Source organism: Mustela nigripes, chromosome 2, assembly GCF_022355385.1.
Source record: "Mustela nigripes isolate SB6536 chromosome 2, MUSNIG.SB6536, whole genome shotgun sequence".
Taxonomy (NCBI): domain Eukaryota; kingdom Metazoa; phylum Chordata; class Mammalia; order Carnivora; family Mustelidae; genus Mustela; species Mustela nigripes.
The window spans coordinates 173,542,064-173,614,152 of NC_081558.1; the positions used below are offsets into that span (position 1 = coordinate 173,542,064).

The 72,089-nt window shown below is 39.0% G+C and overlaps 2 protein-coding genes across 2 annotated transcripts in view; both read left to right on the forward strand.

Moving 5' to 3' along the window:
- The first annotated feature begins 10,603 nt into the window (after window positions 1-10,603).
- On the forward strand, window positions 10,604-54,280 carry GABRR3 (gamma-aminobutyric acid type A receptor subunit rho3). Its single transcript, XM_059388166.1, has 9 exons — window positions 10,604-10,728; window positions 19,912-20,030; window positions 25,457-25,524; window positions 27,873-28,096; window positions 32,229-32,311; window positions 33,970-34,110; window positions 39,873-40,025; window positions 49,634-49,830; window positions 53,978-54,280. The coding sequence occupies exons 1-9, from the start codon at window positions 10,604-10,606 to the stop codon at window positions 54,278-54,280; spliced, it is 1,413 nt and encodes a 470-aa protein (XP_059244149.1).
- Window positions 54,281-67,330: 13,050 nt separating this feature from the next.
- RIOX2 (ribosomal oxygenase 2) overlaps window positions 67,331-72,089 on the forward strand; it is a 37,091-nt gene continuing 32,332 nt past the window's right edge. Inside the window, exon 1 of the mRNA XM_059392120.1 lies at window positions 67,331-67,379. The gene's annotated coding sequence lies outside the window, so the exon portion shown is untranslated. The remainder of the gene's footprint in view (window positions 67,380-72,089) is intronic.

The following is a 72,089-nucleotide window of genomic DNA, read 5'->3' on the forward strand; positions in this document are numbered from 1 at the left end:
GGCTTAACCCACTGAGCCACCCAGGCGCCCCTTTCCTCATCTCTTATTATGTACCTTGGCTTAAAATCTAATTTATCTGATATAAGGATTGCCAACCCAGCTTTCTTTTGATGTCCATTAACATGGTAAATTGTTTTCCACCCCCTCACTTTAAATCTGAAGGTGTCTTTGGATCTAAAATGAGTTTCTTGTAGACAGCATGTTAATGGGTTTTGATTTTTTAATCCATTCTGATACCCTGTGTCTTTTGATTGGGGTACTTAGCCCATTCACATTCAGGATAACTATTGAAAGATACAAATTTAGTGCCATTGTATTGCCTGTAAGGTGACTGTTACTGTATATAGTCTCTGTTCCTTTTTGGTCCACTACTTTTTAGGCTCTCTCTTTGCTTAGAGGACCCCTTTCAATATTTCCTGTATGGTTGCTTTGGTGTTTGAAAATTCTTTTAATTTTTGTTTGTCCTGGAAGCTTTTTATCTCTCCTTCTGTTTTCAATGATAGCCTAGCTGGATATAGTATTCTTGGCTGCATATTTTTCTCATTTAGTGCTCTGAATATATCATGCCAGTTCTTTCTGGCCTGCCAGGTCTCTGTGGTGTTTGTTCCCTTTGCCATATTAGGGAAATTCTCTACAGTAATTCACTCCAATATACCTTCTGTCCTCCTCTCTCTTTCTACCTCTTCTTCTAGGATCCCAATTATTCTAATGTTGCTTTGTCTTATGGTGTAACTTATCTCTCAAATTCCCCCTTGTGGTCCAGTAGTTGTCTCTCTTTTGCTCAGCTTCTTCTTCTTCTTTTTTTTTTTTTTTTTAAGATTTTATTTATATATTTGACAGACAGAGATCACAAGTAGGCAGAGAGGTAGGCTGGGTGGGAGAGGCTCCCCACTGAGAAGAGAGCCTGATGTGGGGCTTGATCCCAGAACCCAGGGATCCTGACCTGAGCTGAAGGCAGAGGCTTTAACCAACTGATCCACCCAGGTACCCCTATTTTGCTTAGCTTCTTTATTCCCCATCATTTGGTCTTCTTTATCACTAATTCTCTCTTCTGCCTCATTTATCCTAGCAGTAAGGGCCTCCATTTTTTATTGTGCCTCATTAATAGCTTTTTGATTTTAACTTGGTTAGATTTGAGTTCTTTTATTTCTCCAGAAGGACCTTTATTTCTCCATACAGGGTTTCTCTAATATCTTCCATGCCTTTTTTAAGCCCAGCTAGCATCTTCAGAATCATCATTCTGAACTCTAGATCTAACATATTACCAATGTTCGTATTGATTAGGTCCCTAGTCATGTGTACTGCCTCCTGTTTTTCTGTGGTGAGTTTTTCTGCCTTGTCATTTTATCCAGATAAGAATACATGAATGAGAGAATAAAATATTAAAATAAACAACAATAAAATAATAATAATAAATAAAATAATTTTAAAAGGGTGGCAAAGATCCCAGAAAAATGTACGCTAACCAAATCAGAAGAGACCCAAAGCATAAGAAATAGCATGGAGGACATGGGGAGATGGAGAGGAGAAGGGAGTTGAGGGAAATTGGAGGAAGAGATGAACCATGAGAGACCATGGACTCTGAAAGACAATATGAGGGTTTTGAAGGGGCAGGGAGTTTGGGTGGGAGGTTGGGTGAGCCTGGTGGTGGGTGTTATGGAGGGCACATATTGCATGGAGCACTGGGTGTGGTGCATAAACAATGAATTCTGGTACACTGAAAAGAAATTTTAAAAATTAAAAAATTAAAAAAAAAATAGAGAGACCCAAAACTGGGGGGGGGGGGAGACAAAAGGGGGAAAATTATATATATATGATTGATGAAAAGAACAGAGCCACCCACTTGATTTTGGGTGTATTTTGTTCTCTTACAAGAAACTGCCTTCCAAAATTTTAAAGAAAGAAAAACTTATATATCTATAAAAATAAGGTTAAACTTGATGAAGGGATGGAATACGACTGTAAAGATGAAAATTTTTAAAAGTTATAAAAAAGGAATTGATAAGATAAGTTGGTTGTAAAAAGAAAAAGAAAAAAGAAAGAGGAGAAATTGTGCTTAGGCTAACTAGAACAAAGCCATGTGCTAGATTCAGGGTATATTTTGATCTATTGGAAGAAATTGTATTCTAAAATTTTTTAGAAAAAAATATTATATGTATACAAAAATAAGGTTAAGTACAATGAAAGGATAAAATATGACTATAACAATGAAGGTTTAAAAAGGATTTTTTTTACAATGTTATTGTTAAGATAGACTAGTTAAAAAATGTTAAAAGAAGAAAGAATAAAAGTTAAAAAAATAGAATAAGAAAAAAAATTTAAAAATTATCTTTGCGAGACTAAAGGATCATGGGGGGAAAGCCACAAATTCTATGTGTTGCTTTCCCCTAGCTCTGGAGTTCAGCTGTTCCCCTTGATCAGTGAGCTTGGTCTTGGCTGGATGTTCTTGCTGATCTTCTGGGGGAGGGGCCTGTTGCAGTGAGTCTCAAATGTCTTTGTCTGAGGTGGAATTGGACCATTCTTGCCAGGGGCTAGGCTAAGTAACCTGCTCAGGTTCACTCTCTGGAGCTTTTGTTCCCTGAATGCTTTCCATAGAGCTCTGGAGAACAGGAATGAAAATGGCAGCCTCCCAATCTCCAGCCCAGAGGAGCCAAGAGCTCAAGGCCCTACTCTTCAGTGTGCCCTCAGAGATATGCAGTCAATCACTCCCATCTCCCTGGTCTCTGTCCATGCTCTGTGCTCACCTAGCCAGTGACCCAGCATTTTACCTCTGGCAAAGAGCCCCATTTGGAGTCTCCAAACCCAGATGATTCCTGCCACACAGCTCCTCCCAGAGGAGGAAGGTGAGTCTCCCCAGATCTGCCACTTGTGGGGTCCCTACTTGAAGAGCAGTGGCTCAGCAGTGCCTTGGTCACAGTTTAAGGTAACCCCAATCTGAGAGGTCACTCCTCGGCTCTGTCTCTATAGTCAGTTTCCCCACTCTGATACCTGGGAACTCTGTCACACTCAGGCACCCCGGTCTTTCCATGACCCCACAGGACCTGAGACCACACTGTCCCCAAGAGGGTTCCACCCCCACTTTACCTCTGAAGTGATGTCCCTCAGTGGAGCAGACTTCTAAAAGTTCTGGTTTTGTGCTCCGCTGCTCCACTGCTTGCCAGGAGCTGGATCTGCAAACCCCCCCCCCCCCGCCTTGGTCTATCTTCCAGTCAAATTGGATTCACTTCTCTGCACGTCCTGCCTTTCATGAAGTGGTCAATTTTCTGTTCCTATAATTGCTGCTCTTCTTCTCTTCTATCTCCTGTTGAGGTTGTAGGTGTTTGAAATGGCTTGATACTATCTAGCTGAGCTCCTGGGACCTGATGCCTTATCAGTCTGCTAGTCCCCCACCATCTTGCCTCATTCCAACCACAGTGTTCAGTTCTACCTCCTAGCTGTCCCAGAGATAAAACAAAGTGCCATTCTTACATTTAGTAAGAAGTGAAACCTTCAAAATATACTCCTATTCAGAGAAACCACATCATTAGTCGATCTACATTCAAAGTAAATAACTGCCTTTTCCTCTGATAACAAGGACCTTTTCTCTTTGAGTCATTTGGCATTATGCTATTAATCCTTTCCTTTAATTTTGTCTGTGCCGTTAAGCGCAAATCATTGAGATTCCCCTTTCTTGAGGGAGAGGACACGAATAGTGGGATCTGGATGGGTATGTGTAGTCTATGCTGCCATCTAGTGACCATATTGTACTATTGCATGGTGGATGAAGATTGCTCTGCTTTAATGTCACCCACTTTCCTCTAAAGTGAGCAAGATTCTTCAGTCTCCTCTCCTTCCTCAGCGCATTCTATATCTCAGAATTGAAGTTGGGAAGGGTGAATAAAATGGTGTAAAAAGGATAGAAGCTTTACTGGGGCTTGGTAATTCGGGGAAACAGAAGAGAAAACACCATTTCTGAATGAGAACAAAGATTCGGGGGGAGCAAGTGCCCCCTACTGGCTGTTCTTGGCATGGCCAGGTTTTATTTCCAAAGAACCAAAGTGAAATAAATGAGAAAACAAATGCAAATGAAATGTGTATAATCTCTCCAATCTCAGTTTCTTCATATATTGAAAAGAGGAAGGGATAGTCTAAATGCTTTCCAAAGTTTTTTTTTTTTTTCCATAACAACATCCTACAACTCTATGATTTTCATCTCAGGATATTCACGCAGATACATCAGGAAATTTCTGGAGGCTTGGACTTTATGGTTGTTTTTCAGATGTTCTCGACCCAGTCTAAATAAGATTTTCACTTCACTTTCCTTTTCCCTCTTTGGAGGCAAAGTCATAGCTACATGACCCATGATGAATACCTTAAGGACACAGCTAGACTGAGTTTTCTCTTTGGCTCCCTGTCAAAGGGATAGTAACTGGCTGATACCATCAGGGTGGACCAAGAGTGAACAAGAGGCAATTTATTCGAGGGGGACTTAAACCATTACACAATTCTCCAGTGACCCTGTGATTCATTTTGTTTCCTTGTAGTTGCCACCTTCTAATTTTGACAGATGTGGTTTTCTGCTTTTCTCTTAAGAAGCTTACTGGGCTTTCACAGAAAGTACTACAGGGATAATGTTAAGGAGTCGATTCAGTATCAACAGAGACAGATGTCTTATTGTAATTGAACTGAAACCCTAAGACCTTCCACAGGCCAACTCTTTGTAGCCTAGGCCAGTGCCTTATTTTGATTTTGATGCAAACCATTTCCCACTTAAAATTCATAGCTGAGAAAATATAAACTACTTTTATTCCTCCCTTAATGTTACTATTTTTATGGGTAGTTGGTCTAGCAAAGATCATTCAGTAAAGTGGTCAGAAGGATTTGCACCATTGATTCATCTTTACAATGTGAAGAGGGGCACACCACTGTGATTTAAGTGATAGTGGAAGGCATATGATCTGCCAGATGTGTCTAAAAATCATGTGCTCCAAAATAGCTCCACTACCAACAAAAATGTAGACAATTTCTGCTTTAGTGCCTCATTCCTTCAGGTCAAAATACTGCTTCAAAATCCCCTTTTAATGTCTTGCTTGATTTTTTTTTAAGATTTTATTTATTTATTTGATAGAGACAGAGGTCACAAGTAGGCAGAGAGGCAGGCAGAGAGAGAGGAGGAAGCAGGCTCCCTGCTGAGCAGAGAGCCCAATGCTGGCTCGATCCCAGGACCCTGAGATCATGACCCGAGCCAAAGGCAAAGGCTTTAACGCACTGAGCCACCCAGCTGATTTCTTTTTAATCAGCTGCCACTATTATGCTATGAATTCAAAAGTTCAGCAGTCATCAAAAGTAGTCTCAAGATGATGGGACATAACATTTTGATAGGGAGGATGTGTAAAGCAGAGCCTATAAATCAGAATTTCCCAATGGGTGTTCTAAAGGAGCACTCTATCTGAGGAATATTAGTAAGTCCTGTAGATTGTCCCCTCCTGACGGTGCATGGGGGAAAAATGAGGCACAAACAAGTCAACTGTAAGAGAATGGGAGCAGGGGACAACAGTAGAAAAGACTGTCTCCCGAAAAACTCCTCAGTCTCATAGTTACTAGAAAGTGAGTAATAATCAACAAAGCCGGAGTAGATTATACATTGACCTGGTACCTGGTCTTGTACATATGTAAGAAGAAAGGCAAAACATGTCTGGTCATGTAGTACATGACCTACAGTGAGCAAGCTCAAATGAAAGGATTATCTGACTAACTGCTGATGCTCTCTGGGGAAGGGGAGATAACAGAAAAATGAAGCGGGCAGCAGTCTGCCCTGAGTGAGCTGGGCATCCCCAACTGCTCAGTTTCAAGGATGTATATCGTCCTCTTCCCCAGAGGCCTGTTGCCAGTACATGCTTTTTTTAAGGCTATATCTAAGGCTATATCTAAGCATGCTTGGTAACTAGTATAATTTCTCATAAGTATATTTTAAGCAGTACGTTGTTCTGAGGGATGGTTACATTAGTTGTTGTTTTTGTTTTTTTGTTTTTTTAAGGAGATCTGAGGCCAACCAAGTTTGGGAAACAGAATTCAGGAAAACTAAACAAGCTCTTTTAATAAGGCTTTTGATGTGTTAATAATCATTCAACAAATATTTATTAAACACAGACTATTTCCCAAAAATGGTTGTGTTTGGAATACTCCAAGGTACAAACAAAGAAAGATTGCTCTCTTGTACAGCTTACATTCTAGCAAGGTTAGACAGAAAACAAACAATAAACATAACAATTAAGCTGTATAAAATGTGCTAAGAGCCATAAAAGGTCGACTGTAGCACAGGTTCTTGGAAGAAAGGGAACCTACTACTTTTTTTTTTTTTTTTTTTTTTGAAGAGTGGTCAGGGAACATACCATTGAGGTAAATGACATTTGAGCAAAGATAAGGAGTTACCTGGATACCTGGATAAAGAGTGTGTCAGGCAAGTGTAACAACCTATTTCCATCTCAGTTTCCTGAGGTGGAAACATTCTTGCTAACATTCAAGGAACAACAGAGGTCTGTGTTTGCAGAACAGCTGATGGGAACCAAAGGAACATAGGAGTCAGAGAAGCAGAGGAGGAGGGAGTTGTAGATTATGTGATGCTTTCCTAGTCTTTGTAAAGACTCTGTAAATTGAGAAAAAGAGGAAGCCATTCCAGGGTTTGGAAGAGAGGAGTGACTTTACTTGATCTTTATTTTGAAAGAATCACTGGTTGTCATGAATTAAATGAAACAGAGCAAAGGAAGAAGCAAGCAGACCACTTAGGTCACTGTTGCAAAAATTCAAGCAAGATGGTGACTGAAGACCAGAGAAGTGGCTGAGGTGGTAGTGAGAAGCATTCGGGTCCTGGATGTATTTTTAAGGTGGATTGGACATGGAGTGCAGGAGAGGAGTCAAGAAAGGACAGTATTGTTATAAGTTCAGATAGAGAAAGTTGTAGGTGAATCAGAACAGAAATATTAATGAGCTTACTTTTGGACATGTTGAACTTAAGATACTTATCAGACATCCAAGTGAAAATATTAAGCAGGCAGTTGGATGTGTGTCTTAGTCCATTCATGCTGCTCTAACACAATACCATCAACAGGGTGACTGATAAATGACAGAAATTTGTTTCTCACAGTTCCGGAAGCTGAAAGTTCGAGATCAGGGTGCTGGCGTGGTCAGATGAGAGTCTCCTGGGTTGCAGATTTTTCACTGTATACTCACATGGTGGAAGGGGTGAGGATCTCTCTGGTGTCGCTTTAATAAGGCCATTAATTTCCATTTTTTGGAGGGCTTCATCCTCATTACCTAATTACCTCCCAAAGGACCCACTTACTAAAACCATCACCTCTGGGGGTTAGGATTTTAACATATGAATTTTGGGGGCCACAAACACCGAGACCATAGCAATATGAGATGGAATTTTGGAAGAAAGACCAGTGATATAAATTGGGGAGTGTTGGTATGGTTTTTAAAGACTTGAGACTGGATGAGATCCCTAAAGAAGTGAGTTGACAGGAAAGACCAGTGCTACAGTACTGGGGTACTGAGGGTGGGACCGTTCCAATATTATGCAGTTTGATGGAGGAGAGAGAATCAGGTAATAGGACTACAGAAGAATGACCAGAGAGGAAAACAGGAGAGTATAGAATTCCAGAAGACAGGTGAAGAAAACGTTTCAAATAGGAGGGAGATCAGGTGCGTCAATACTTCTAATAGACCAAACAAGATAAGGACTGAGACTAAGACCATGGAACGAACAACCTCCAAGTTGTTACAGGACAGGAATACTTCCACTGTACCGTATAATGTGAACTATAAATCCCTGAAAGCGTAGTAAAAATCTATTTCCCAAACTCACTTAGCACAAACCAATTTTTCACAAAATATCTCGTGTAGCCATGAACTACTTTGGGAAATACTGGTGCAGATAATGGTACTAAGTGAAGAGAACAGACCTGTGTAGCATAGGGTGGTAGGCTCAAGGGGTCAGGTCCTGCATCCCACCAGACACTGAGGGGCAGAACAAACTGTGACCACAAGGAGGTCCTCCAGCAGCCAAAGTGACAGTAGTTTAAGACCGACAGCTCTTCTGGCATGTCTTCTGTTGACAGGCTCTTTGCAGAAGAGGAAAGCTTAGTGGCCCAGAAATACAGGAGAAAAGTGCTGACCTGTGGGAAAAGGAGTGAAAGGAAACCGTCTTTCGAATGGAATCCCGCGGCCAGCAGGGGGCGCTCCCACGCCAACCAGTCCTTGTCAACGGCGGACCCAATGGGAAGACAAACCACACCGGAGGCTCCTGCTTGAATATCCCAGCCAGGAGGAAGAAAGGCTCACTTGCCGCCCAACTCTGGCAATGAGAAGCCCCTACCCTTCGAATTCCCAGCTGATTGCAGTGCACTGTTTATAACAGCCCCTCCCAACGTTCCCCTTTCCTCCACAAAGGTGAGTTCGTCCCCTTTTTCTACCGACTTGCAGATACCTTGCTGGGGCTCGCTTGTCCCGGACTGCAATTCTCTCCCTGTTCTGGAATAAACCTGGGTCTGACAGTAAAATAACAGACAGTTTTATTTCTAAGGTTGACACTTCTCTAGCCAGTAGGGAAATTAAAATTAAAACGGAAGCCGCGGGGTGCCTGGGTGGCTTAGTCGTCAACCAGCTGCCTTCGGCACAGGTCATGATCCCCCCGGGTCCTGGGATCAAGCCCCCACATGGGGTCCTGGGATTGAGCCCCACATCCACCTCCCTGCTCAGAGGGAAGCCTGCTTCTCCCTCTCCCACCCCCAGCTTGTGTTCCCTCTCTCACTGTGTCTCTGTCAGATTGAAAACAAAAACAAAAAACAACAACAACAACAAAAGAAAAACTACAACAGCCATTGGATTAGGTAATATTTAAAAACCTGATAATACCAAGCTTAAAATAAGATTTTTAAAAATGAGGACTCTCGTGTTTTAGGGGTGGGGGTGTGAATTGGTATTATTGGTGTTATGAGCAATATAGTAGTATCCAGTAAGTTTGAAGGTGTGAAAATTGTTCAGCCTCCCAGTTTTACTTCTAGGTATGTACCCTACACACCGAGAAACTCATACACCTGTGCACAAGGAAATATTTACAAATGTTCACTGCAGAATCGTTTATAATAGATAGTTTAGAAAAGCAAAAGAAGAAATAATGTCTGCTAATAAAAGAATAAGTTAAATGTTAGTTATTCACACACACTGAAATGCCATATAGCAATTAAAAAGTGACTTAACTAGAGTTATATCTATCAGCATAATAAATCTCTAAGCAAAATGTTAAGAGAAAAAGTAGGTTGCAGAAGTAACAGTATAATAGGTCACCATTTCCTTAAAGTTTCTGAAACATACAAAAGGTTTGTAAATAGTTTAACTGTATATGATTATAAACCCTAGAGGTTAAGGGGAGAGGTAAGAAATTATTACATCATTCTGCCTATTTGTAATATTTTGTATTAAGCACATATTTTAAAGAGAATAGGCATGGCTAAGAAACATACAAACATACAATGTCTTATGACATTGGCTAAGAGAAGATGTAACCTAAGGAAAATAAATTAATGTGCCAAAGCAATATCATAGGATACAAGGTGTCAAGGAGACCAATCAATTCCAGGAAATTTAAGAATTTCCTTCGACTCTAGCTCTGAGAAGAAAATGGTATTCTTCCTCAATTCTGGTAAACAGGTCAGCTGTTGCTATATTGCTCACTTTGTGATATTCCTGTTGGAGAAATTTAATTTCACTGACATACTCATTCTTTGGACCTTTGCATACATAGAGGAAATGTTTCCAGGGAATATTTCTACTCTATGGGTGCAGAGAACTTATAGGAATGTGTATGATCATAATTTAACAGTGACAGTATTCCTTACACACAGCCCATGCTAATATCTTTCTTACTTATCAGGCTGCTTAACATATTAAATCTTAAATTGAACCACTTATGCTTTCAATGGGATACACAATCATCTTAAAATATGATTATTTGCCCAACAAAACTAATAATTTATTTTTTGTATGCACTATGACAATCTGTATGCCTTTAGGGAGAGAAAGATTAATTTCTGGTTAAAAGGAAGCCAGGAGAAAAAAAAGGTCTTCAAATGAATAATTAAAATTAAATTAATCATCTTTGTTCTTTTTAAGCATATTATTTTGCTGGATCATTAAATATATTCAAATGATATTGTGTTGGATTAAGGGGATTTAATTCCTAACCTCTCTTCTTTGTCTGCGAGGAAGGACCGTGGCTGAGAGTGCATTGAGTAGAGGATCAGGCATCCCACTAAGAACCTTCCCTGGAAAGAGGAACTAAAGGATGGAAACTGAAAATGAAAAGATCTGCTTTGTTCTCCCTAAACTGCGGATGAGCCAGACAGATGTTTGCCTGTAAGTGATGTGAACCTATTTAATCTACTAAAACAGAAGACGCCGCATTGAAGGCAATGCCTCTCCCTTTTCCTTGATAACTTTACTTTGCCCTCTATTTCCTTTTCCTTTTACTTGGCACTCTATTTCCTTTTAAAGAGACGCATGAAGAAGCACTACGGGTCGCAATATTGCCTGCATCCATCTACGTTCCTTTCTTTCGGAAGAGATGATCCTGGCTTCCCCGTTGGTCTTCTTCACCAGCATCTGGATCGCACTGATGCTGGTTAAATGTGCTGCTTCTGAAATCACGAAGTCCCACCCGCAGTGCTCCCCTGCAATGAAAAGATCCCGGTAAGAGAGTCATAGTATATCCTCTCCTCAGTCATTGCCCTCCTGCACCAGCTTCCTTAGACCTATGGGAAACCTAGAAACAAATCTCCACAGGTATCACATATTTGAGGGTGACTGTCTCTAGAGATAGCATTCACCCATCAAAATAAATCACTTCTGGGTAGTATCAGGAAGAGCAGAAGCCTGGGTCTGTCTCTGGCAATTGTATGCTTATTTTTGGAGAAAATAAGGGCTTACATAGAGATCTTCTTTCAGGGAATGTATTTCTTCAATGAATAATGCATTTATTACTACCATAATGACACAAGTTGAAAGTTTCCCCAAATTTGTTTGAGTAGAAATTGGTCTAAGCAACAACTTCTAAAGTCAAGGACTTCCAAGAGTGGATAGTTCCATATATCGATAACATAGTAATGGAAAGCATTAAAGCCATTTGTTGCCTTCCAAGGTGAGTTTTAATACCTTTGAAATATTACCCTGAATGTCAATATATTATCATTATTATCTTACCATGAATAATTGAGAGCATGTGCACACGTGCTAGCAAAGGCACATGAGCTGGTAGAGCGTTCATCCTGCTTTACCCATGGGTTTTAGTACCAGGGGTCCCACACAAGTGCCTTTAATAGCCAAAAAGTGACTTCTTGCCTTGGGGGAAGTCTCTCCTTTTCACCAAGTGCAATACTTTGAAAAATACCCAGGAGGGGAAATTGAGGAATTTAGGTGAGTTACGTCACCCAGCCAACCTTGGCAATGAATGAGGTGACAGCTGTTTCAGCCAGATTGCCCTCTAATCTTGAATATTTATGAAGCATTCCCAATAAGATCAGGGAAATGAACATGAAATTTTAATAAATCCTTGTGAAGCCTCAGGTTTGATGACCAGAAACAAAGGAAGCGACTGGGAGGTGAGGGGGTAGGCAGGAAAAATTTACTAGGCTCCTGATTTCTGCTCTGCTCTTAAAAATCAAGAACCAAATTAAAAAAAAAAAATCAAGGGCCACCTCTCACACTCTTTTCCCATGCATTTTTTCCCACGCTCGGATCTGAGATAATAAGAAGTTTTGTCCAGTTTAGCCACTTTCTGAGTCTTCTTCAAGACAGTTAGGGGAGCAGTATTTGAGGAGCATAAGGTTACACCACCAGACTGAGGAAAAGAGAGATTGTCATAGGAGCCAACACATCACACAGACCCACTATGAATAAAGAGTTGCTGCAGAAACATCTACTATGTGTGGTCTTTTAGGTGTTCTTTAAGGGGCAAGAGGAGAACGTCAGTTCTTTGTGGTGAGGTACAAATTTTTTTGTTCTTATATTGGAGGTATCCTTGTTAGACCATATTTAAATGAAGAGGGAATCTCAGGGTGTCTGCTTCTTGGGGCCAAACATGTGTTTTCACTTCTCCATATCCTAAGTGAGGTACCCCTTTCAGCAACAAGCTAGAATATAACTTGAAATTTCTATTAGTGTCTTTTGTTCTTCAGAGAAAAATCGTCTAGGGCAATAAGGATTGAATAAACCACCACCATGGTTCAAAAGTAGCCACTTAGAATGAAAGCCATCATTTTCCCTGAGTGAACCCAGTAATCCAGCCAGCCAATTTCCTAGCTGTCACTTGCCAGTCTCTCATGCAGATTTGAAGGCATTTTTGACAAAAACACAGAAGTTACTCTATTAGGGTAGTTTCTAGAGTAAGGAGCCCAGGATTCTTCAGACCTTAATATGTGAATAAATACTGTGAGGCTCTTTGCTCTCACCCAATCTGATTATCAATAACTAAGTAAGTAATGAATTAGTTAATTAATAATCCATTCTCTTATAACACAAGAGAACTAATAGAATGAACATTGAAAAAAGGCATGATCTTTCTTTAAAAACTATGAAGTGGATGTATTTACATAACCTGGCATTCCTGTGTATTATTTTGAGCTGGTTTTCATACAATCAGTCCCTTAAATGCTTTGTTATTAATTATTTTCTTTCAGAATATCATCTTACTCTTTACCCAAATATTCCTTTTTTTATCCAAATATTGTGAAAATTGTTTACCTAAAGATACCTTTTGTTTCTTAAAAACAAAACAGGAGAAGAAGGGGAATTGGCGAATAAAGTAAATTTTGGCTGGTGATAAATGTCCCTGTTTTGCCTAGGGAAGAGATTTGGCTCCCTGGTGATACAAAGAGGATTAGGCATATAGACTCATTGAATATTTATTCATTCTTCCAACAGTTGTATTGAGTGCCCTTTTATATGCCAAGTGCCTAGTCGGGGATTAAGGATGTTAGGGGAAAGATGCAGTGTCTCTGGCCTCAAGAATAGTGCTAGAGTCAGCCTATATTGGCTGGCAAGAGCCAAGTGTTACCATTTCCAAGAAATCTGTTTGCTAGCTGTTGAAAATAAACATCATTAAAAATTAAACTATGTGTATAATTTATAAACATACAATTAAATAATTATTTCTTTAAAAGGTAATAAGGGGCACCTGGGTGGCTCAGTGGATTAAGTGGCTGCTCAGGTCATGATCTCAGGGTCCTGGGACTGAGCCCCACATTAGGCTCTCTGCCCAGCGGGGAACCTGCTTCTCCCTCTCCCTCTGCCTGCTGCTCCCCCTGCTTGTTGTTTTTCTCTCTCTCTCTCTCTCTGTCAAGTAAATAAATAAAATCTTAAAAAATCTTTAAAAAAAAAAAGGTAATAAATACTTAAAACTCACCACTTCCTTATTCCTTTACTATATTTTACCATTACCTCATTCTTTCATTCTATCCTGCCTGTAAGATAGATATCCTATCTATTACATTAAATCATGTTAAATTACATTATGTTATGTTATATTTTATAGCACTACACTATGCCGTATGCACATCTTGGTCATGTCAGTACCTTGAAATCAGCCACATGGGAATATTGACATTATGGAAATCAGCAAACACTAAAAATAGGGCTGGGGTTGGGACGCCAGGTCATGATTCCAGCGTCCTGGGATCGAGTCCCACATCAGGCTCCTTGCTCAGCAGGGAGCCTGCTTCTCCCTCTGCCTCTGCCTGCCATTCTGTCTGCCTGTGCTCGCTCTCTCCCCCTCTCTCTCTGATAAATAAATAAAATCTTAAAAAAAAAAAAAAAATAGGGCTGGGGTTTTTTTGGTTTTGTTTTTGTTTTTGTGCTCCCGGGGAACAACTTGCTAAACATTTACCAGCACATCCATGAATCTAACATAAAGGGATGGTCCTAGGGATGGCAAGTGCAAGTGCTCCTGCAAGGAACACAGAAGGCAGTGGTAGAGGTTGGGCCAACTACAGACAGAGTGCTCCTCTGAAGCCCATAGCTGGTCATGTCCAGCCTTTTCTTGTTGCAAGAAAACTTGACCCCGGTCTTGCCAGATTCTTTGATTTTGTAAAAGACGCAGGAAAGTAAGATTTTCATGTGAAATTTTCCAATTTAATATAACATATGGGCTATACAAAAAAATTCCTGCAGACCAGCTCTTAAACTGGTAATTTGCTTATTTCACAGATAGGGAAACTGAGGCCTTATCACTGAGCTCATGATTAGATAGAGACCCAAGTAAGATATAGAAACTGTCGTATCTCAAATGGGGCCTTCTCTCTGGGTGGCTCCTCCACAGAAATGTTTCTCTGTATGGGGTTTTTTCCTTTATAAGAGACGGTACATTGACTAAAGTCAGGTATGTCTTTCCAGAATTGGAGAATTCAGGAACAGCTCAGTCAAAGCCACAAGACTTGCTCTATAAAATGCACCATGTCCTCCCTAAGAAAATGCAAAAGCCTCAGGGACCTAGATATAAGCATCAGATCCAGAAGTATGAAGGTGGTCCTAGTGATCAAAAACTGGATCACCTTATGTTCCTACTTTATTGCATTCATAGATTTGCATCTATGTAGCCCACTATGACATTTTTGCTTCATTTAGTATTTTTAAAAGGAAAATAATAAATCTACGCAAAGAGTTTTTTAAATGTTGCCTACACATTATTTGAGACTACTGGATTCCTTTAGTGTATTGGTTCGTAACAGAGCTCCAGTGAGAGAGAGAAAAAAAAGAAAAAACCTCCATGTTAAGCAGCAGGACATGCTTCTGGAATGATAAGGCGGAGAGTGGTGCCTGAGCCCTTCTCTGGAAAAGATCCAAGATGGCAGGTTCAGCTTGTTCCAGATAATTTATAAAGCATTTATTATACAAATTCAGTAACGGAATTTTACATGGAAACAACACAAAGAATCTCAATTATGTTCTCCCTTTTCCAAGTTCTAATCCTTATTCCTATAGCTCCATAACTTTTCATGTTTAAAATTAGTGTATAGAAACTATTTTGTATTTTTTTAACTTCATCACTTTCTACATTGTTTCATGGTCATTATAATGGTTGGTAATTTTAATCACTCCATAATATCACTTTGAATTAAAGGATCAATTATTCTTGAACGTTTATTTTCAGTTTTGCACTGCTGTGAATCACAGCAGGAAATATTTTCATGCATGTAGTTTTCCCTGTACCAATAAAAATTACAAAATTCCGGGAAATGAATTATGAGTCAAAGCATATGAATTATCTTCATAGCACTTGAAATTTATTTCTAATAGGGTTTTGCAAATATTTGCACTGTCACCTACAAAGTGTAAATGTTTCCATTTTGTCATACCATTTTAACATGGTTTTAACATGGTTGGCTACTGAGATTTTGTGTTTGGGGCTCATTTAATAGGTATAAAATGGTATTGTTCTTAATTGATATCTTGCTGTTAACTCTCTACATTACATGTTTTTTATTTTTATTTTTTCAAGGTTTATTTAGTAGAGAGAGGGAGAAAGAGAGAGTGGGTGCACTCACACACACACAGGAGGAGGGGCAGGAGGGGAGGGAGAAAGACAATCTAAGCAGACTCACGGTGAGACCAGAACCTGATACTGGGCTAGATCCCAGGACCATGAGGTCATGACCTGAGCTGACATTAAAAGTCAGATGCTTAACTGAATGAGTCACCCAGGCACTCCTAGATTAAACATTTTTTTTTAATATGCTTGTTAATTATATTCTTCCTTGGGTAAATAGTCTATTCATGTCAGCTTACTTGTTTTCAACTAGTTTCATCCTAGTAAATTAAATATATAGACCCTTGGGAAAGCAGCTTTGTAAATAACCTGCTGAGTGTTAGTGTCTCAATTAAAATGAGTTTTGTCATTCCATTTATTTAACCCCAATGCCTCAGAATGACTTAGATGTATTTACTTTTCCTCATCTGGCTCTAGTACTTTTTAATTCTTTGCATAACAAATCCTCCTCAAAGACTCCCTTAATCTCTCTGAATCCACTCAAAATCCAGTCTTTTCTTCCCCCTCTCTCTTAATCACAAAATTAGAGTTTCTGATACCAAGAAGAGGGAGAGCATGGAAATAGGTTTCCTTTGTCTCATCCAGGAAGGAAAAGACTCTACTCAAAGCTAGAAGCGATGACTATTACAAGACTTACACCTACTCTTCCTCAGTATTTGTTGGCAAAGACAAAGATTGACAGTTCTCATGTAAGACTCTTCCGTGAACTGAGATTTCTTTGCTCAACTCTATCAGCACTGAGCCTTTTAGAAGATCCTCTTCTCAGATGTTATCCAAAAACCTTCTTTCAGTAGCTACTAAAAATGAAGTTACTTTTTCTAGAAAAGGAGAGAGGGCAGGAGACACAAAGTAGTTTAAAGTGATATATATATATTGAATTAGACCAGAAAGTTCTGAGCTAAACCTGGTGCTCCATCATTTATTAACCCCCTTATTAGGCATATTTGCTTCTCTTGCCTTTGTCCTATTTTGGTCTTCACTTTATTAATTTTTATGCATATCTTATTTTATAAGCCAAGGTCTTCATGGCAGGACACCTATACTCCTAAAGGTACATGCAAGCTATCAGAGGGGCATGTGGACACAGATAGTTTTAAAACAATCAATTTCTGGATCTTTGACTTCCTCTGACCTCTTTCTTAGAATTAATCTACCTGAAAACTTGACTGCAGTCTCCTTCATGATGGCTCTGTCTCATTTGGCAAAATAAAGGCATACCTCTCCCTCTTCCTGAATATAAAATCCTCCTAGGTACAAAGAGATCATTATAAATATTATTGTTGATTGGTAGTGCATGACGTTAGTGTAAATAACACATGGTCTTCCAAACTGGGTGACTTTCCTTTTCTTTGTTTTTAATAAAATCGAAGAACCTAATTAATTTGTCAGGTTACAAATCACTAGAAATAATTATGGATGATAGATCACAATGTGAGTTTTGGAAAGTAAGAAAGAATTTAATTAAGTTATTGCTGAAACAATGCTGAAACAGAATTTCTTCAAAATTCATTATGTAAAAGTTTTTTTTAATAATTTCATCTATAAAGTAAAGAATGGGAATATAATTTATGCTAGATCTGATTTCATTATAGCAAGAAGTAATATCCATATACATGATGTAATTAGGGAAAATATACAATCATTTCATTAAGAAATACCTTTCTAATAGATTTCGTTCATAATTTTCATAAGTATCAACATTTATATGAGTTATATTTTGCTTCATTTGTAAGTCATAGATGCTAAGAATTCATTTCAAAGTGAATGCATATATTCTTGCAAAGAAATATGTGAAGTGATAAAATTCTATAAAGAAAATAAAATGGAAATACAAGTTCAAAGAAAGCAAAGAGTAATAGAAAATTTCTTATTTTTAAAGAGAAGTTTGTTTTGTGTATTTTTTTAAAAGATTTCATTTATTTGAGAGAGCGAGAGCAAGCACGAGTGGCGGGGTTGGAGAAGAGAGGGAGCAACAGACTCCCTGATGAGCCCAGTGTGGGCTGGCATCAAGACCCGAGCCAAAGGCAGATGCTTAATCAACTGGAGCCACCCAGGCACCCCATTTCATGTATTTTTAAATGTATAATGTGAATATGTAGAGTCATTGAATAGATTAAGGGTAGGAATATGAGTTTTCTTTTAAATTATCAATATTTGTCAATATTTGAGTAAATTTAAATTTTATAATGAGAAAATTATAGACATCTTTTTAAATGTATGAGTACATAGGTTTTCAAAATTCTTTTAGAGGGTATATAAGCCACATAATTCTTTTTGCAAAATAGGCAAGGTAAAGATAAAGTAAAAGATAAATAGGTATGGGACATCTCACTGTGTATCAAAAGAGCCCTTGAAGTAAGAACAGGTGTGTGTCCTTTCGGTACTGCCAAGAGTGTGCTTCTTAAGAGGCTCTGTGTTCAGTGTTCTGGTGATTCTTAATTAAGATTGATCCTTTCCAATCTCATGATGCTTCTGAAAATGTATGCTCTGAAAAGACACATGAGTGATGACCATTTAGTTGTATTATATTACCAAAGAGTTCACATATTTTCATGAGTTTTCATCAAATTCGCATTTTATTTTTCCTAAGATAGTAACAATTAGCTAGCTTTGATTATATGTCTACTATTTTCCAGACCAGTGGTTCTCCTAAAAAATTGTTATAAATGTAAACTCTGGGCATGTGTCCCAGCAAGCCAGGTGATTCAAATGCATGCCAAAGAAGATAATATTTAATATTTACCAAATATCCTGGCATGAAACCTTGAACATAGTAGGCATTTAATAAACATATTAGCTGCTATTACTTTTTCAATAAATAGCTCACTCTTGCTCCTGAAAAGAAATGTTCTAATTAATTTGAGATCCTTGGAAGAAATAGTTCTGTGTATTCAGTTATTTGTAGGATATAATGGTTTCATATGTATAGAATCAAACTCATTGTCTTCTACCCAAGACAGATTTCGTCTTCCAACTTCCCCCATTTCTCTCAAAGGCAAAAATAAATCTTTGAGGGTGTGTACCAGAAACTTTCCTATTGAAAAACCATCCTGGATGGTGATAGATGCCCATAAGCCTAGACATATTTCTTCATCCAGCTGTTTCAGGATGTGAAATTCTCACCATCACAGGCACTTTATTGAGCTAAGAAATTGCATCTACAAGTCTTCCATTAAAGTTCACCATGCTTTCTGGAGAAGACATTTATGAATGCAAAAGCATATCAGGAATTCAGAGTAACTGCAATTCACTTAGTAGACCCCTCAGTGTCTGGCTTGTTATTGCTTCAGCTGCTGCTGCTGACAGTGAGGTTGGCAGGCATCTTCCTCAGGAAGGAGCTGAGCAGAGTTGCTAGCACCTGGGACAAGAGGATTGCTCCACTTCCAGAGGAGCTGTGTTTCCACGAACATCCTGCCTCCACACTTAGCAAACCACCACGAAGTCTGGATCACAGGACCAAAAATGAGTCAAGGAGATTCAGCAACTTTTCCAAGTTCACAGACCCAGGGAGTAACAGAATAACTCCCAGATCAGACTCTGGGGGTGAGGGGAGGGAGTGTGGTGGGGAGGACACCCAAGAGACCACACCCCACTTTGCCTTTACCCCAAAGAACTGTAGATGAAAATTGACTTCACCTACTTCATAACTGGACCGGACGTCAAGTACAATCCAAATACAAAACCAAGTACAATGCTAAATCCATCCATTTTTGCTCTGGATTCCTCTCCATTCCCAGTGCCATCCCTCAGGTTCTAGAACCTACTACAGACATTCTGCTCTTATCTCAACTTGCACGCACATTTTCTGCTCATTTTGTCTTTGTAAAACACTATTTTCATCAGTCTACAATTTTGCAACAATTTTGTTGTTTTTGTTTTTATCTTTGTTTTTGTTTTACTGTCTTAGTGCAGAAGTCATTTGACTTTGGTGGCCCCAAGAATCACTTAAGTAACATGTTTAATGCAGATTCCTAGGCCCTGTTGCCTTGGGTTCTGGTTTAAGAGATTTGGGGTGGGATGCGTGAATCCAAGGTGGTAGTGACAAGGTTTTCCTGGTCTAAAAACCTATATTCTGAGAAACATTACCTGCCAGTGCTTTACATCCAGACTTGGTTTATCACCTAAGATGCTCCAAATTTTGGGTTACCTTACCTGCCCACCATTATATAAATAAAGAGTAAATGTTTTCAGCTCTTTAGTTATGTGTAGTATAAGCTGAGAAAATGAGCTTTAATGGTTATATTTCAGAGGATACCAAGTTGAATGCAGAAGGCTAATCTAAATTAAATTACCCAGAACATGTATATCTCAAAAGTATTTTCCCCCTTTTGGAGGGATAACAAACAAGAAGCCAGAATGAGGAAAGATGACAGTACCAAAGCATGGCTCCTGCAATACGAGCAACTTCTCCATATAGAGGAACACGACTTTGCAATGAGACCTGGATTTGGAGGTAAGTATTCTCTTTACAAAACTCTAATGCCGCCATCCCTTGCACTGTGAAAGTGAAGTCAAAAATTTGAAGCAATTAAGACCAAAACACAAGACCATCAATTAAGAAAAAAAAACACAATGATATTCTCTTGAATGAGAAAAATTGATAAATTTTAAATTGATCAAAAAAGATAGATAATTGTCTCTAGTATGTATCCACACTATTTACTAATTACAAATAGTGTGTGTTTGGTAAATAGTGAGTAGATCATGCCTATACAGCAACTTATTCTTCAATTAAATTGGATTCTGTGATGATAGCCATAATATCTTATTGAATGACTTTATGAGCTTGAATGCCTGGCTTTGGTGAAAGGACTAACACACCAAATGCCATGACTTCCTATGAAACCCTCTGTTTAGGTTTTTCTTTTTATTACTTCCAGCACCTTCCAGAATGTTGGAGTATGCAGACACTGGGCTGAGCCTGTTAATGCCCTAACTTATTCCACCTTCCCAGTGCCTCGTGAGTAGGCACGATCATGATCCCTAATACTCCAGTGTGGAAACTGGGGCGTAGAGAGCTTAGGAGATTTGCTCAAAGCCATGGAAACACCAATATGTGGTACAACCAAGGTGCAAGGGCAGATAAGCAGGACCGAAGGACTCCCTAAAAGGACATACTTGGAACAAAGTCTTTCCTGCCCTCAGATTGCTTAATGTGAATCCAGTTGTATCCCTGAGGGTACCAAGTTTTCCAGAGACCCACAAGATGTGGTGGGATCAAGCAGTGAATCTGAACTCTCCGCCTTACTGCTCAGTCCATCCTGAGGCTTCTGTCATTGACCTAAGTCTCCACCTGCCTGAGCTAACAACTTTCCAGACTACTAGGTGCGGCTATAGCAGAAGTGACTGTGAGGCTGAGGAAGGGGCGGGGAGGTGGGGGGGGGGGGGCTCAGCTATAGGACAGGTGCAGCTTTTTCATAAACAACTCATACTCTAAGTTTTCAGAGTGAGGTAACACCTGTGGCACTGGCTCTCTTGTGGTTATGACCAAGGGATGCACAGCAGGCATGCAGGTACCTCAGAGAACTCACTTGTTAGCAGGTAAAATAAAACAGCAGGTCAGGAGTTGTGATGTTGAGGGATGTTTGTTGTTTTTTAATTTCGTGGAATCTTGCAATTCTGAGGGTCTGGCTTTGATTTTATTAGGTTCCTGACTAAAACATTAACAAGCATCAAAGTCCCGGAGGGGTTCTTAACAACAGATTGCAGAGCCCCACTCCTACACCCAGGTGGCAACTCCCAGATCTGGGTGGAGCCAACAATGTGTTTTTCTAATCAACTCCTGGATGATGCTGATACAGCGGGTCTGAGAACCACGTTTGATAATTGCTGAATTAGATTCTCAGCATCACATTAAATCTTGGGGCATTTCATCTTGTGGTTTTCCAGAGTATTTCTAACACTTATTAAACTTAATTTAAGCGTTTAGAAGCCTCGCAATTAATCAGGTTTAAAGATGTGTTTGTGTTTACTTCCGGGACTGCTCCTTTATCTTGTTTTCTTCAACATCACTGCTCCTCAGACATGTCTTCCTTACCAGAATTCTCCCCAAAATGCCTGAGCCCTCAGCTACCATTCCCAACAGACCGTTTCTTTCCCCCAACGAAAGTTTGCCCAAAGTTTGAGCCATATACTCTACAGCCATCACGCAATTATTCTGTTCCTTGGTGTCCATGATTCTATAAAAAGTTTCTAAAGTTTCTCCTACCAACTTTTAGCTGGAGAAAATGTTACGAAGATAAACTTGCCCCGCCGTGGGCCTTTCAGGCACTAGAGGGCGCCAGTGGCACAGAAATGGCTTGGACCTGGCCTCCCCTGAACAGCAATTAGAAGCTCAAAATGATGTACCTCTTCAACACCGGTACCAAAAACCGCCTTAATTCCTGTCACTTTAGGTTCCTCAATTAAATGAATTCCTATCTTAGAAGAAAGGGTTATGTGGGTCTATTTGAGACCACTGAAAGCCAGAAAGATTGAAAGAAAAATGGCTGTCCTTGAATTTGGACCTTGAAACAAGCACTCTAGAAAGGCTTTATCACTCAATGTAGTTCAAGGACTGGCAGCAGAATCACCTGGGAGTTAGTTAAAAATACAGAAGCTCAGGCCCCACGCTCAGGCTTTCTGAATAAAAATCTGCATTTTAATAAGATCCCCAGGTGATTTGAATCCACTTTACAATTTGAGAGACACTGGGACAGAGGACTGGAGGAGGACTTTCTGCTCTTACCTTAAAACACTTAAATCTTCATTCTCCCTCCCCTAGATTATCCTGGTCCCCCAGAAAAACATAAAACTGACCTTAAATTTCCACTTCTTTTGATCTGTTCGAGATACATGTTAAGATGTGATTTTGAGTGGGAATGCTTTATTAAAAAGCAATTATTTTTCCTGAGGCTACATTGTGGGGTTATTAAAAATGCAATTGAAACGTGCTACTTAGTGGCAGGTGGCAAATCATCCCACGATGAAGAAATTTTTCTGACAATCATAGACTGGGGCTAAATGGTGTCCAAATGTCTTATGTGTTCAGTCAGCTCAGGCAGAAAAATCCATAAATTCAGGCAGAATTGTCAGCCTGGTAGTTCTGTGAAAAACAGTCCTTAACCATATCTTGTCTTAGTCGGAACAGCTTCTACCAGTGACCCATTTCTCTGTTCTCTTAAAGCTGCCTTCCCAGGAAATCAGACTTCAGGATATACAAGCCAGGCTTAATTTATCTTCTTCTTTATACTTGTCCATAATATAAACACACGCACGTACTTCTTTCCTCTTGAGCTAAATGTAACTTCAGCACTTCTCCTGCCTTAATGTGTTTTCCTAATTAGCTTTAACATTAAAACCAGCTGCTACTGCAGTGTTTTTTACTTTTATAAAGCATTAGAAGATTAATTGACTCATTATGTGGAAACAGGAGGATATAAATTTAGGGGAACTTTTTGTTTAACTTGGGTTATAAATTGCAGCTCATTTTCTTTATGTTTTTCCTACCCTTTACATCTCTCATCACCAAGGGCTTTTGGTTTCAGTCTTAGAAATGATGATTTCTTTGTTCCTTTAAAATAAAATCAATTGAGCGTCTAGATCCTGGTTCCTGAGTCAAGACAAAAGCTGACGTTGTGAAAGCTACCCATGGAATCTATGTTTGTCAAGCACAAGGGCTAGTCTGGGAGCCAGAGGGAACTGGATGTGTTCCTTCATTAACTAGCCTTGGGTTTCAGGCAAGGCTGCTAACATCTCCGAGTGAGTTACATCATAAGTCAGATGGAGCTAATATGGGTTCTACCTACCTACCTAACAAATGGCTGTAATGGTAATATGAGATAATATATTGTATCATGTATTTTAAGTGCACTATACACATAAGATATATATGACTGTTATTTAACAATCTTTATCCCAGCATGGATAAAAAAAGACTGATGGTCTATCTTTATGTATATAAAAAAGACTACAATTGTGTGTGCTACTACCTACGTATTGCTCCTGGGAAATTAACACATAATGATAATGGCTAATGTTTCCTTATTTTCACTATATTCCAAATGCTTTATATATGGTATTAATGTGAGTATTTGTGAAATTGTTATTGTTGGTGGTGTTCTACGCATTACTGATCCAACCATTGCTAGACAGTTTGATCGGTAAGATGTTTGAACATTTAGTCTCACAGCAAGGCTAGTAGGTAAGTACCATAGATTTATTTCCCCTATTTTACAGATAAGCAAACTGAGACTTGGAGAAATTAAAGGATTATGGAAGTTTTGGCTTTAACTCAGGTTTAGCAGCTAGAAATTCCATGATTTTAATCCATCCGCTTTATTACTACCCTCTCTCTAAGACTCAGCTCCTTATCTGTAAAAAGAATGGTATTTGGAATGATAGCCAGCTCCAAAATTCTGTAATTTTACATCTTGCTTTTACAGGGCCCTCCCCCTCACACTGTCCTTGAGAATATATAGATTCCTAGACCCCAAAGTAAGGTACACTTGGGCATGAAGTCCAGAAGAGCCAAAAATGAAGTCAGATGGCATCTGAGGGCACTTTTCTTCAAAACGGAAGCGCTCATTCCCCCAAGAATAGAATTGAATGGATAAAGAAAGAAATCAATAATGTTTCCAGGAATCCATTCCTAATAGACAAGCCATGTTTTTGCCCCACTCTTTACCCCAGACCAGTCTTCCAACAACCCTGAGGGTCTAGTGCTTTTCATTGGTGCATGAATATCTCCATGTGTGGTGATGTTATATGACTTCCCCCAGCCTTGCAGGAATAGTCATTAGCAATTAGGCTCTGCTTACAAGTCACAAGACTCTACATGCAAATTGTTCACAGGTTTTTTTCATAAAATAAGTGCTCTGTGAGAAGCACTGAATCATCTTCTCGTCAGGAGTGGACTGATTATCTAAATGTCTAATTCTACAGAGACAATAAAATTTCATTGAGAATTGGTTACTATGAAAAGAAAACATATGAAGACTACATGTATAAACATATGAATTATTTAACATATATACACCAAATTCCATGCACAGTACTAAAGAAGAAAGTTGTTATCATTGGTTTACCCTCACACAGGAACTGATGAAACCCTTGGTGAGGTGTAGCAAGGAAACACCTTGGTCTCGGTCTGGTCTAGATTCTCTTATGGCATTGTCATCCATATTCTCAGGACCCATGAACTGGATTCATTGAGACCCAACTTCAAATAAATCTTGGCACTTGTCTGAGTTTTCTCCAATTCTGACTTACAATACATTCTCATCAAACACATTTCTAAGGATGTTTGCTTCCTCCCAACTGCAGATTATGGTTACTGACGTCCTGCAAAGAGACTATTGTGAATGTGTGGCATCCCTGCTTAGCACTGTTCTATCTACCGTATCTTATCTAGCCTGCCACGCCCTGCCAAATGAAAGAAGCTGATTTTCTGGCAAGGGAGAAAAGGCTCCAACATTTTCAGAGTCATGAGCTCCAGGACTACTCCAGTCCCTGACTATAAAATATGATCCTTACAATCGAAAATACATAATTCTATACACTCTTGGACATGGTTTTGAAACATTGTTCCATTTTAAATCGCTGCTAGCTAAAACAAAAAACAAAAATTGGACTTGCTACTTCTATACTCTGAGTATACTATAAGAAGGAAAATATTGAGTTGTTTCTAAGCAAATGTGCAATGCTTATTGAAATAACATTTATTTACACATGCCTTTTTATTATAATTGACTATATAATAATATATCAATAGATAATGGAGAAATTTATTGTTAAATTTTTTAAAATTAATTCACTTACAACATTGTTCTATCTCTGCTTCAACATTTCCAAAATAATTTTAATGATTTCTCAATATATCATTCATTCTTCTTTCTGAAGGGTCTCCAGTGCCAGTAGGTATAGATGTCCAGGTTGAAAGCATTGACAGCATTTCAGAGGTTAACATGGTAAGTTTCTCTGAGATACTGGTCTTTTCCTGAAAGGATAGAGAATAGTGTCAAAATCACTGGTGTCTTAGTAAACCAATTTAATTATGTATGTTACTAATATGTATTTTTCATAGAGTTGCAGTTACTTTGCTCTGTATTCACTTCTTTCTGCTTGAATTTAGATTTTATATGTTACTTTATGTAAATACTACAGTTAAAGATAAAATGTAAAAAAAAAAAAAAAAAAAGGTAGGAAATCTCTTTAAGAAACCAGACCTAGAAAATATAAATCTATGAAATTGGAAGATCAGTAATCTTTTTATATATGTAATTAATATTTTTATTTATAGTGATTCCTCCATCTAGTCATTGACTAACTGAATGAAAAATTATAGAACATATAAAAATTCCAGCAAATTCTAAACAAACTTTCTATGATTTGTTATATTTGTTTCAACCTTCAGTTAATGTTTTTATAGACCTTATCATTATTGAATTCAGTATTTATTTCAAGTTTCACTATGAAACTTCCTTCATTTTAACCACCCTACTCCTAAAGGGAATAACACCAATAGTTCTCACTCAAAATTTTCTTGTTTGGAAAGTTTTGGCTCTTCCTTGACCAAAACCACCTTCCACCAACATTTTCTTGAGTCTGTTGTACTCCAGGAACAAGTACTTTTTTCCTCTTCGCTGGCATAATCTCTAAATTATCCCTGAATGACCCTGTCTGCATCTAAAATCTCATTGTCCCCACCCCAGTGCCCCTAAAACTAGGCCTCATCCTTCTCTCCTGAATAAGATGAGCTATGGGACTCAGTATCAGCTAAAATGGCACTGGATTCTCCATGCCCAAGGTGAAAATGCTTTCTAATTATCAGTGGCCCCCAGTGTTAGCTTCTTTTTCTTCTCATTTCTCATCTTCCCACCCTGAATTCACTTTCAGTTCCTTGAAGTTTTACCCCACTCTCCTCTCAACATGGTGTTCAGCCTGATTTCTCGTGATGGTGCCCACTAGTGGTGGTGTTGATGTGTCACTGAAATGTACCAATCAATGTCTGCTATTTGACTACATAAGCTCAAATCAGATTGAGCACCTAATTCTAAATATATGCTTACTAAAGCAATCCATGCAGTAACTCACACAACTCCCTGTAGAGCAGTGTTATGGTAATGAATGAATCATTCTATTTATTTGCTCTCAACCTAATTCAAAATTACACATGTCTGATGTTCCCAGATTAACCTAGAGCAGTAATACAATGTACCTCTATTCTGAACCTTAAAAAAAAAAAAAAAACCTCATCATTAATTGGTGACTTATCTGTAGTTTACTGAGTTTTGTCTTTCACTTACATAATAAATGTCAAAGTTCTGTCTCATGTGCTAGTTCAAGAATAATTTGAGTATTGTTGAGAAATAAATGTTAGTAAGAAGTAAACAGTTGTGCAAGGTGAAACATATCATCATCATCCACACCCAGTGACTTGGATGTAGCTGGGGGAGTTTTTGTTCAAACAAACAAGATGTTAAATGTAGCATCTGAGAGCCAAACAAAGCTCAAAGTATTGACCAACCATTTTTTTTTTCCTAATAAAATAATGCTAATATTGCTCTGCCCATCCACCATCTTTATCTCTTCACAATTGGGTTACACACTAAGAATCCAGTTCCCTGAGCCATTTTGGGTCAGAATCTCAGAATACTAGCTTCTGGGGAATGTGCTGTTTTAACAGATTCACAAGTAAGTCTTTTGCACATTAGATTTTGAGAACCACCATTTCTTGGTATTCTTTCTCTCTCTCTCAAGCTGAGGAAAATCATTGTCTCCATCTCGGGATCTCTGACAGCATGCTTTCTATGATCAACTCTAATAAATGCTGTATCCATTTTTGTGGGACTGTAGTTTATTCAACTTGGGGTCAGGGCTTCTTTAACAAAAAAAAAAAAAAGAATTTATGTATAGAGAAATCATTATAAAGGTAAATGTTTATATACAAAGAAACAATAAGTCAAAATAAAATACTGGGCCATGTAGTTCCAAACCCTTTACTTCCAAGATCTCTTTAATGAATTTACCAGCGCTTATGAAGATATATTTCCAGTTATAACCTGGCTTCCCTTCCCCAATTCAAATTCTCTCTGGTTCCTAGAAATCCAATATTCGCCAGATTCCAGGTGAAGGGGAGGCTTTGCAATTCAAGATCACTGGCTTCATCCTAAATCTTCCTGAAAATACAATATAAGCCATTCACTTTATAGGTCATTAATACCCATGCCAATCAGTCTAGGACTAATGGTATTAATTGATCATCCTGAACCATAGTCCTACTGGCTTTGACTTGTCTCTTTTTCTCTCTGCCTAGGACTTTACAATGACTTTTTATCTCAGACATTACTGGAAAGATGAGAGGCTCTCCTTTCCTAGCACAACAAACAAAAGCATGACCTTTGATCATAGATTGATCAAAAAGATCTGGGTGCCTGACATCTTTTTTGTCCACTCTAAAAGATCCTTCATTCATGATACAACTGTGGAGAACATAATGCTGCGCGTATACCCTGATGGAAATGTCCTCTTCAGTCTCAGGTAAGGTGGGCTGTGTACCTTTGGCTTCCCTGGCTGTCTACACTAAAGCTTAGTGGATCTCACTTCTGACTAAACTCACAATATTACTGTTTGTTTAGTCATGTTGAAGATTGGGACACAAGCAGAAAATGTAATTATTCCTTGTTCTAACTTTCACATTTTAAAGACTAGTTTTCTACTTTAGTCAGCATATCGTTGGAGAATAATAGAAAATAAGGTTGGACAGAGTGGAGCTGGATTATGGAAATCCCTAAGAGTCTGGCCCACAATTTTATAGGCGCACAAAATTGCTTTTCTTTTTTACCAACTGAACATGACCAAGCAGTCTTGGAACCTTGGGTTAATTAAATAGTTTTCTTAATTATCTCCTTCATTTTTTACAAGAAGGTATATTCATCATTCAAAATTACCACACGTTTGTTTACTCCCTTTTCATTTTTTTAATTCAAAACCTTGTTTTCCGACACTATGCTATAACAGCCCTCCATCTTTAATTCACAATATGTTCTTTTAGCCTAATGATCCTGTGCATACTGAATAGCTTATCATTGGTAATTCTAAAAATGTCTAGTAAATCCAAGTAATTCAATGTTTTTCATGTCTTAGAAATCCCAGAAAGTCTCCAGTAAGACTCTGAAGAAGAAAAAAAAAAAAAAAAAGGCTCCCCAATGGATTCCACATCCTAGCCCTTGGAACGTGTGAAAATTTCTCTATTTGGGGGGGAAAAACAAAATCTTTGCAGATGTGATTAAGTTAAGGGTCTTGAGATAGGAAAATTATCCTGGATCAATTGGTTGGGACCCATATGCTATCAATCAATCCTAAGCCTCTTTGATCAAGAAAGGCAATGTGACCATTGAGACAGAGATTGGAATGATAAAACCACTAGCACAGGTCTGCCAGCAGATGCCAGAAGCTGTAAAAACCAAGGAATGGATTTGTCCCTGAGAGCTTCTGGAAGAACAGAGCCTTTCTGACACCTTAATTTTAGCATAGTGATACTAATTTCAGACTTCTGTCCTCCAGAACTGCAAGAGAATAAATTTCTGTTGTCTTAAGCCACCAAGTTTGTGGTAGTTTTTTATGGTGGCAATAGAAAATTAATACAGATTCTTTTTGTTCACCAGAAACACCATGCTCACTTTAGGACAAAGATACTGTTGCCATATTGCTGTTAATGTTTTTAAAAATGCAATGAAAGGAACGTATTACTTTTGATAGAACTTTTAAGTCAGGAGTACGTTGGGAGTTGAATACGTACTGGAGTCAGGCCTCACTAGGAATCAGAAGCAGAATGACAGCTTCTGGCCATGGAATCAACTGTTAAAAACTTTTAACTTTTTAAAATTAATTATTGTGATGAAAGAATTAACTCTAGAAGATTGTCCTTACCCTGCACATTCCAAAGAATGATTTCTGGCTCAGTCTCCAAGCCCTTGAAATATCCTGCCTGATAAGAGGATCTTTGTTGACCCTGAGGCTTTGGACCATAGCAGGTAATCTATGCTAACAACGGGATTTATGGAGGAGGTTTTGAGCTACTTGGTATCAGCTTGACCTCTGGACCAGCTGGAGACCAAGGTCAGCTAGACCTATGGAACCAACTCTCAGTTAATACTTTGGACCCCAGGGCTCAGGTAATTTCCCTGGTTGGCAGTACCCCACGGTCACACATCAATGTTGGGACAGTAGCACTGCCCACGTAACTCCACTAAAACAGGACAGCTGGAAACTTTCTTTGGTCTCTACTGGACCCTGTTCTCTGTGACTTTTCCATTGTTGGTTTTTATCTATGTCTTTCTCATTGTAATAAACCATAACTGTGTTAGTGTAACAGCTTTGATGAGTTCTGTGAGTGCTCCTAGCAAATCATGGAACCGGAGGGTGGTCTTGGGGAATCCCCAAAAATAGGACTCAAAATTGTTGTCCACACAGTTATTCCATTTGGCAGCACAGCCAGTCCAAGCCGGGAGCCAGGTTACCTGGTTCCAGGCTTTGTTCTGACACCATCGACTGACAAAGCTTCTCTCTTTGGCCAAACTCTGCTGGGCTCCTCTGAACTTTCTTCTCACTTAATCCCTGACTTTTGAGCTTCTGTGTTTGTCTCTCTAAGTGCATTCAGCCAGAATCTTCCATCCGCAATATCTGATCACCCTCCAAATCTGATTAGATTCCTCATCTTCCACCACCCCAGGCAATGTCTGATCACCCTGGCCTGCCATTAGCAAGAATCCTTTTAGGACCTTTTAGCCAGAACTCCCCACCCCCACCAACTACCTGTGATGTTTCCTCTGAGTAATGTTTCTGTTCATTGCCCCTGGTTATAACCCTGCTCCTTGGCTATAATTTCTACTTTTCCTTGTTGTATTTGGAGTTGACCCCACTCCTCTCACCCTTGTTAATAAACCAAATTACAGTAGTCCCCCTAAATAAAATCTCCCTTACTATTCTTGAACAAGGGTTATGAGTAGTTTTTTCTTTTCTTTTTTTTTTTAAGATTTTATTTATTGACTTGACAGAGAGAGAGAGATCACAAGTAAGCAAAGAGACAGGAGAGGGTGGGGGGTGGTGGGGAGCAGGCTCCCTGCTGAGCAGAGAGCTCAATGCGGGCCTGGATCCCAGGACCCTGAAGTCATGACCTGAGCCAACGGCAGAGGCTTAACCCACTGAGCCACCCAGGCGCCCCATGAGTGGTTTTTTCTTTACCCCCACTTATTTAACCACTGTGGTTGTTAACTTATTCATATCTACTATGAAGGAGGTAAACTCAAAGATTTCACAGGTCCCTTCTGTACATGTCTACTTATATGTGGGGTTTTTTTTGTAAATATAATATGGTAATGTGAATGTATTTTCTCCTATTATTTTCTTAATATTTTCTTCTTTCTAGCTTTACAATAAGAACAATATAAAATACATACACAAAATATGTGTTAACTATGTTGTCAGTAAGGCTTTAATAGTTCAGTTTTTAGGAAGTCAAAAGTTATACATGATTTTCAGCTGTGCAGAGGTTGGTTCCCCCAACCACTGCATTGTTCAAGGTTCAGGTGTACCAGGAATATACCAAAATGAGTATGTTCTGTGACACAGTGTCATCCAGATACCTCCTTGGCTTTCATTTTGCTGCATGACTATTGAAGATAAATTGGTTCAACTTCTCTGATTAGCTTGGGGGCACGGAGGTACCTGGGTGGCTCAGTTGGCTAAGTGACAGCCTTCAGCCCAGGTCATGATCCTGGAGTCTAAGGATCAAGTCCCGATTGGCCTCCCTGCTCAGCAGGGAGTCTGCTTCTCCCTCTGACCCTACCCCATCTCACACTCTCTCCCTCAAATAAATAAATAAATAAATAAATAAATAAATAAAAGCTTTAAAAACAAAACAAAACATAAAAACAACTTGGGGGCACCACAGATAGGAGCAGCTGTTGTCTTCATTTTGTGCAGACTTGCTCAGGGGTCTTTTGTAAACCTCTGATCTGCTGTTGTGTATACCAGAGTCTGTACTTTGAGGTAGGATCATAGCATAGCAGCCTCTGCCTGAAGCCAGAAAAACCTAGGAGAATATAAAATTTGAAAAAACAATTCTCATCAGTATGCAAGCCTTAATGGCACCTGAATTATGCATTGTGCACATAAATCTATAACTGAAAATGCTCCAGGCTTTCTCCTTCCTCCTGGAAAAAGAATTTTCTCAAGTAAACTTGTTTTGTGAGAGAAACCTTTACCCATAGGTTTTTATTGCCACCATCCCAGCCCTTTATGACTGGAAACAAAGTTTGGATCTTCCAAAGAGCAGAAAATATTTAAATCTACTTAAAAGTCGTCTCCCTTTGAAGTATGTTTTTCTGAAGACATCAGAGCCAAATAATACAGAGGGCATGGACTAGGAGACAGGAACAATCTTTAGAGCAGGAATTCCTGCATTAACCCTGTGTTTTCGGCAAACCACACACCTCCTGGGTTCGTCTTCTTAGACGTTACTTCGATAGAGGATGGCAATGCCTGTTTCCCATTATTCTTGAAAGGCACACAAAACAAACACCCCAGTAAGGGAGCTTCAATATTGCATGTTTATTTGGCCATATGGTGACATAATCTTCACTTTTTTGTTCTCTCTCTCCTTTTATAGGGTAACTGTGTCAGCCATGTGCCTTATGGATTTCAGCAGGTTTCCTCTTGACACTCAAAGCTGTTCCCTTGAACTGGAAAGCTGTAAGTCTTACTTCCTGATGGAGTGAGTACTCACGATCTGAACATACCATCACATATCTGCATGTATGTAAGCATGTACTTACCAAGCATTTACAAATCTTGATATAAGTTAAATATATTGATTCAAAATAATTACTTTTTTTTTTTAACCAAAAATGATGCAGATTGTCTCTCAAAAGAGAACACCCAGGGAAAGGATGTTTTCATAAGTACGTATTCTGTAGTTTCCACCTGATTATAAAGGAGCAAGTTCCCTAAAAGGGTATATTCTTGCTAATGTTATTAACATAGACTGACACACCTCCCAAATTTGGAAAGCTCTGGAATTCATTTTCCCAAATAAGTCATAGTCTTCTATTAAATGTACATGGGCTCCCCAGAAAAAAAGGCAGCTATAGTCATAGACCCTCTAATCAAAGCTGCCGGGGGGCTTCTGAGCTGTCTCCTTGTCAGTCACTGGTGCTGAGCCCTCAGTGGTTTTTGGCACCACGTTTTAAAAGCTGACTGCAGATTTTCATAATGTGGCCAAAACGCTGGGAATCTCAGTGGATGCTCCTCCCCAAGTGCATGAGGAGCTTTCTGTAACACTATTTGGTTTCAGAAGAAAATTCATTTTTGCTTTTGTTTTTCTGGTGAAAAGTTCCTTTTTGTTGACACATTGAGTTTTTAAAAACTGCCCCTTGGTCTCTCTTCATCGCCTCATCCCTCCACATGACAATCTCCATTCTTTTAAGATATCTTGTCAGCTAGATATTAAGTACCCTAAAACAAATGAAACTGAGGTTAAATGAGACTTTCTAAGGGGATTTTTTTAATCAACATATACTCTATTTTCAGGGGTCAGATCTGTGAATCATCAGTCTTACACAATTTACAGCACTTACCGTAGCACTTATCCTCCCCAGTGTCCATCACCCAGCCACCCTCTCCCTCCACCCCCCTCCCCTCCAACAACCCTCCGTTTGTTTCCTGAGATTAGGAGTCTTTTATGGTTTGTCTCCCTCTCTGGTTTCATTGTGTTTTATTTTTCCCTCCCTTCTCCTATGATCTTTGTCTTGTTTCTCAAATTCCTCATATCGGGGAGATCACATGATAATTGTCTTTCTCTGATTGACTTACTTCGCTTAGCATAATACCCTCTAGTTCCATCCACATCATTGAAAATGGCAAGATTTGGGGGTTTTTTGATGCTACATAATAATTCATTGTGTGTGTGTGTGTCTGTATATATATACATATATATACACACATATGTACATATACATATATATATAATCACATCTTCAGAAGAAAATTCTTTATGAATTCAGCTCATTTTGGAATTTCATCCAAGAGAGCTGCAAAACTAGAGGGCCCTGATGAACTGGGGTCAGGCCTCTGACTTGGAGCAGGTCGTTCTGTATGTGAGGACTCAGGGCACACAGGGAGGGGAACAGTGATTTGGAGAGTTTTAACAGGACGTGTGGGCACAAGAAAGACCACCACACTATGCCAGTGATTAGGCCCAAGTTTGGGAGACTATTCTTCTCTTTTTTTGATATGGGTATTATTAGTCTATCAGCAAACGTTTTTCAGGATCCCATAACTACACGTCACCGGACCAGGCACCTCATGATTCTGGTGATTCCAGTGACAGGAATACTATTCTCTTGTTTTAGATGCCTACAATGAAGAGGATCTAATGCTGTACTGGAAACAGGGAAACAGGTCCCTAAATACTGATGAGCATATTTCCCTTTCTCAGTTCTTCATTGAGGACTTCAGTGCATCCAGTGGATTCGCTTTCTACAGCAGCACAGGTGCCTTATATTATGTGGACAGTTCATCAGCATTTACTGAACACCCACTGTTTGCAAAGCACCACAACCTGTGAAAAAACCTGAATCCAAACGCATGTCCTGTTTGGCCAGCACCCTCTTTCCTTCTTCACAGGCAGCCTCTTCCACCTTTCCAGTACATGACTTCTCTTCCTTGTGCAGTCACCTCTGAATAAATGCCTTGCTTCCACGCCTGGCCTCCACGGTCTACTCTGAACACAGCAGACCGAGTGATCTTTGAAAACATAAAGACCACAATCCTTTCTTACTTAAAACCTTCCAGTGTGTTTCCACCACACTTACAACAAAACTCACATGTCTCAAATGGCCTACAAGGCGCATATGATCTACCTCTGACCTCACCACTACACCCGCCCCCTCTGCTCTCTGCACACTGGCCTTCTAGCCTGTCCTCAACACACACACCTATCTCATTCTCCCCACACAGCTTCTGCTTCGGCCCTTTCCTCTCTCTGCCTGGAATGATCTTCCCGCAGTTTTCTCATGACCAGCTCCCTCCTCCCATTCAGGGTGTTGTTCAAATACCATCTCGCAGAGTGCTTTCTTAACCATTGTGTCTAAACTAGGCCTCCTTCCTCACCATTCCCTGTCTCTATTCGTCTTCACAACACTTAACACTACCTGAAATATCTCTCTTGTTGACTGCTTTCTTTCCTGAGGGCCTGACTAGAAAGAGTGCACGACATCAGTCTGCCTTGTTCACCGTTTCTTCCCCAGCACCTGGAATGGGCACGGCACATGATAGATACCCAATAAATTCCGCCATGCTTGCTTCAGCAGCACATATACTGGGGGAGTCAGGCAGAAACACAGAAAGTCTGTTCAATATCAGGCCTATATTGTATACTCTTCACTATGACAGATATACTTGTCATTTGGCAACATGAATTCTTGGTACTTTTTGAATAATACTTGATCCCTGTTGATTAAAGTTGGAAGTAGCTTCCTCTTCCCTGGTTATTAGCATTCTGGGTCATTTAAGGAAGAATCCCTATAAAATGCCATTTCAGACTTTTGAAGCCTGGAAAATGTATGCTGCCACTGAGTTTCAGAGCCGTCCTGCCTAGAATCTTTTTACCTACTGACTTTTCTCCCTGGAGGTGCTCTATTCTGCCCTTAGACTCTGGAGAGGGTTCTCTGGGTATTATCTAAAAATCTGAATCATTAAGAGAGCAATCAAAAATGTACATCACAGGGAAGGTAAAGGTCTTTTTAGAACCAACAGCTATGTAACCATTTAGATCCAGAACAAACGCTCTGTTTCACTTATTTGTCTATAATGCTTGGGATATAGCAGGTAATGCTACTAACTGTAATAATATAAGTAACATACATATTATTTGTTTTAATCATTTGTATACCCTTGGTACATAGTGGATGCTCAATAGGTAATTGCTAAATGAATGAATGAGAGGTAAATAATTTGAAAAAAAAATTCAGAGATGTTTAAAGAAAAAGCCTTTGTAATCCTACCTTCCTAGAGATAAAATGTTATTATTTTTATAAATTTCCTTCTCCTTTTTGTTTTCTCTCTTTGTATTTCTCTATATAGATAGATACAGTTGACCTCAAACAACACAAGTTTGAGCTGCACGGTCCACTTAAATGTGAATTTTTTTTGATAAATACAGTATGGTTCTGCACATGTATTTTCTCTCCCTTATGGTTTTTTTAAACAATTTTTTCTCTAGCTTACTTTATTGTAAAAATACACTGCATAAAATGTACAAAATATGTTTTACTCAACTGTTATGTTTACTGAGGCTTCTAAGCAGCAGTAGACTGTTAGTAGTTAGGTTTGGGGGACTGTAAGTTTCTATGTAGATTTTCAACAATACCAGGGCCAGCACTCCTAAGCCCTACATTATTCAAGGGTCAACTGTCTGAGTATTTTTTATCAGGATTTTTAATGCTCTGAGTCCTAAATTTAATTAATATTTAAACAAAGGAATGTGTGTAATGAACAATGATACATACCAAGTATAATTTATAACTATTTTCATTTTGCTGTTATGATGAAATAACTTTGGCACATGATAGATTAGGACAAAGTCTTTTCAGTGTTTGAAGCTATTACAATGTCATATATATGAAGCATAGAAATTCAAGAGTATTGCTTCCTGCACAGAATATATGCTTCATATATAAAATGGCAATGTCTCTTCAGATTTTGAAACACAAGTATCCAAAATATTCACCCAACCATCGTCTTATAAAGAAAAGTTTAATTTTCATTTCCAAATTCTTATTTCACCAGTATGCCATTCCATTGGCCTCACCATCTTTTTATTTGTCCTAGTGAGACTTTTTAAGCCCTACCAGACAGGTCCAACACTAGCTGATTTTTTTCTTCTTCTAGTCATGTTTTAGAGTCCACCTAAAGCCACACAGAATACTTATATTGTAAAGCTTATATGGTAAAACTCAGGAAAATGCTTTTAAGTGTCTTAAAATCCACTAAAAATTCTTAACAGTCCAGTATGGTTACAATTTTAAGAAAAAACATTTTTATTTCTAAGAAAATCTTAAAAAAGAAAAGAATTAGGTTTAAATATACATGGTTTGTATAGCATGATAGAAAATTATCCATGATAATTTTTAAAATTTTTAAATAATGTTATAGAAGAATATATATATATATAATCCTATATTTGTTATTTTAAAAGGCACTTACTTATATAGGGGAACCTGGGTAGCTCAATCAGTTAAACATCTGCCTTTAGCTCAGGTCATGAGCCCAGGGCCCTAGGATATAGCCCTGCATCATGCTCCCTGCTCAGTGGGGAGCCTGTTTCTCCCTCTCCCTCTGTCACTCCCTCTGTTTGTGCTCTCTCACTCTCTTTCTGTCAAATAAATAAATAAAATCTTTTTTTAAAGGATTTTTATATGTGGTTTTTGAATGTCCGGAAAGATTAATAGTTGATACTTCTGAGAGTTGAGTATAGAGCGGCGATATTTTCAATTTTATTTCAACACGTCTGTATTTTTAAATTGTTACAACTTATACATTTCTAATAAGAAAGATTAAAATCTGTTTTAAGATTATAAAAATATAAGAGTAAAGCATTTTGGAAGTTGTAGTCAAATATCTTTTTTTAAGATTTTATTTATTTATTTGAGAGAGAAAGAGTGGGAGTGCGAAGGGTAGAGGGAGAGGGAGAGAGTCGTAAGCAGACTCCTCACTGAGTGTGGAACCTGACATGGAGCTTGATCTCATGACCCTGAGATCATGACCTGAGCTGAAACCAAGAATGGGAAGCTTAACCAACTGCACCACCCAGGCACCTCCAAATATCAAGTTATTAATCATATATGTGTTTATTCAATGATGCTTAGGTTTCAGAAAGATTAACACTTACAAATTTATTTTAGCTTACAAGTGTATGATAGTTCTGCCTCACATTAATCATGAATTATTAAATATGGCCTCTTGAGACCTAAACCCAGATGTTTTTCTTAGATTAGTATCCTGTTTAAACATATGAGCTTCATCAGAAATAATCTGTTCACATTTGTATTCCTAACATTATAACAACCCCCATAACCTCTGTATAGCTATACAGGAAAAACTGCACTTCTGGTTCTGGTTAGAAGAGCCAGAAATAGAGTTATAATTATACAACTTTAGTTTCCATTTGATAGCTGAACCATCAGTTCCCACTTTTTCCTTGGCATCTTTACCACCTCCCAAGAATGTTAACAAGCAGGGGAGGGCTTCTGCCCTCTCTTAACTTTCAATGTCCCTCACAATCATGCACTATAAATTTACAAAGAAAAACAAAAATGACTCCTGCCCCTAAAGAATGCATTGATCATTACTCTTTATTGCAGCATAACATAGAGGCTAAAAGTTCAAGTTTTGGAGACGGACTGCATGAGTTCAAATTCCGCCCCTGCCACTTACTAGAAATGTAGGCAAGTTGCTTAGTCTCCCTAAGCCTCAATGTCTTCATCTTTAAATTGGTTTTATAACACTCTCTAGAGTTATAAAGTTGTGAAGATACATGATTTAATACATTTAAATAATTTAGAATACTGTCTACCATAAATACCTCTGAATACTGTCTGCCATACTCAGGAAATATTAGCTAGTAGAGCTAGTATTAGCTCATCACTGTTTTCAACAACAACGTCATCAGGATCCTTTCAAAACAAAATGAGGCCTTTAGTGTCACAGGCCATTGAAGGTGACAGTGTCCACATATAAAAACCTTCTCGAACATTGTCTTGAGACTGACTCCTTAAGTCTCCCTAGGGGAGACAAGAGATGGTATTGTGGTTGAAGCTATAGGCCAGGAAGAGCTCAACCACAATACCATCCCTAGTCTCCCCTGCCCTGAAGAACCACACAACAGAACAGGTTTCTCCTGCTCGGTTGACAAAAACAAAATTATTATTCAGAGAATTACGACTAAAGAAAGGACCCTGTTCATAGTTAAAACCATATAAACTAACAGTGTCTTTCTTTATGAAATTCTTCTACAACTTTTCCTTATCTCCTTTAATCTCATGATAATTATATGAAGGTATAATATCAGAGAGGCTGTTATCCCACTCTACAGCTAGAATCAAAATTCTCAGCTGCACACAATAATGGAGTAGGACTATAACATGGGAAATATTAGACAATGAATAGTTCAAAAAATAGTGTATATTCTGACTTTACAATATACTATGTAATGTGTCTTTTATTTCCCTTGGGAATGAAATTTTTTGCTATTCCTGGAACATATATCAACTGATGGTGAGAGAGAACTCCAGAACAGATAAGGACAAGCAGGGTCATCAGCATGTAACTGAGAATAGAATACTAAGAGGAGAGTCTGCCAATTTAGGGTGGGTTTGCTAGATTTATGTTTGGGCTGAATGCCCAAATAGTGACCTGATCCATCTATTAAGTGTGCCATCTTGAGTTTCCTAAGAAACTACTCCTGAGACTGGTACAAAATGTTCTCTAAACCCTTTTGCAATGCTTGTGATTTTGCTTTGTAATTTTTAACCTATAGTTTCTTGGGTTTGTTTTTGGCTTTACACTTCCTTCCAGCCAGTGTGAAAAAGGAAACCTGAACAAAATTGCGTGAATGTGACCACAATTGTTGCTTCTGATCAGCATGAACCAATCAATATTACCAACATGAGTTTATATAATTCCAACCAGAAGCAAAGAAACATCACCAATTGATTATTTTTTTCAGATTTATTATAGATAAATTAATGGTACCCACTAGTCTTTATGAATCCCTTTATGAATCCCTTGCTACCTAGATTCCAACTTGAAATCCAATGACTCAGGAGCCACTGTGAATCTTTTACTTCAGATAAAATGTTCCCTTTCATTCGTTAAAGTTAATAAATGGTTTATTGGCTGTTGCCCCAGTCATTAGTCATGTATTGAAGACTTGCCCACTTGCAGAAACAATATATTTTGGAGAAAGGTTTTTAAAGGCCAATCCACAAAATATAATTACCAGTCATTCCTGAATAACAGCTATGAAATTTAAGGGGAATCTTTGAATCACCTAACTAAGCAGACTACAGGGCAGTTCAACAAACACGGATGGGGCGACAGGCTCGGGCCCTGTCCTCCTGCTGGGTAAACAGCGATGAGTGTGCTCAGTTCCATGTTCCCTTAGAGCTTAGAGTTTAAAGAAGCACGTGATTTCACTTAGTGTGACGTTTACATGAGGACACCTGTTCTAAGGAAAACTCAATTTTTCTCATAGGTTGGTACAATAGGCTTTTCATCAACTTTGTGCTAAGGAGGCATATTTTCTTCTTCGTGCTGCAAACCTATTTCCCAGCTATGCTGATGGTGATGCTTTTGTGGGTTTCATTTTGGATTGACCAGAGAGCTGTTCCTGCAAGAGTTTCCCTGGGTAAGTACCTTTATGAAATGTTAATATCAGAGAAAGTTCTAGAAGGTTAAAAAAAAAAGTGGAGAGGAAAAGAGTCATGGCTTACTAGGGGTGGTTAGAGACACGCATTCAGGTTACAACATTTATCTTCACAACCTCAGGGGCAAACTGTAATTGGACTCTTTCCTTGGGAACTGAGGCATTAGGTACGAAGCCTGCACCAGCTGACCAAAAGGGAAATAATAAGGAGAAATTATGAAACTACGGAGCATAAACAGCCTCACTTTAGAAACCTGTCTCCTCACTTTCAGGGAAACCTCCTCATCCTTGCCCCAACCCACTTCTCTTTGTGCGACAAACTTTTGCATCATAAAAAAAAAAAAAAAGGATCCTTCAAACTAACGTACGCTGTACTATTGGTATTTGAATATATGACTTCTTGGGTAGGGGGCAATGTTAATTAGAAATCAGGGCTTAACCTAAACACCAAAATCAGAACCAACCCCAGTGAAATTCCAGTTACTATGGTTCTCTACTTGGCAAGAGATTCAGGGGCGGGGGATGGGGGCAGACATTGCCAGCTTCATTAAGTCATCACACAGGTATGATTATCTACTCCATCTAGCATGCACGTACCACTGTCACACAGACTGATTTATGGGAACGATTTCAGGCCTGCTTAGTGGTGACTGAGGTCTTATAATGTGGAAGATGCCTGGCTAAGCACTTGGATAACCTGTTACTGAATCAGAACCCGAGAGTCAATCCCACTTGCCTTCTCAGTTGTTTTAGGGCAGAGCTCCCTCATTTCAGCTGATTTTGTTCTTTGACCTGTAATGCTCTACCCAGACAGAAGATTGTTATAAGTGCTTCCTAATCATTGTAATTATCACACAATTCATTCCAGAAAGGGTGATTTCTAAGCTAATGTTCACAAATTATATGCATACTTCAAAAGATCATTTGAAAGACATAAATTGTCATTAATATTAATAATTTGTTCGCCTCTTTCCCCTATTAAAAGCTTCAATCTATAAGCAGTTGAGGTTTGACTATCTTCATGGGAAAAAATACCACCTGAATGATAATTAAATTATTGCGGCTGGGCCTTCACATCGGAGCAGTCGCACCCTGACCTCGCTACGCAGTGGGGCAGGGGAGAGCTGCACAGGAGATGAGAGGCACATTTCCAGCCCTCAAGACAGAATGAGAAAGACGTTCAGTCTCTAAAGGTTTATGAACATGATTTCCAATCAGATTCCTGAAGCCGACGGCTTAGCTCTTACACTTTGAAAATGACAAGTAATAAAAGCTGGTTCCAGGGCGGGCTGGGGAGAATGGAGAACACTGAAGTGCCTTTAAGTGGCCCCTGAAATTCTGTGCTTCTTGCATCTACATCTGATTCCCTAAGGTGTTGGGAAATTGCTATGTAGATTTATGTAAAATAATATATAAATCAGAACTGTCTCTCTCCCCTCTTAATAAAGGGAACTGTAGTATTCCTATTCCATGGCTACCCTCTCAGGCTTTTGCTTCCTAACACCCTCAAGTTTTCTCAAAGATATTTTGTGCTCTGGGGGCACCTGGGTGGCTTAGTCTGTTAAGCATCCGACTCTTGATTTCAGCTCAAGTCGGGAGATTGAGCCCTACATCAAGCTCTGTGCTGGGCCTGGAGCCTGCTTAAGATTTTCTCTCGCCCTTTCCCTTCCCCTCAGTTCTCTTTCTCTCTCTCTCTCTCTCTCTCTCTCTCTCTCTCTCTCTTCTTGCTCTTAGAAAAACAAAATAAGATAAAGATATTTTGCACTCTGCTTTACTGGCTGTTTCCAAATACTGGGCCAACTGATTCTCCAGAAGTTCCTTCTAACTGTCTATCTCATTTGCCTTTTATCAGTTGTTTCCCCTTCATCACACCCTGAAGTATTTAGTACTATTAAGCCTTCTTACCAAATTCAGAACCAAGGGTAATGGTCAAAACCCCAGCCTCCTCTTTCTTATCTGCAAAATGAGATGACTAATACAGTCTTCCAAGGTCACCGTATGAAATGGCCTGCCCCATAGTGTTTGATAAAACTAAACAAACTAGCAATAAATTTGGAGAACTCTGCAAATAAATTTGCAAATAAATTTGCAGTAGTCTGTGCTAGCCTATGTTTTCTCCTCTTTTAGACTTTTCTTTCACTTGTCTTCCTTGCACTCCTTGAGTCTGGGATAACTCCCTCCCAAGGTTTTGCTTGTTTTTGATTTGCTCATCAAATGGAGCAAGCCTCTTGTTTCTGACTACTGTCTCTATGGAAAAAAAGAAAAAAAAAATCCCAAATCTAAGTCTTTATCTCAGATCTTTCTCTCAGGTTCCAGGTAGTATTCCCAGCGGCCTGCTGGACCTCATCTCCAGGTTCTACAAGTGTTCCACTTGTTCAAAACCCAGCAGATTGTTATTGCCCCCTCTAGACTCCTGCCCTAACTCCATTTTTCTCTCTTGGCTTTTCTTGTTCTTTTAAGGGCCCCCAAGGTGTTGAATCTTTCATAGTTGGAGCCTCAATTTCCTTCTTAGTCTTTAGCAGTCATTCTTAGGTATTATCTGGAACCCCAGAGAGATTTGTTTTTGTGGGTTATATCTATCATTATTAGCCATGTTGGATATTAAAACAGAATTTTTAAAAATATGTGTTAGTCCATTTAAATAACAATAACCTCATTACAAGTTAATACATTCTATGAAAAATAACTTTTTTTCTAAAAGAAAAAATTAGTGAGAGGAGAATTGTTGTACATTTTTGCAGATCTTTAATATCTGGCCTTCTGGAGAATAGTTGGATTCTCACCTCTGCTTCTTCAGTCTGATGTAAAAGTTTCAGCTGAAATGCAGGGGGAAAAAACTGACATTGCTCAGATATGTGGATGGAGAAAAAAAGCCACATTTCAATAGTGTTTTCCAGTAATTGTGCATAGTCTTCCGTGACACTGTACCAAAACTCAGCAAGTGACAGCTTCTTAAAGGTTAGTTACAGTGTGAAATCTGAAACCATATCAATGAATTTCTTTCTATTCTATTAGATTAAAATGCATTGACCTACCTTGCATTTTGACTGGATCTTTTTACCTAGGCATCAATCATTTGAAAACTATTAGTGCACTGAACTATATCTTCCCAAAGCTCATGTAATGCACTATACAATGTCAAAAAAATCACATTTGGGGCATCTGGGGGGGTGGTCAGTCAGCTAAGCGTCCAACTCTTTATTTTGGCTTAGGTCATGATCTCAGAGCCCTGTGTTGGGCTCTATGCTCAGTAGAGAGTCTGCTTGAGATTCTCTCTCTTCCTCTCCCTTTGCCCCTCCCCCTGCTCACACTAAATAAATAAATAAATAAATAAATAAATAAATAAATAAAATTTTCTAAAAAGTCACATTTATTAATGTCACCATTAATCTCATGAAAAAGTGTTTGAGTAGTGGGAAGCTCTCAAGCTTATAGTGATGGATAGGTATTTAACATCATTTGAGTTTTGATTTGAAAGCTCAAATTTTATTATTAGATAACAAATATCAGGGTTGTTTTATCTCAAGTGAGAGGCTTACATTACTCCGTTTTGAGAAATGTCTGCTAGATACCCAAATCTGGACAACCATAATTTGTCTGTGAGTTGTTATTTTAAGTGAAAGTGGTGTTCCATTTTTCAAAATGTCTGGTGTTCAGTGTGTAACTCAATGGCCTGAGTCCTTTTCCTCCAGACAGCCATTGCTCTTTGGTATGCAAAAGTGCCTTCTATATATCTCTCATTTCATCAACCAGAATATTAAGAAGGCATATACACAAGAGTTATAATGTAATAAAATTAGCAACTTTTCCTGATTTTTTTATTGTGATGCTAAAAGCTAAAGAACACAGTGACTGTTAGATTAGTTGGGTGCTTCTGCCTTAATTCATGTGAAGGCAACAATAGCTTTTCCCACCAGTGCTTCACACCGTTGAAAATATCAACATAATGAAAAAGGTAAATAATATCTTAGTGTGAAACCCATCTTCACTACACAGACCCTCAGAAAATGTCTTGGAGAGCCCAAAGGGCCCACTGACCACACTTTGAGAACTGTGGCTATAAGGTATCTAAATCTTCAGAGTCAGCCTTCTTTATAATATCCTTGTGCTTTCTTTTCCATTCCTCTTGCCTTGACCAGACCTGGGACCCTTGTTAATTTTCCCTGGATTCCTCTAACCTCTATCTGCCCAGTGTCATCTTGCAAGGCTGTGAAATCTGACCCAAATGGGAGTAGGGAGCAGAAGTCCAGCCCAAGCTCCATGGGACATGGTTTGGGGTGACATCCTTCAGAAAAAGCAGGTGATATCCACCAAAAAATTTATTAATTTGCACAAAGCTGGGCTTGTAAAGGCCTTATAGTTGCTTATTTCATTTCCTACTCTTCATCCTGCAATTCAACCCTACTACCAGAGTAATATCTCAGAACTCAACTGTGATCAAAATACTCTCATCTCAAATGCCATTGGAATAAATACTCTCAGTTTGGAATCCAAGGTGTCACTTGAAAGTTGCCAAATGAAATAACGGACACTTGGTTAAATTTGAGTTTTAGACAAGGATCAAATAATGTTTTATAAAATTATATCCTAAATATTGCATGGGATATACTTATACTAAAACTTTACTTGTTGTTTATCTGAAATGCAGATATAACTAAGTGTCCTGTATTTTTATTTGCTACGTCTTCAACCATATTCCTGCCCCTAAGCTTCAACTAGTTTGAATATTCAGTGTTCTCAAACAGCTACCCATGCCTAACTGATTATCTTCCCTATAGTACTTTGGTACCTTTGTTCTTGTTCTTACTCTACCTAGGATGTTCTCTCTACCTATCCTTCTCTGTCAAAGACTTGCCATTTCTCAATGGCCACAAGCTTTTGCTAATAGCTCCAGGCAGACATGGTGTCTCCCATATTTGAACTACATGGTGCTTTGTATCTCTCCTAAGGTATCTCTTCTACTTCCTCTATTTTGTATGTAGCCATGGAGTGCCTTGGTAGCTTATCTTGTGTCCTCTATTAGAAGGTGAATTCCTTAAGGACAAGGATCATTATGACCACCCTTTTTGTTTCTGAGTGACTAAAACTATACCCTGCACATATTTGTGCTCAATACATAGTTGTTAAATTGCCAATGTGTAGCCTATCGTGTTTTTAATTAACTATATTTTAGTTACTAACTGAAAACAATGATGATTCATTGCTGGCTAAGACCTTTCCACATTTGGACTCATTTGTGAATTAAGGATGAATCATTTGCTGGTTAAAATCATTTCACATTTGTCATGTTTCAGATGAAAAACGATAGAGGCTAAACAGCATAGAAGTATCCCTTGTGACTTAAGACATAATAGCTACCATAACTTGGAGTGTGGGATGGGTTAAAATACTAATGTATCTTTCTGTTTGATTTGGTGTAGAGAGGAAGTGAGACTATTAGAAAGCTGCCCAATGGTGTCCTAACCCCCATGGAAGGATGAGTAATATTGTACTTTCATCTCTTCTTTCTATGTCCTTCCTTTCCTTGACTCCATTTTTCTCATTTGGCCCCTCTGCATGGGGTATGCCATCTGTATACAGCATATTAAATCATGGGGTCATTTACCAGGAAACAGACAACTGAAGTGTTCAGGCACGTCATCATTGATAAAGAAAAATGTCTCCTAACAGGGAATATGACATATAACTGAAAAAGTAAGTACTTAGGAGCAATTCATTTAACCATCATAGAGGTTACCAGAATTCCAGGCACTGGACTCTGGCACCACCTTTGTGGGATAATGGTTGTGGTTTCTGGCCATAGATTGGTGGTGGTAGGATATCCAGCCTGCCTTCCTTTCTCTCACATTACTTAATATTTTCTTTCTACTTAGGCTTACACGGAAAGTGTTTTCACTCATTTAAAGGCAAATGTAGATACCTATCCCTTCAAAAGAGCTGCCCACAACACAACTTCTGAAGGGATGAACTGACTCAGTAGTTCTACAAGTCATGCCTACATGCTTTATTATCATCACACCAGCCAATGAACCTCTCCTTCATAAATGGCCCAAAATGGTCAATGAAACACAAAGAGGAGTAACTCTTGACAGAGCAAAGGGTTTTGTTGGGCCCTAGACGTGTCCTTAAGAGTTAATATAGTGAAACACTGTGGGCTAGGGGAGTTGAGTCCCATGTATCAGACTAAATATAGTGTCCTAACATTTTCCTGACCATGCCCAGAAATATCAGTAGGTAAGAAAATAATTTTCTAGTTCCAGCATAGAAACTTTATTTGACTAAATGGTCACTTTATATATTTAAAGTGCCTTTACTAGGATATTAACTTAAATGGATTTGAAAGGAATACATTTTGTTAAGATCAATGTATTTCTAAGGAGTGGCTCAAGATGTAACTGTGTTTAATTAGTAGCTGTAATACTCCTGACTCAAATTCTTTTGAGTTAAGAATTTATGGATCAGCTTTCCCATCCTTTACTTGCAAACTCAAACAATCCCTCCTCCCCACTCTCAATTTTTTTTTAATTGCTCATTTTAAACAAGGAAAATCTAAAATATTGGTTTCAAAAGAAATAAAGCTATAGTAAATTAGCTGCACTATGTATACTTTGAAGGAAAATGACTGATAGTTACTGCTCTCTGGCAAAAAAAAAAAAAAAAAAAAAAAATAAATAAGCCAAATTAATTTTAAAAAAAAAAAAAAAAGAATTTAAATTCCTTTTGAAAAAAAAAAAAAAAAAAAAAAAAAAATAGATAATGCAGTTTCCTTTACTGGCTCCATAATCATCAATTTAAAATGCATGACAAGACCTGCCTGGCATATATACTCACATGTTTGTTCTAAATCCTTATTTTGTCCATTAAGCCCCATGTTACTGTCCATTGAAAAAAATCAAGTTCTATCTTAGAAGACCAGTAAGAAAAGACATTGAAAATTATTTGAACTAATAAGGAAAGCTACTGAATATGAAGCCAAGACTATTAAATAAAGCTTCCTTGCCTTTATTGAATGTTTACCCACCGCCTAGGTAAATTAGCTACACGGTGCAGAAAATAATGTGAGCTGGGAGTGGGTAAGTAACTGGCCTGAGTTTTGTCAGGGGCAGGATCGGAACATTTCTGTTTGAATGTAGAACCATTGGACAGCTTTCTGTCCACCATTGGACAGCTTTCTAATAGCCTCACTTCCTCTCTACACCAAATCAAACAGAAAGATACATTAGTATTTTAACCCATCCCATATTCCAAGTTATGGTAGCTATTATTTTTGAACTAATAAGGAAAGCTACTGAATATGAATGTTAATGTAGGATTCAATTTTAGCAGTAGTGTCTTGAAAAGAGTGAGACTTTTAGCTTTTTGAAAAACAAAAGTACCTTCATGCTTCCTACATAATTGTACCCCATTTTGTTTTGTTTTTTTAAGATTTTATTTATTTATTTTGAGAGAGAGAGAGTATGAGCAGGGGTAGGGCGCAGAGGGAGAAGGGGGATATCTCAAGCAGACTCCACACTGAGTGCAAAGCCCAATGTGGGGTTTGATCTCATGATCTTGAGGTCATCACTTAAGCCAAAAACAAGAGTGAGACACTTAACTGACTGAGCCCCCCAGGCACCCCTTTACCCACAGGTGTGTAGTGTCTTCTCTCAGAGATGCTTCATGTAAAGAGATTGGTTTATAACCCTTTTTAAAAAAGGTTTTATTTATCTTAGAGAAAGAGAGAATGAGAATGAGTAGGGAGAGGGGCAGAGGCATAAGGAGAGAATCTTAAGAAGACTGTGCTGAGGGCAGAGCATGAGATGGGGCTCAATCCCACAACCCTGAGATCACGATCCCTGTGGACATCAAGAGTGAGCTGCTCAACCAACGGTTGAGGCACCCAGGTGCCCTGAGATTGGTTTATAAGACTAAAAACAAAAAGAGATTCCCTTTACAGATCTAGAATAAGAGGCAGCAGCTTTTCCTGTAAAAAGTATGGGTTCTGCATTCAAACAGAAATGTTCCAATCCTGCCCCTGACAAAACTCAGGCCAGTTACTTACCCACTCCCAGCTCACATTTTTTTTCTGCACCGTGTGGCTAATATTTACCTAGGCGGTGGATAAACATTCAATAAAGGCAAGGAAGCTTTATTTAATAATCTTGGCTTCAGCTACATGTACACCTGTAATGGGAGTAAAAATTTCACATCTCCACGCTTATGTAGCAAGGACTGCAAACAGCAACCCCGATACACGGACTGTCGATATTACAGTTGTTGGGGAAGCCTGGGACTCAGTGAGACCGTGGCCTGCATTCAATGGTATGAGCTAGAATGGCACTCGGGTGTCTTCTCCCGGAGTTCAAATCAGGGTGAAGGTGAGATCCCTGGGCCCTCCTGTGGTGACTGCCAAATTGCCATGTCTTTGGTCTGGATCATACAAACACAAAAACTTAATTTGAAATTGAATAGCTCTGTAGATTCGTCATTGTCTTTGATATGGGCTCCCTCAGAGGAGAACCTTGAAGAATTATTGTACAAAGGGTAGAAATGTGTTGGTGAAAGCTGTCCACATGCTGTGTCTGTACATTTAGGAGTAAATCACGGCGTTCTTCCTGCTGTTTGGGACTCTGTCTGTTGACATTAAAATGTCCTCACAACTTATAAAAATCATTAAGGACTCCATTTGCGCCTCCCTGGTGGGAAGTTAGGAAATAAAGCCATGCCAGCTAGTGTACATTTCAAATATTTACAATACTGTACTTTCTCTCCAGGCAGCACTGGCGCAGCAACCCTCTGAGAAATTAGTGCAGACACAGACTAGCCCTCCCCCAGGCCAGCATTTTATTAAGGAAATCTCAGAGTCAGTCTTTCTCCATTGTCCCCCAGAACGCTGATCTCATCACCTCTGTAGCTTATGCCAGAGAATAAAGGAAAGGAAGGGAGAAAGGGAGGGGGAAAGGGAGAGGAACTGGCCTTTCACAGGTTCACAGTAAGTGTTTACACTGAACTGAGTCTCCGCCAGCACACTTCCATTCCAAATCTCAATTGAAATATAGCTTCAGTAACAAAGGACAACATAATAGCAATACTGATGGCTCATAAGTATTCTATTCGAAAGAAAAATATGAAACATGACAAGATGACTCCCTGATGAATGAACGATAAAAGACTGACTCAAAGACAATTTCTTTAACAGGAAAAGTGTAAAATGATGGGAAAGGGTAATAGGAAATGTTTTAGAATTTGCTTCCCAGGAGATTTTTAAAATTGAACCCATTTTTATTTTTCTGGGTTGTTTTAAAGAGGCCCAACGGAGACAAAGGAATGCATCCTTAGAGATATGTATGAGCCTGTGACGTCTTTCCATGGAGGGAAGGAAACACTACGGACAGTTGGGGTAAGGGCAAGAAAAAGATGGAAAGAAAAATCCAAGGAGATCTTCTTGCTAAGGCTCATGGTGTATATGAGGGTAATGTGCAGAGATCCCCCCCCACCGCAACCTTGCTCACCAGATATTGTGGGCAAATACATCCACTGGTATAATCCAGCACCAGATCCCAGAACGGAGTGGCTATGTCTCTGATCTTGTCACTACTCTCCAATGGCAGGAATCACGACAGTGCTGACCATGTCCACCATCATCTCTGGCATGAGCCCCTCCATGCCCCAGGTGTCCTACATCAAGGCCGTGGACGTGTACCTGTGGGTCAGCTCCCTGTTTGTGTTCCTGTCAGTCATTGAGTATGCAGCTGTGAACTACCTCACCACCATGGAAGAGCGGAAACATTCCAACAAGACAGGGAAGGTACTGCTTGGCTTTTGGAATGTGAAAAAGACTATCTTTACCTAGAATCCTCTCCTAACAGAGTCGTAAGCCCTTTTATTAAGTCTCCACGCCTTGGCCAGATACAAGTTTACAGGATTTAATATTGAACCTTATTCTGTCTGTGCTGGCTGCTTTCCTCAGCATCCTTACTCACCTTTGCCAGGAGTTTTTTTGTGTGAGGAATTTCTCTCAGTGTGCCCTCTTCATTGACTCTGTCCTTTGAAAAGAAGTGTTGATGTGCAAACTATACCTTTCGTAGGTGATGACGATGATGGCAGTGATGAGAATAGCTACCATGTAATGTATTGATATCATACCAACCACCTACCATACAGTATGTCATTTAATTCTGAGTAACCCCCAGAGGTTATATCTTCCTATATCACCTTCATTTTACAGAGGGGGAATGGGAGCAGATAGGGAGTAACTTGGCCAAGGTCACACAGCGCAAGAGGAATCAGGATTTGTTTCTGGCTCTCTCTCACTCCAATAGCTGTGCTCTCAATCCCTAAATGATATATTTTTCTCCACAAAAGCTGGGATTTCTGTTTCTCTTCTTGTCACTTGGGGGAGTGGTAGAACATAAAAGAGAGGTTCTCCTCTCTATAGTATACTGGAAATAAAAGGTGTCTTTTGGGTTTTAAATGTCATCATGTGTTTCTTGAGCAATTGTTTAATAAATATGGATAGATTGACATCTACCTCTTCATTTCACAAAAGACTGGGGCACAAGTTTGCTGTTATAATGAGAACTGATATAAGATATTGTACTTCAGAAACCTGATTGATCATATCAATTTGTTTGTAGTCTACACTGGAGACTATATGTGTGTGTGCATACACAAAGATATGCACATAATTTTAATGTAATATATTCACATTGGTTTAAGAAATTCTTATATGCACAGTTATACATGCCTAAAACATTATTTAATATTTGTTACACTTGTAGTGAGAGCATTTCTTATTTTCAGAGTGTTTTATAGCCTCTTTTCAAATTAAACCTTCATATCAGCTCCATGAGGTAGGCCTAGAGATTAGTATCTCTATTTTTAAAATGAAGCAGCAGAGTTTTAGTGAAGGAAAGTGATTTGCCAAAAGATTCACAGCCAAGAGAGAGGCAATTGCAATTCAGATCTCCTGTAATGCTCCTTCATTCTTCTATTATATATCCTTTGAGTTAAAGCTGTAATAGGAGCTGATTTTGCTTTATTGCTGATGCTTCCATTTCTTTTGTTGACAACGTGTGAGTATGTGTTCCTGCCACATACATTTTCACGGTGACGGCTTGGCAGGTGTGAGGAAACCAGGAACTTTTAGATAAGTATGCAGTAATGAATGGGTGTGTACACATCACCTGGGATTTGTTCAGATTTTTGTTCAGTAGGTCTGGGGTGTGGGATCAGGGAGTCTGCATTTCTAATGAGCCCCAGCTTCTGTTGGTCCATTACACACATAATTTGGATAATTCATGAAGTAAAAAGTGACAAAGAAAAAATGTGTGATGAGGAAAAGAATTTTGTTGTTGTTCTGTTTTGTTTTATGTGGGAAGTTGTTAACCTAAATAAGAGGCACTGTAGTAATCCAGGCCCACCTCTCTCTAGTCTTTTGACTCCAAACTTGTCTACATCTCCCCACCCCCACCAGCCACAGAACATATGTGTTCACACTACTGAATTTCCTTTTTCGTTAGATAGGGTCGTACAAACTCTTCTTGTATACCACTAAGAAGAAAATCTTTTGAATTACTAAGCATCGTATGTTTTTGAAGATTTTTTTTTAATTGGGGTAAAATCCATATAATGTAGCAGTTGCTATCTTAACTGTTTGTAAGTAGTGTTAAGAATACTTACCTGGCTGTACAAGCAATCTCCAGAACTTCTTCATCTGACGAAACGAAAACACTATGCCATTACACAACTCCCCATGTTCCCCTTTTCCCCAGCCTCTGGAAACTACTAGGCAGTACCTTCCCTGTCTTTACAAGGTGAGTCCTGAATTGTCTAGCTACACCAGTGACTAAAAGAATAAGTAGGTTTAGTACGGTGATGAAGTATTAGTGAGACCTCCTGCTCACATATCTAAGGCACTTCCTCCCCACTGCTTTGTCAACAACAAAGATGACATCATCCTCTCTATCTGTCTAGCCCCCACATCTTTCTCTCTCTAAAACTCAGGTATAGAGGAGAGAAGTGTCGCTGGTTATCTCCCAAAACTATAGACATGTCTTTCTACCCTGCACCTCACCAAGGCATCCTATCCCTTTAACCGTTTCTCATCTCAGACAGCCGGTCCCACTATCCTTGTTAAAACTTCTGTTCTTTCAGAGCCTCTGCTCTGGGCACTAGTCACAAAAAGAATTTAGCATTTGTGTAGCATTTTATAGTTTGCAAAAGTTGTTATACCATTTACAATACCATTTGTTATACCATTTACAACTGCCTTGTGAGATAAATAAGAGAGAAATGCCAACATTCTGAAAATTAAGAATGATGTTTAGGAGACAACCTAAAACACAGAGCTAGGAAGTAGTGGCATTAGGTTTGGCATCACTTTTTCGGACTTCAAATCTTGTACTCTTTCATTTTGCCCCACAAATATAGGAATGGCCGGTCGGACACTTCTTTGAGATAATTGTGCCTTTGAAGGAGGTGGTTTCACTAGTGTGAAAAATTAAAGACCCATTCTAAAACTGTTTCTACTAGAACAACCAACTTACACATTTGTGGAAATTAGCACCTTACTGGTAAATTGTATACTCTGAGATTTAATCAATTATATAATTGTTCTAAATTATCATAATGTCCAGTAGGATAAGCCAGCAGTGTTCTGGATGACTATAGTGAAACCACTGAAGAGACTGTATTAGTTATTCTATCCTCAGATCCAGAGTTCAAAGTATTATTAATGTTATTTCTGCTCTCTGAAGTTAGTTTTTGAGTCTTGATCCATTTTCATTTTACTATGAAAAGTTTTCTATGGCTAAAACAAAAAAAAAAAGGACAGCATAACTTGAGTATGGGTCTTTGGTTAGTTTACTGACTACAAAAAATATTCTCTGTCTCTTGAATTCAGTAGAATATTGGGTTTTTAATTGCTATGAACCAAATACATGTTCTGGCAGAACTCACTCTGTAGCCTCCAATTTGAATTCCAAATAATTTCATCCAGTGGTAGCCTGTTCATATTTGTTTGTTTGTTAAATTCACTGTAGTTCAAGAAGTGATTCAATTTTCTCAGAAAGAAATTAGTAACAGCTGCTTTGTAGACACTGTTCTGTATCAGTAAGAACCAAGATCTCCTTCAAAGTAAAATTTAAAGAAAAATGGTAGTTCAGATTCAATCAGGCACTGGAGCCAGAAAGCACTGATAATTCTCTCATTCTATAAGCAGTTTCAAGTTGTTTAATTGGGCCATGATAGTATCATTTATAGGTACTTACCAGCAAAAATGGGAAGACTTGGCCAATTTGCATTTAAAAAGAGCAGCTAAAATAATTTCTGTCCCCTACTTCAAATTTAAGCATAAATGGATCACCAGATGATATTGTTCTGGTTTGGGGCAAAAACAAAACAAAACAAAACAAAAAAAACAACCCTACACTGACTGGGTGTATTGCTATGTTTTCTCTAAAGAGAAAAATATGTTGAAAAGCAAATCCAACTGGCTTATATTGCTCTTCTGATAAATCATATTCAATTTCAACTTAAACTTAGGGCAAATAATTCATACTACTCAGAAACAAAGGGGATAACTGAAACAGTATTCCTTTCTGGAGAAACATATGAGTGTTCCAGTCTACCAGGCCAGAACTAAATTAGAAGACATTGACATTATAATTGTGAAACATTTATTTGTATAATGTTCAAATATCTCTATAGAGATAATAATAAACCTTGCTAAATCCTTATTAAAAACAAATCTCTATGATGATGTTTTCCATTTATTATTAAAATGACTTTTAGCCAGATACCAAAAACAAAACAAGAATTTTATTCTCTAAAATAAATAAAACGTTCTTAGCATTTCTTGGAACTATTTTAAAAATCTGATTGTTTAGACTTTTACTGTAATTCCTACATACAAAACCATATTCATGACTTACTAACAAAAGTCTTTTTGACAGCCTTCTGGAATGTATAATATTGATAGAGTTCAAGCCATGGCCTTCGATGGTTGTTACCATGACTGCAAGACTGAAATGGACCAGACTTCCTTTTCTCTATACTCAGAAGAGGACTCCGTACAAGAAAGATCCACAGGCAGTCCCAGCACAAATTCATCTCAGATAAAGAGAAGGCAATCCTTAGGAGAGGATGTTGGTAGAATCATTCTGGAGAATAACCATGTCATCGACACATATTCAAGGATTTTTTTCCCCATTGTGTATATTATATTTAATTTGTTTTACTGGGGCATATATGTGTGAGGAGAAATTCCCAATATATGATACTTGTTTGGGAACAGATTATGTTAAAAACAACAACAGCAACAAACAACTCTTCACTATCAGTTTGACAGTACTAGACTAAACTAGGAGTCAGCCAGTCAAGTCTCCTGGATTACAAAAGATTTGAAAGTTGACTGATTTACATCCAGGCAAGAGTTTAAGGTCCCAGAAGAATTTGACTCCATATATAAGAGTCATAGGCATGCATATGACAGAAAAACAATTTCCATAAGGAAGGACTTTGTAACTACATCCCCTAGATCTTCCTTGCTATATAAATATATATTTGTATTTACCTGAGGAATAAAACTATGACAATCATTTGAGAAACATTTATTCCTTAGTGCTAGTCAAGTACCAGATTTCCTAACAGAGTTGAACCCTTGTAAGGAAAAACATGAGCATCAAGGCGGTTCTATGGACACTCAAACAGCTGAGATGCTCATGAAGAACCTCCCTGTGCGTCTCCAACCAAGTCTTTTATCTCATTTCAGTATTATGTTTCATAGATTGTTGACTCCAAGAGCAGAAAATCTAAACTTTGCTCCTATCCTAATATTAAATTAATACATCAATCTTCAATAATAGGATCTTATATTTTGTAGTTGAGTTATAGTTTTATAGCTTTGGGGAGGCATTTAATTAATTAGTTACTATATTCACCAAATATTTATTGACTTCCTATCTGTGCCAGGCACTTTATTAGGTGTTATGTAGTTAAAAACAAAAAATACAAAATGACGTTTCTGCTGTCAGCCTATCAGCAATAGTGAACTGGTAGCTTTCATAAATAGTAAATGCAATAGCTGTAAAAGTAGAGGTTTATACACTATACTATCTGAGTTCTGAAAAGCAGATGCCTAAAGAAGGAAAAGAACATGCATGAAGGGTTGGACTCTCAATTTATAAGCAGCTAAAAATGCTTCCAGACATGACATTGAGTGAAAATTGAATGAAATTTATGTACCCTGCAGTAATCCCATAATAACTTTGGTTGAACCAAATAAATCAGGTCTAGTATGTATTAAATAAATGTATGTTAAGTAGAAAAACCTCCAATGATCAGCATTCATTTTGTAGACTGGGAGTGTGCATGCTTTTTTGTTAAGTATTTTGTGAAAAAATTCCATTTACAGATCAGCCCTCAGTAGGGAGTATGAAATAGTCCCCTTCCTATTTTGATTTCTGGCATTGAATTAAGGGAAATAAATTAAATGGTGTGTTACTTTCAGTGTATTGCCATTTATTTCTCCATAAAGTGAACCAAAATCATTTGAGTTATTTTGTGCTGAGTGAAGAAATAAGTAACTTCCTGGTTATTTACCAATAACATTGATTTTGGTTCTTTGCTGTGAATAGACATAAGGTACTAGAAAACTTATTTTCCTTTTCGGTGCAAAAGATTTTAAGGCAAATTCCATCTCTATCATAACTTCTCTAAGTATCTGGGATACATCATTCTATTGTTTTTTTCTTTTTTTTTTAAGATTTTTTTTTAAAAATTATTTATTTATCAGAGAGAAAGAGAGATAAGCAGGGGGAGCAGCAGGCAGAGGCAGAAGAAGCAGGCTCCCTGCTCCACAGGGAGCCTGATGTGAGGCTTGATCCCAGAACCCTGGCATCACGACCTGAGCCAAAGGCAGAGGCTTAACCGACTGAGCAACCCAGGTGCCCCCTCATTCTATTTTCTCTTCTTAATTTTTATTTATTTTTTTAAACTTCTTTTCAGTGTTCCAGAATTCATTGTTTATGCACCACATCATAATACCCACCACCGGGCTCATCCAACTTCCCATCCCCTGCCCCTCCAAAACCCTCAGTTTGTTTCTCAGAGTCCACAGTGTCTCATGGTTCATCTCCCCCTCCAATTTCCCCCAACTCACTTCTCATTCTATTTTCTTAACACAACTTCAGCAATTCTTTCAAAACTTTTCAAGGATTATATTTTTCTAAGAAACTGCCCCAAATTGAGCTAATATAATTTATTAAAACCCTTCTCCATATAATTGTAGATAGACCATAAATACATTTTAAAACTATTTATCTAATAGTTTGAAAGTTTGACTTAAAAGGAATAGTTAATTTTGTAGGATTATATTTTCAAAATATAGAACTGGTTAATATCCTGTGTGGTCCTATGAGAATGCATCGTTATTATTTGAGCAGAGCACTACGGTTGGGTTAATACTTCTGATTCTGACATACTCTGTATATAACTGATGTTAAAAAAAAAAAAAAGACAAATCTATAAATGAACAGAACAAACTTACACTGTTCACTTCTAACTATCTGGTTCTTCAGTATGACTGTTTTTCTTCTACTTTGAACTATGCCATTCAGGATGTCTAAAGCTTCCCCTGCACATATTCTCTTCACAATTTCAAATCATATGGATCCCTGAATACATTTGGCAGTCTAGGCTAGAAGAATAGGTCTCCACCATACTACTCATACACTCGGGGTTCCTCCTGAGGAGCATTAATGCACAATTGTTAGCCATCAAACGTAGCTTTTGTTAATGTCTAGAAATGGTCTTTGCACTCTTTCATAATATCTAAAATATGTTTGCTGCTCAAGAGAATTATTAGCATTCAGAATGAGCCCCTGGGACTTTGGCCAGTTTTCATCTCCTTAAATCAGTGGTTTGTGAAGACTGTGAAGACAGAACGGTTTCTGTGAACTTGATTTCTACCAGGGAGCACCAAGGCTTCTGGTTCTGTTATTACAGAAAGAATGAAATCACAGCTACCTGAGAAATGTATGAGTGACAGCATATAATAGTTACCTCATTTTGATTTTCGCTTCATTTACTGATCACAATCCAGAACAGATTGCGTGTGATTGTTCAGTGAGAGATAAGCTTGGATAAAATGTGAGGATTTAAGAAAATAAGCTGCTTTCCAAGATTTAAGAAAAAGCCAGCCAGCTCTGTAAACTGCCTAAATATAGAAATGGGGTATTTTATAGGGACTGCTCCGGAAAAATATATGCAAAGATATATTTTTAACTTATTTTTTATTGTTTTCTGATTATAAAAAAATATAATTTCATTATAAAAATTAAAAATAGCAAATGGCAAAAAAAAATCCACTCAGAATAAATTAACATTTCAATACATATTCTTAGGGTTTTTCTATGACAACATACATTTTTTTAATGGAATCATTTTTTATACACTTGCATGTATTAATTTAAGCCCTTATATCATACCAAACACTCTGTTGGGCATACAGTAAAGGTGGACATTCCCTAACCCATTGAACTTACATTCTAATTGGAAATGTGTCTAACTTATGCAATTTGTAGCCAGATTTTCTTCTTTGGATCATAAGCAACATTTCTTTTAAATTATTTAAATTTTTTTCATAAACAACTTATGTTATTTTTTTCCTGCAAAATAATTTTTATATGCAGCACACCAGCCCACTGAATGAGTATACTATAGTTTATTTAACCCATCTCTTCTTGTGGAACATTTGCTTTATTTCCTACTGCCTGTGATTATAATGGGCTGCAATTAACAACATAAAGAATATTTAAAAGTAGGGGTGCCTGGGTGGCTCAAGTCAGTAGGTTCAGTGGTTAAGCATCTGTCTTTGGCTCAGGTCATGATCTCAGGGTCCTGGGGATCCAGCCCCATGTTGGGCTCCTTGGTCAGTGGGGCGTCTGCTTCTCCCTCTCCCCATCCCTCCCCTTCCTTTGTGCACTCTGTCTCTGTCTGAAATAAATAAATAAAATCTTATAAAAAAAGAATATTTCAAAGTAAAATTATTTTAGAAACAAATTCAATTTTTAACCATATCCAAATTTCAGTGTTTATTTCCTTTATAAGAATTCCTATGCCATTAGAATCTGCCATATCAGACTCGCTTACCTGTTTGTTTAAATGGGTATATATTCCATTTAGACATTGTATAAAACATCTATATTAAACCTATTTATTGAAATTCTACTTTCTTCCATGACTGTGATTTCCATCACAAGCCCTTTTTGTAAGTAGGAAGTGAGATTGCAAATATTTGTGTATGAGTTGCTACATAATCATAATTTATGGTTACATTGCCTTAATCCTTGCAAGTGGATTAGTTTTCATGAATCAGGTCTATTATTTTGTATTGTGCCACTCATAATCCTGTTCCAGTTACTCACACCCACACATACAATTTTTTAACATGGAGATTAATTAGGAAAGGAATCATACCTAATTCTATAGTCATTACTAAAGTCAAAATTCCACTGAGATTATCAACACCCTCAAAGAAGTAAGAGAAAAAGGTGGTAAGGAAATTGCTATTTCAACCTCAATCCTATACCTGGTGCTGCTGTTACTTCCCGGCAGCATCTTAGGCAACACAGTCAATGTCACAGCCCATCTATCTCATTTGTGAAATGGAGCCACCTAATCGCTCTTTGTAAAACACTGCTTTGAAAGAGCCAAACTGTAACATCCTGGTCATTTTTTTTTTTCATTTTATTTTATTTCTTTTCAGTGTTCCAGCATTCGTTTTTTATGCACCTTACCCAGTGCTCCATGCAATACGTGCCCTCCATAATACCCACCACCAGGCTCACCCAAACCCCTACCCCACTCCCCTCCAAAACCCTCAGTTTTTTTCTCAGAGTCCACAGTCTCTCATAGTTTGTCTCCCCCTTCAATTTCCCCCAACTCACTTCTCCTCTCCTTCTCCCCATGTCCTCGGTGTTATTCCTTGTGCTCTACAAGTAAGCAAAACCATATAATAATTGACTCTCTGCTTGACTTATTTCAATCAGCATAATCTCCTCCAGTCCCGTCCATCTGGATACAAAAGTTGGGTATTCATCCTTTCTGATGGAGGCATAATATTCCATTGTATGTATGGACCATATCTTCTTTATCCATCCATATGCTGAAGGGCATCTTGGTTCTTTCCACAGTTTGGCGACTGTGGCCATTGCTGCTATGAACATTCGGTTACAGTTTACCCCAAAGATACTGATGTAGTGAAAAGAAGGGCCACCTGGTTATTTTAAAATTATATCACTCTCCAACTGCAGTTTGACTTCCCTGAACTTGACAAAGAACTTGACATTTTGTTTTCTCTTATGAAGAAACTGAAAGACAAAATGCGCTGGAAGGATATTTGTTAATGAGCAACATCTCAAGATAAAGGAAGGGAGCCCAGAAATAAAAAAAAAAAAAAAAAAAACAAAACACCAGAAAAACAAGGGAGTCTAATCCAGAGGTGGAGGTGGAAGTGGTCGAGGCAACCCTTAACTTAGAATATATGACAGCAGCACGGTCATTTCTCAGAAGATAAAATGGTGTGTGTGGGGGGGGGGGCGCAGATTTTTTGACTCTTGCTTCTTTCCAGGAACTCAGGGGCTTCAGAAAAAGTTCAACATTGTCACTTGTTTTTCCAATTCTAATCTACTGCTGAATCACAACATTTTTTGATCAATAATGGGGCCAAGTGCGGAAAAGAGATTTCAGTCACTGAGAAAAATTACCATAGTTTTCTTTTCAATATATTGATACTTAATGTGATGTAGGAAACATTGAACTACATTTTGTTATCAATTAGGTCACTTGATGGATGAGCTATTATTTTTGGTCCCGGGATCGATACAGTTCATTATAGAAACTTATTTTCTACAAGAGTGCTCCAAAGGCTTTCTACAAAATTATGCAGCTAGTTGTTCACTCCTTGCCTTAGGCAATCAAAAGGAGATGAAGTTATAATATCATTAGCTAGTATTCTTAAACCTATTGGGAAGCAATAACAGTTTCTCAAGTTTGATAGATAAGCCCGAGTCCTTTATTAGGGACAGATAGGTTTTAATATTTCCAAGAAGACTAGCTACTGAACCAGGCCCCTTAGGAAACAAACTGGTTGCACACATTCATTTCTTCTCTTCTTTAGAGAACATTAATGCAGGTGTTTCAAGTGTTTTACACTTTTAAGAAGTGTTACGAACATAAACCTGCACATCAGATAAATTTTTAGAGCAATCACACCACCCCAGAATAACTTAAAAGGGGTTTTGTTAATTAGGTTGTAGTGTGGATGAAGTCATATTTAAATTTAATGCTGAATCATTGTGAAAGAAGCCTCAGAACCTGCTAAAGAGCTTTTAAATGAATATGCAGTTCAGGAACACAGTAAAGAAAGAGACGGTTTTGTGAAAATGAGCTCTAATAATTTAATGTGACTTACAAAGATAATGTGAATTTGAAGCAGGAGTGAAAAATAAGGCAAAAGAAAGAGAACGGTAGGAGCAAAAAATGTGGTTGATTCATAAAATGAACTCAGAGTTCCATAGTGTGTATCTTAAGGGAAGATTTGGATTTGAAGGTAGAATTAATTATATTATATTATTTTAGATAATATCCTGGTCTAGATTAATGCAACCAGATGATTATTGCTCATTTGTACAAAAGATGGCATGTCTTTGGGCAATCAAAGTAATTAATTGCATGTTGGTCCCCAAGTAATCAATGTAATATGCCATCCTGACCGAAATAATCAAATTATTCAAGTTATTAGGATCATTTGATTCTCTCTTGACATTATCTTTTACCCCTTTTATGCAGTATATTTAGTGGTAGAATTTCTACTTGATTCTTGTGGATTAACCATTTATTATATGGCAGAACCCTATTTTGTGTGAAATAATCTGAACTTGTTGGGGGTACAGATAGAATGACTTTATTTTTAATATACTTTATTGGCTATTACTTCTTTGCCCCTTGCTGGCATCTCAGGTAGATCCCACAGCTTTTTGGATACTTTTGAGTTATTGATCAACCAGCCAATCAATCAGCAACCATATATAGACACACACACATGCATACATACATACATAACATTCACTTTGATGATGGAGATTCAAGTATAAAGTATAGACTGATTTAAGTGTGTCTTTACTTTTCTCACCTCAGTCTTAAATCCTGAACTGTGGAAATTGTCCTAGAAAAAGGAAAAATCTGCTCTAGTACATGCCTCTCTCCTACCCTCCTCCATTCCACCAGGTTCAGGGACAAGAGATGGATGGGGAGGATTAGGGAAAGAACTGGCAAAAGTCTTTTCAGTAACACGTGTTTTAGTTCTTTTGGTTGGTTGATATCCATTGGGTGGCAGGTAGGCCTGGTGTCATAGGCGTTAAACCAGTATCCTTACACAAGGCCTCACCCATGGGTTTAATGCTCACGGTTGCCATCTTGAATTTCTTAATAATGTAATCTTTGAATGCCTTTTGTAAGTGAAGTCTTTTGGAACAACGGCCCACGTACCAAGGCCCAGGATGTGCAGTTCTGCTTCTGGCCCTGTGGGATGGGTTCTGGACCTTGCTTTCCTGCTTCCCTCTTCCAGCCCCACTGGAGCCCCACGTTACCCCCGGCCCTGATGGGGACCTATATACCAATCCACCCATCCCACAGTGCTTCCCTGACCTAGTTTGATGGTGCCATGCTGTGTTTAAAGAAGTCCTGGACTGGAGCAAGGCTCTCACCCATCCCCTATGCAGGGATGGTATGAGCCCTAGCTAAGAGGCGACAATTTCTTGAGTTTGGCCGATTTTCTTTGGGTTGGGGCCCTGACCAGTGCACCAGGAAGATTTATTTCCCCATCCCCAGCCTGGGCACAGCTGTATTGGTCCAGTGGCTAGCAGGAGAGGTTACTCGGAAGCCTGTCCGCCATGTGCTTCTGTGCGAATGTGGGTGCTGAGTGCCACTACAGGGCCGTCCTATGCCTGTGAAGGGACGTACTCACCTTTCAAGTAGTCCTGTGTTTGCTAGAACATGAGATTGAATAGCAAAAAAAGCCCCAAAAAACAAAAAACAAAAAACAAGAAAATACCACCATTATAGTGAAGGGAGAATCTGCAAAGGAAATAAATCATTCTATATTTTAGTACCTTTAATGGCACTTCCCCTTGCCTTTGGAGCAAGGCATTTATGTTTTCATTTTTTACACAGCTCTGCCAATGATGTAGTCATTCCTGGTGGCGGGTCTTTAGAGGTCTACACACTGTGGTTCATTGACATTAATCCTGAGATCTCTGACTGACCTCATGTGATTTATACTCCTTTACCATCCATGCCAAAGTTTATGCATCTATTTTTATAAGTAACAGGAGTCTATAATTTTCTTTTTTTTAAGAGATATTTTCCTTTTCTATATTCAGAAGCAGTTTATGTAAAGTATATTTTTCTCTTCCTTGAAAGTTCAAAAAGATTCATTAGTAGTTCTGTCAGTTCCCAACTACCGCCACCTTAGAGATCAAGCAATTGGTCATTATTAGGTCATTATGATAAAATTTTTAAGGAAAGACAAATTAATGAATGTGCCATTGCAGTGTGAGTTTCTCTCAACCACCTCTACATGCTGTGCTAGTGTCCCAGGAAACATTTTCAGTGGAAGCCTGTTTACTTTTTTTTTTTTTTTTTTTAAGATTTTATCTTTGACAGATTTTATATTTGACAGAGAGATCACAAGTAGGCAGAGAGGCAGGCGGGGGGGGGGGGGAGCAGGCTCCCTGCTGAGCAGAGAGCTCAATGTGGGCCTCTATCCCAGGACCCTGGGATCATGACCTGAGCCGAAAGCAGTGGCTTAACCCACTTAACCCTGGTGTCCACCTGTTTACTTTTTAACAAAGCAATCCAAGAAGCATGAACGTAAAGGACCTGTGTGGGAGCGTATCTTATTTTTATAAGAATCATGGACAAGGGCCATCTGGCTGGCACAGTGTGTTAAGCCTCTTCCTTCCACTTGGGTCATGATCCCGGGGTCGTGGGATAGAGCCCTGCGTCAGGTTCTCTGCTCAGCGGGGAGCCTGCTTCCTCCTCTCTCTCTGCCTGCTTCTCTACCTACTTGTGATCTCTGTCAAATAAATAAATAAATCTTAAAAAAAAAAAATAGAATCATGGACGAGCTTGTTTCAGGGTTTATGGGTAACATATTTAGTGACAAAACTCTGAGGAAAACAGTCACTGGTCCAAACCCAGGGTGTACTTTATTTATTTACTTTTTAAACTTTTTTTTAAAAAGATTTTATTTGAGAAAGAGAGAGAGAGAGCACAAAAAGGGGGAGGAGCAGAGGGAGAGGAAGAAGCAGACTCTCGACTGAGCAGGGAGCCCAGTGCCAGGTTGGATCCCAGGACTCAAGATCATGACCTGAGCCAAAGGCAGAAGCTTCATCAGCTGAGCCATCCAGGCGTTCCCCAAGGGTGTATTTTAATCTGCAGGTGCTTGGCTATTGAAAAAGGGAGGTCTGAAGTATCATTTATTTAAAAAGTTAAACAGCCTATCACTGACTTTCCTGTAGATGTAGGCTGTAAAAGAAATTAGACTGTAAGCAAGACAAGAACATGGGAATACAAACCCAATCCAATTTTGTAAGCATTGAGTAACTACACTGCGCAAAGCTCTGTCCTAGTTTTCAGAACAAATGAAAGCAATTTCCTGGCTCCAAAGAGTTTATTTATTTATTTAAGATTTACTTATTTATATTTAGAGAGAGAGAGGGCAAGAGAAGCTTCATCAGACTCCCTACTGAGCATGGAGTCCAATGGGAGGCTTGATCTCAGGACCCTGAGATAGTGACCTGAGCCAAAACCAAGAGTTGGTTGCTCAACGGACTAAACCAAGCAAGTGCTCCATAGCTCCATGGAGTTTAAAACATAGTTATATAAATATGTAAAATATAATTCCAAACAGTAATTGTATACTTTTTTCAAGTCAGTTGGATTGATTTCAATGAGATGTATCATAGCTATAACTTTGGGATACTTCAGCCTGGGTCATTAAAAAAAAATGTGGTGCTTCCGAAGTTACCATAAGTCCAACCAAGATTATTCCACAGTAATATGATTATGTTGGTTAGAAGGTGACTTGCTGGAGGAGTGTAGTCAATGAAGAGAAACATATATGTGTAAAAGGCTCAGTTGCATTTAATTCATTCTATGAATCATGTTCAAGATGTTGTAGTGGATTTAACAATAATGCCTCTGAGAACAGCATTTGAAAGTTTTTTCTAAAAGATTTTATTTATTTATTTGACAAAGACAGCAGGGGGAGCAGAAGAGGGAGAGAAAGAAGCAGGCTCCCCGCTGAGCCGGGATCCGGATCTGGGGCTCAGTCCCAGGACCCTGAGTTCATGACGTGAGCAGAAGGCTTAAGGACTGAGTCACCCAGGTGCCCCTAGCATTTTAAAGTTTAACATTCTTCTGCCTGCCTTATCTCACCTGAGACTCACAGCAGCTTTGTGAGTTGGACAAATTAAGCAAAATTAACCATTTTTACACATGCAGAAAATGAGGTCCGAAAAGAGTCGATAGCATGGGGTTTTGACTTAAGTCCCAGATCTGCTCTCCAGTGGTTGTATAACTTTGATCAAGTTATTTAACCTTGTTATGCTTTGGCTTCCTTATATTATATAAATTGTTTCCAAAAGTTAGGATGATAGTAATTATGGCACAGATATTTAATAAAATCATATATAAGAAAGAAATTACTTAGATCTTTTCTGGACCAAAGTGAATACAAATACATAGGGGGCACTATTCACACAGTTTAAAACAATGTCCGTGCTTTCTGGAATTCTGCGATGTCATAGCCTATAAAATAAAAGTAAGTTTGGAAACAAAAATTCCTAATACAAATATTAGTCACCTTACAAGCTCCTCCGTGTATATAGACTGAATGAATGATTCCAGTCAGACTGATTTTTCTTGTAATATCCTGTGGAAATTGGTGCACAGACCCTTAGGCTTATAGAATCTGGGAGCCAATAGGGATAAGAATTGTTTGGTTCAATCTCACTTTGTAAGTGAGGAAACTGAGCATTAGCAAAAAGAGGAAGCTAAGTTCATATACTGGGCATCTCCTCCCCTGAGTTAGATCCAATAACCTTAAAAAGGACACTCACACACCATGATTCTAAGATTCTTCATGCCCATCCTGAGTGGAGGTGGAGGAAGGACAGAGATGTGCTGGTGCAGCCTGAAGCCCAGGCAGGGCTGCCTCAGTGGGGAGCAGCAGTGAGGCGCTCCCTAGGAGGAACTGCTTAGGAGATCACAGGAGAGGATGACAAACTTGGCTTTTAAAGGGCAACACAAAGGTCATAAACACAAAGCACCCCTGCAGAACTGCAGTTTATTTTTTTGTAAGAATCCTAGACAAGTCTATTCAGGTTTCTGTCCAAGACAAGATAAGGCTGGAAACCTCTGCTCTCTCCTATCATCTCAGCATCTTGCTCCCAGGCTCCACAGGAGGATCACTAGGCTACTGGATTCAAATATGTGGGGGCTTCTGCAGGCTTTTCTGGGCAGGGCTGGGTCCCTAATCATCCATGACTCAGCTATCTCTGACATTGTTTTCATGAGGAAATGGATTACAGAAACAAAATAACCAACTTCTTAATAACTCTGGAATAAAAAAGCTGGAGACGCGGAGCAGTCTGCTGCTTGTCCTCTGGAAGAACTTTAAACTCGAAGGACTAAAAGCAAAAGATCAACAAACCAATTACTCCCACAGTAGGTTAGGAAGGTCATAGGTGCTGGAAGCTCTTCTCTCTCTTCCTCTCCTTTTCCTCACTTTCTCTCCCTCCTCCTTTCCTTTATAGGCATGCCAGCCGCCGTGTTTAGATCTAAAAGAATGAGCATGACTTTCGTTTCATTTTGTTTTGTTTTGCCTGTCATGTTAAGAAATCTGGATGATAATGAAAATATCAGAGAGAACACACTGAAAGACAAAATTTGCAACAGGAGAACTCCTATACACAATGTATGATTTTTCCCCAGCAGAGCTGACTTCAATATGTACTTTGGTTCAGTTAGACGTCTTAGGGGCTATTCTATATTCTGAGAAATGGCTTTTTGTGTTGACATTGAGACTTCTTTACGACAAACACAAAGTACTGCTTTTCCATGTAATGGACATGGGTAAGAATTTACCATTTTTTGAATCCTTGTAACATCAATACTGTTCTTACATTATCTTGAGTGGATGTTTTGTAGTCAAAATAAAAAGGAAAGGACATTACCAATATAATGTCAACTGGATTAGAGGGATTTTTTTTTTTTTGTAGTCTTTTATGAAGACAGATCTTTCTGAAAAAGTCTTTCCTGAAAGACAAATCTTCTCCAGATCTAAAGGTGAGCTTGTGCAAGCTAACCTCTCCAGACTCCGCTTCCTCTGCTGTAAGGGAAGGTAAGTACTAGGTTGAAGAGAGGATGAAGTGAAGAGCAGATGAAACACTTGGCAGGGTCCCTGCTAGCAAGAACTCCATTCAAGTTTTGCTATTACTGTTAGTTTGGGACAAGTGTTAGACAAAGATATACTTTGTTTCCATTTGCTCACCTGTCAGAAATAGGCATTAGTCTCAGTCATTTTGACAGAATGAAATAATTTCCTCTGGGTCTTCTTTGGTGGTCTACAGAGCAAAGAAAACAGGCCAGAGCAGAGATGTGCCCTTGAACCCGGTGTCCGGTTGGTCCAGCCTCCCTACCCAAACGTACAGAGCCTTAGGCCGAAATGAAAAAATTGCTGAACTTCCAGTATCCTTTTAAACCAAGATTAATTCTCACTGCGGGAGCAACGCGATATAAATTACCGCTGACGATACAGAACAGCCTATCATAGCATAGAGAGCCCCAAAGAAAGTGATGGGAGCACCTGGACGTCCAGCTCCCTTGGACATCTAGCTCCCTTGGACAGCTCACCTCGCCTCTCTGGGCCTCAGTTTCCCCATAGTAAGAACCCGGTTGTACTAAAACTGTTGCCCCAAATCCAGAGGCTCATCCGCCTCCAACTAAAAACAAAACAAAACACAAACACAAACACAAGAACCATCTATGTCCTTTAACACTAAAAAGAAAAACAGGCGGGCGTGAACACGTAGCCGGCACGGGTACCCGGGAGCCAGAAGCACGTACCACGGGATCGAAGGGGAGGGGCGGGAAGGCGGCGGCAGGAGCTGGAGCCTGAGCCGGCCGCCCCCCAGCGTGCGCACGTCGGCCCGCCCCGCCCCGCCCCGCCCGCCCCTCCCCCAGCCACCGCCCCGCCCGCTCGCGGCCGCGCGCAACAGGCCGAGCAGGGTGAGTGCTGCGGTCTCCGCCTGCTGCTGTCCCGCGCGGCCCCTGGCGGGGTCGTGAGCGCTCTTCCCCCGCCGGAGCGCGTGTGCGGGTGGGGCCTGGGGGGCAGACCTGAGAGCCGAGCCCCCGGGAGCCTCGGGGGCCCGGGCTGGCGGGCGCTGGTGCTTTCCGGACCGGGGACGCGCGCTGACGCGCTCCGTGATTACGGGGACCGGGGCAGGGAGGACACGCCGGGTCTGGTGCTGCCCGGATGGAGGGGTCGGGTCTCGAGTGACCTGGGCACCGAGAGTGGCCCCCGTGAGCCGCCGGTGGTCTGGAGACTGGGACGAGCGCTGGGAAAGTTTGGAGTCTCGGCAGGGAGAGTGACACTCGCCCTGGCCCCGGCGGCAGGCTGCCTGGGAACTTGGCCTCCACGTGGTCTGTGCTCCTGGAGTCTGGTCGGGCCTAGGAGACAGGCTTCCCGGCTGGGGAACCTGCAGCTCGGGCTGCGGAGCAGGGCAGCCGCGGCCCTCTGTCCAGCCCTAACTTTAAAATTCCAGCCGCCACGTGCAGTTCACTCAGCACGTGTGACTAGCCTGGTGGCCCGACAGTGGGTTGTCCAACAGGTTAGTGAGGCCAGGTTGCTGACTGTTTTCAGGAAGCAGGGGCCTGGGAATCACAGGATGTGATTAGTCCACTAATTAATTGTAAATTCGACGCCAGGCCATTGATTTCACTGGACTCGCGTTTAAGTGGAGGAGCCCGATTTTCCCAGCCTCTGCCACAGTCTCTTGGATGGATGCTTTTGCCTCTCCCGCCTCATCCTTTGGAACGTCCTGCATCACCAAAATACTGAGATTATATATTATTATTATTATTATTATATATTATTATTATACCAAAATGTGGTATAATCCATTTTCTCCTTAAAATGCAGGAAAGAAAATAACTGCCAATTACAGCTTTAGGTCAACAAGAGAACCAGTTTTCCCTCTGGATAAACGTTTCTGTTGAGCAAAAAATGGTTTAGGTCAGCCTAGGCGACCTCCTTATAGGTGATATTTCTGTCCTGTGTGTGTGCCTCTGAGCAGAATTTGACTATACTCGGTGTGAATGGATCCAGAATTCCTATGGGGAATTTACTACGTTCATGTGGATTTCTAGGCCCCAGCTACCAGAAGGACTAATCCAATGGACTTCATATGGGGCCCAGAAGTGTGCATGTGAACAAGTGTTCCTGGTGACTACCCTGTAAAAGACACCTCTGGAGACTATAAAGACACATCACTGAGGGCTAATGTGCCATTCAGCTCTGACAGTGCAGTGGAAAACCCAAGCTACAACTGCCTTCAGAACAATCCCCACTCAATAAACTGTTTTCCCCAACCCTGTTTTGTGTAAGGGTTTTGAGGACTTTTCTCTAAAATTATATATAATATAATATATATATATAATATATATATTATATTATATATAATAAATAAATTATATATAATATAATATATATATTATATATATAATATATATATTATATTATATATAATTTATTTCTCTAAAATTATATATAAAAGATGAAAAAGGAGAATTCTGCAGACATTTCTTGGGGACCCATGTGACATGTTCTGTGCTGGGCTCTGGGAACGTGCAGATAGCTGTTGTCCTCAAGAAGCTGTGTTGACCTCTTGTCAGGGAATATTTCTACAGAAAAGGAGGTTAGGACACTTAAAAATATAAAGGCTCTGTTTATATTCATCAGCTGTGGAATGGTTATCAGTATTGATTTTATTGTAGAGTTCATTCTTTAAAGTTGGTTAGATTAGTTTTTTTAATTTATGGACAGCTAGTCAAATATGAACTGAGTTTTGGTTTAATCTTTTTACACTTTAATGTTTATAGTCAACTCAGACTGGGAACATTTGTTTTAACCTTAAAAATTGAAATATAATTGATAGATAATATTACTTTCAGGTATATAACATGATTTTCTATTTGTATACATTATGGGATACCAGTTGCTGTTTGTTTTTTGTTTAAGATTTAATTTATTTATTTGAGAGAGAGTGAGCAAGAGAGGAGAGAGCATAAGCCAGGAGTGGAGCACAGGGAGAGGGAGGGGCAGACTCCCCACTGATCAGGGAGCCCACTGTGGGACTATATCCCGGGACCCTGGGATCATGAACTGAGTTAAATGCAGCTGCTTAACAGCCTGAGCCACCCGGGGACCCCCCCCCCCCCCACATTACTTTCTCTTTCTTTCTTTTTTTTTTTAAAGATTTTATTTATTTATTTATTTGATGCCGAGAGAGATCACAAGTAGGCAGAGAGGCAGGCAGAGAGGGGGGAAGCAGACTCCCTGCTGAACAGAGAACCTGATGCGGGGCTCATCCCAGGACCTTGAGACCATGACCTGAGCTGAAGGCAGAGGCTTTACCCTCTGAGCCACTCAGGCAACCCCCCAATTACTTTTTTAAAGCCTTTTTTTTTTAATTGTAAAATTAAAAATATTTACTCTAACTTCTGTTTGGGTGGTCTGTGAGGTTTATGGTCTGGCTTGTGTTGGCTTTACTTTTCTAGACAAAGGTTGTTCTTTTTTAATTACTATATTTTTTAGATTCTGAAATAGGCTTTTTTACTTTTTCTGAAATTGTGATGCATCTTAAGATTTTTACATGTTTAATGTGGTAAGGTGTGTCATCTCTTCTCCCCTCCACCCCCAAAAGCTGTTAAAAAGAATCGTTGTCTTACAGTATGGGTAGTGTGAGAATCAGAGAAATAGTCTATTTTCCCAGTAACCTCTTAGCCAGTTTCCAATGAACTGAGCCTCAAATCATTTCAATATGAACATAGAAAAACATGCTGTAACTTTTGGCAGTGTGAGTAGTGAAATTTATATTCTAACAAAAGCATTTGTTATGCAGTCAGTGCTGGGTTTATTTTATTGGTGATTATAGATGGGAAAAAATGCTTTAAGTGATTTTATTTTCAGCTTAAGTATTTTTTATACTTCGTTTAACCACACTTCCTAGAGAATGTGCTTATACTGTATTTATAAATTGGGCTTAAAGAAAAGCCTTTTATTGTCCTCCTGCTCTCCACATCCCTTAAATAAATTTTAAACTGACTAGTTTTGAGAGATAAGACATGTATGGCTAACTATGAAATTACTTTTTCATTATAGGATACCTTAATGATACAAACCTTCTGAACCAATTTAACGCTTTAAAAATTGGGAGCAATGTGTGGGGGTTCTCTAAGACCATTCCTAAGTTCAGTCATTTGCTGGGACTCACAGCTGATTTATTAAAGCAACAGACTACGTGCTTAATTGGCCCAGCAACTAGTTGTGACTATACCTGTGAAATATTGCCAACCAGGGAGGCTCAACAGACACTTCAGGACTCAGGGTTTTTACTGGGGGCCGACCATGTAGGCATCCTCTGCCTGGTGCTAAGCCCCAACCAGAATTCCAGACTCCCAGAAGGAAAACTGGTCTTCATTATAAACCACAGTGCATAAACAATATAGGCACAGTGAGTCATTTTTATTAATTAAAGGTGGTGGGAATGCTCCTGAAATCTAAGTTCTCAGACAATAGCCGAACACGGGGCCTTTGGAAGGACAGGCAGTAACTCTTCTGCACTAGTTGTGGTCTTTACTGAATCTGTCTTCATAGCTCCTTGTCTCTTTACCACATCTGGGTTCTAAGTACTAGCAATACTTTATCTCACTGAAGCCTTGATTCTTCAGTTAAGAAATCAAACTGGGGGCGCCTGGGTGGCTCAGTGGGTTGAGCCGCTGCCTTCGGCTCAGGTCATGATCTCAGAGTCCTGGGATCGAGCCCCGAATCGGGCTCTCTGCTCAGCAGGGAGCCTGCTTCCTCCTCTCTCTCTGCCTGCCTCTCTGCCTGCTTGTCATCTCTCTCTGTCAAATGAATAAATAAAATCTTAAAAAAAAAAAAAGAAAGAAAGAAATCAAACTGGTCTCGGGAACTTAGGAGGAATAGGGAACATTTTCAGAAAGTGTGACTTATGGATGACATATCCTAAAACTGCAAAAAAAATTTTTCCCCTAAGCTTAAGCCCTTACTCCTCCAACGTAAGCTTTTAGTGTCTATTTGTAATCATTTTCCTCTTCAGTCCTGTGTTTTCCTATCAAAAGCACTTGATTTGAGCTGTTTATGGGTACAAAGTTTAGAGGCTAAAATGAGGCCACTAGAGTTGTTGTATATTTTGATGTTTCCACTTCCTAAATTGCTCCATTTACATTTGGGTTGCATTCATTTATAAATTGCTTGTTACAGTGTTTAACACGTATTTCCAGGGTACTTTTTTGCCAGGCCAGACCACTAATTCTACTTAGTTCACTACATAGCTGAAATGCACCTTAATTATAATAACAAAAGAGCAGAAAACAGTATTCTTACAATTCTGCTAGCCCTACAAAACAGAAAACCATAACATCTATTAAGTTACTGGACTTTGGGAAAAATTGTTTTTTATAAACATAATGGTTCTTAACCTTTTTGGGGGGCCAAAAACTCTTTTAAAGAATCAGCTGAGAACAATGTGCCTACACCCCAAATATACAGATACACATACACTCTGAAATAGAATCTTGCAGTTTTCTGGAAAGTAATTTGAAATACCATCCTTGAATCCATGGTGAAGGACAGCAGCATTATAAATGTGACAGTAGTTGCGGTTTGGGGGCAGTTCCGAGAGAGGCTCAGCAAAG

Bases quoted from the DNA above. Each gene is read 5' to 3' on its own strand.
- GABRR3 (XM_059388166.1), top strand. From the start codon at position 10,604: ATGATCCTGGCTTCCCCGTTGGTCTTCTTCACCAGCATCTGGATCGCA. The intron at 10,729-19,911 runs GTAAGAGAGTCA...CCCCTTTTGGAG, and splicing joins CCTGCAATGAAAAGATCCCG to GGATAACAAACAAGAAGCCA. The intron at 40,026-49,633 runs GTAAGTACCTTT...CTCCAATGGCAG, and splicing joins TCCTGCAAGAGTTTCCCTGG to GAATCACGACAGTGCTGACC.